The sequence below is a fragment of the Rhinolophus sinicus genome, linkage group LG10 (genome assembly GCF_036562045.2).
Source record: "Rhinolophus sinicus isolate RSC01 linkage group LG10, ASM3656204v1, whole genome shotgun sequence".
Classification (NCBI taxonomy): Eukaryota; Metazoa; Chordata; class Mammalia; order Chiroptera; family Rhinolophidae; genus Rhinolophus; species Rhinolophus sinicus.
In genome coordinates, this window is record NC_133759.1 from 26,737,530 (window position 1) to 26,809,618 (window position 72,089).

Genomic DNA, 72,089 nt, shown 5'->3' on the forward strand with positions numbered 1-72,089 from the left:
GACTAGGTATATAGGGAAATACTACGTAACAACAAGAATAATGTATCAAGAAGATATCACAATCAGTATATAATAACACCAGAGTTTGAAATATATATATATATAAAACTGACATAAGTACAAAGATAAGTTGACCCATCTAAACATTTTGGGAAATTTTAACACAGGTCAAACAGAAACTGATAGTTCCAGATTTTTATAAAAATGATATGAATATAGAAGATTGAGCAACAAAATCACAAAGTTCACCAAGCTTGGAGGTGTGTGTGTGTGTGTGTGTGTGTATTTATATACACATGTACCAAGTAAACATACTCTTTTCAAATACACATGGAACACTTAATTACAAAATTATGCACTTCCTTGGTCTAAATGGAATTCTTAAAATATTTTTAGGAAAATCATATCATTTCAATCATATATTACACTATGATTAAATTAGAAATTAATAATGAAACGATAGTTCAAATTAAAACTTGGTAATTTTAAAATATACTAGTAAATAACTTGTGAATTCAAAAGTAAAGCACTACAGAAGTTAGGGAACTTTTACAATAGAATGATAATGATAGCGCTACATATCAATAGCTATTGAATGAAAAAATGATCATTCAAAAAAATTATTAGCACCCTGACATTCTTTTCCTGCCCACACACATCAGGTAAGATTACCTCGGTGAATCAGAGAGTTCTAAGAACGGCGAATCTCAAAAGGGAAGGAGATGGGACCTCAGTCTCTCTGTCTCTCTCCCTGGTGGTATCCTCACTGGCGTCTCATTCACTCTGCGTCTACTTTCTCCACCTCAGCTTCTATCCCCAGCAGCAATAATGATTTTCCTTATACACATGGAAAGAGAGGAAGTATGAAATATATGTTGGTTTAATATTTTCCAAAATAGTATCCTCATAATATTAGAGCCTCATAAATAGTGTTATCGTCTACCAATTGTTTGATAAGAAAGGAATTATACTGAAATATAAAATCTCTCCCTTGTCCTAAGGAACTTGAAGCCTAGATGAGGTAGAGTAGCTCCCGCCCCACCCCCTATTTTCAGTTTAACTTTCCCCACTCTCAGTTTTCCATGGTCAACCTCGGTTCGAAAATATGAAATGGAAGATTCCAAAAATAAACAATTCATAAGTTTTAATATGTGTGACATTCTGAGTACCTCATTTCAACTCATCACATTGGCATTGTATCATCTCACGTTACCACAAGAAGAAGGGTGAATACAGTACAGTAAGACATTTTGAGAGATCACATTCATATAACTTCTATTACAGTCCATTGTTATAACTATTCTATTCTATTATTATTGTTAATCTCTTACTGTGCCTAACTTATAAACTAAACTTTATCACAGGTATGTATGGGGAAAACACAGAATATATAGGGTTTGGTACTATCCAGTTTCAGACATCCACTGAGGGTCTTGGAACATATCCCCATGCATTAGGGTCAACTACGTATTACAATGTATATATATATATATATATATATATATATATATATATATATATATATAACGTATGAGAAAACAACGCTCCACAAAAGCAATAAGTTGGAGTACCAAATGTGAGATTTTAGAATGCAATCAGAGTTGGAGTGGAAGGTAATTTCAAGTTGGAATATTTAGATAAGAGGAGGAAGTGATGGGACCTTGAAGGCTAGGTAAGACGGTGATACACAGAGAGGAGAGGTTCTGAACCATAGTTCTACAGGGAGAACAACGTGAGTGTTAGAAAGTATCAGGCTAACTGATAAGACACAGAGCAGGTCCATTTAACTGGGGCTTAAATGCAGGTTTGTGTGTAGGAGAGTAGTGGAAGATATGTCAGGAAAGGCAAACTGTGGCCAAGTTGGCAATAGGGTCAGTAGTGGGTGGGCGACCCTAAATGCATGTTTGAAATATCTGGACGCTGATCTCTAGGGAACAGAAACCTGTTCAAAGTTATAGTGGGGGAAAATACCATATTTGAAGCCGTCCTAGAAAGCTTCATTTGGAAACAGTATGCAAGTAGAAAAAAGGGTACTTGAAGCAGAAGAAGGGCTCATCATGTAAACAAATTACTCAGTTTGTAATATGAGTAACCTAAGACAGATTCAATGAAATGACTCAAACTTCATAGACAATAGAGCAAGGAATAAAAATCAAGACTGTTAAACCTATCACTTTGGGCATTCCTATTAATCTGTGCCACTCCCTCTGAGAATTATCTTACTCATGATTAAATTATGTGAAGACTGTGTCCAAGTCCTCAACTTTTTCTTTCCCTCCAAATATCATAGTACATTCTCCTTCCCTACCATCAACAACTCCATGCTCAGCCCTTTCATTTCACCCCAAATCACAATGTCTGGAAGTTTCTTCTCAACTTTCCAAAACTCCTTTCAAGAAAAGGATCTGAAAACTGCTTTATATGAAGGTACAAATATCTGATCAAATTTTGATGACTAATTTCTCCCTGAGATATATGATTTCAAGATTTAACACAGAGGAATGATGTTCTAAATGAAAATATCAACAAGGCTTTGGTAAAGGAAAGTCATCTGAAGAACCTGAAAACATAGGTACATAGGGAGCCTTCCATTCGTAATCATCCGCATTTGTGGAAAATTACTCCATAAATATGTTTACACTCTATTGTCCTATCAATATTGGAGACAAGTTAACACTAGAGAAAATGAGAGGAAAGAGAATATAGTTTGCAACCGACAGGGTATGTTGTTGAGTCAAGCTGTGAAAATAACTTGTAAGCATCACCGGTTATCATGGCAACAACAAAGTCCAGCAATGAATGAATCAGTAAACAACAAGCTTCCTGAGTCTTTGGAAATTGTTTCCCCCATTTAAAAAAACAGAAGAAGTCCTTTTTTTTGTTTTTTAAGAGTAAAAAAATGCAAACAATCTTTGCGTTGATGAGGAGGCCTCCCTTAGAAAGCATAGGGTTCAAGCACAGATTCATTATTTCAGTGGTCAGAAAAGGGAAGTATCCAAAAGTGTGGCTTATCCGTCAAGAAATTACATTTGTGGAACTGCTTTGACTATGTATTTTACTGGTCAAATCCCATTACACAAAAGATCATTTTACTAAAGACTCTTCATAAATATTGGCCATCATTTTATGAATTTGCATTTACCCAACCAGCATAATTTTCATCTGAGCATCCATTATTACATCAGTATAAACTTCTTTCATCTCGGACACATCTGGGAAGTGATCCAGAAAATGTAACACTTAGTGGAAAGAGGAGAAGTCGTACTTCCCTCTTTCTAGGACTATAACGCAGTGCTGGGTGTTGACCTTTGTGGTCTAGACTGGTACATGCCATGGCTATGTGTCAAACTTATGAATGGACAGAATTGGCAAATGCCGTCTTCAATTTCAGGGTTACCAACAGGCTCTTGACATCTCAAGCATTTGTCCCTCAATTATGCTGCTGCCTAAAACACCACTGTACCTTATAGCTAACCCAACCATCAAACCCGTTTGTTAAAAACTTACTGACAATCAACTTTCTGGCCAGTGACCTTGGAAAATGTTAAGGGATAGTAGTTTATAAAAATTCTTAATCTCCAGTTAAAAACCACAACCTAACTCAATGGCTCAAGAAAGTAATAGAGTAACATTTCTTCACTGAATCAATACTGCATTAAAGAAAGGTGCTATCATTGAAAAGTTATGAATACAAAACAGCTCAATGATGTATTAGTGTCATTGCTTGCTGTCTCTTTCAGTTTGCTAGCATTTCTGAATATAAGCAGAAAAGAACCCTTCTCAGGTTTAGATTTGTCAGTGAGATCCTATTGGTATTCCATTCTGCCCTGTATAAAGGTGTTTTACATTTCCATTCAAAGCCCTGCAGATACAATAGAAGCAACCTAAATATCAGAATGAACATTGAAGTCTATTTAGTTCTGTTAGTACATTCTCGAAGAGTTCATATTTTAAAAATAATTTAGTAACTTGTTTGTCAAAGAAGGTAAATTATTCCTGCCAGCACTCTCTTTGCTTTGTGATCCAGGAAGTCACAAAGTCATTTTTTCAAGGTCACTTAGCACAAATTTAGATATAGTTTTCAAAAATTAAGCTTTTTAAAGGGTTTATTTCATTGATACAGAACTTTTACAAATCAATAAGGAAGAGGCAAAACCTAAACAGAAATGATAATACCTGTGGTAATACGGGTTTGTTATAACAGGCATTCTTATCCATTGCTGTTGAGTAGTACATTAACAAGACTTTCTGAATAATAATTTGGCATCTTCATATCAAAATCCTTAAAAATGTTTTACCCTATGATAAAGCAATTTCACATCTGAGTTTACCCAAACAAGGGTGAAAACACTTCAGGCATAGGTAAAAATGCTGATGTGTGTTCTCTTAAAGTATTAATTATATCATCATTAGATTCCTGGGAAATTAGACACTACACTGGGAACCAACAATAAGGGATTGTCCAGAGCAGGCACTACAGCTGACTAACCAGCACAATACCTGGCACAAAGTAAAAAAATTATTAATAAAAATATGTATAAACTGATCAAATATGTAAGTCAAAATTCATTTTACAAACCAGTGCTAATCAAAATGAAGTCCATAAATTGGCAATACCAGCATCACCCTGGAACTTATTAGAAATCTGCACAAAATGTGGGGGTCCCAGCCAAATAAATCTACTTACTCATAATCTTTGGGGGTGGGGCCACGTAAACTATTTTAATAAGCCCTGTAGGTGATTCGGATGTAGACAAAGCTTTGTAAAGCACTGCGCTAGAATACTATGCAATCTTCAAAAATCAAAATGTCTCAACTTCATTACATTTTTAACATTTTTTTTCCTACTTCTATCTCCACCACCACAGTAAGCTATTCAAGATTCTCCAAATAGCAGAAGAGTAGTTCCCCTCTAAGCCCAGATTCCTCTGAAAACCAGAGAAAGGAGCTGAAAGGTAGGAAAGATTTTATTGAATTTCCCTTGTTGAATTTCATTAGGATCTCTGACAGAGGTCATGACTGAAAGATTCCAGATTCTGGAGACAGAACTGTGTTGAAATTCTGGCTGTACTACTTTCTAATTTGGCATCTTGGACAAATTATTTAACTTCTTTGAGTTTCAATGTCTTCATATATAGAATAGAGCTAAAGATACCTACGTGTCAATGTTTTAGAGTGGGGATTAAATATTATAAAGTCTATAAAGTTCCTTGAATAGCATATATTAAATCCTCAACAAATATTAATCCCCTCTCCTTAGATAAGGGCTGTTTTCTTTAAGATACTGTATCTACGCTTAGTAAGCAGGAAGTTATATAAAGACATATCTTACCATTTGGGGCATTTTTGGTATTTTTCACAGTGTTTGACATATGCTAGATTGTTTGTAAATATTTGATGATTGATTGACTGATGATGTGATGAGTCAGAGTGAGGCAGGGTTAAAGAATCCAGTCCTGCTCAATGTTGTTAATTATCAGAGAAATCCAAATTAAAGCTCCAAGGAGATACCACCTCACACCTGTCAGAATGACCATCATCACTAAATCAACAAACAACAAGTGCTGATGAGGATATGGAGAAAAGGAACCCTTGTGCACTATTGGTTGGATTGCAGATTGGTACAGCCACTACGGAAATCAGCATTAAAAACAGAACTACGTTATGACCCTTTTGGGTATTTATCCAAAGAAATCCAAAACACCAATTTGAAAAAATATATGCACCCCTATGTTTACTGCAGCGCTATTCACAATAGCCAAGACATGGAAACAACCAAAATGCCCATCAACAGACAATTGGATAAAGAAACTGTGGTACATTTATACAATGGAGTATTAAACTGCCATAAAAAAAGAATGAAACCTTACTATTTGCAACAACATGGATGGACCTAGAGAATATTATGCTAAGTGAAATAAGTCAGGCTGAGAAAGACAAATACCATATGATCTCATATGTGGAATCTAAAGAACAGAATAAACAAACATACAAAATGTAAAAAAAAAACAAAAAAGAATCCAGTCCTTTGAAATTCACTGCACTGTATTAAACCACTTGAGAGAGAAGAGGAATGCTTAAGCCTGTCGCCACTAAAAGAAACATGCCAGTGAGTACAGTAAAATTCACACTTCTGACTGAGCACTGCTATCCTTTACTATCCGTGCTTTCCTTCTTCTAAACAAGATTGGATCTCTTCAAACATCTGGCAGGTGGCCTTTAACGCAGAAAAACCCTGGATAATATTTACCAAGCCATAATAAGAGATAACACACAACTTCCAGATGTCCTTCGTATCGGCAAATGGAGGCGTTGAAAACTCTCAAAAGATAAAAACAAAACAAAAGAATCCAGTTGTTTTTTTTTCTAATTGGCAACACAAATCAAAAAGATGACATTAGGAGACCAATTTCAACATGAAACAGAAAAATCTATCAAAATATGGCACTGAATCCTTCTTTGGGAACTCATTACAAGCCAGAAGCTTTTGTGGAAAGAGACCCTATCCTTCACCATAATGAACTCTCCACATTGCTATCTAAGTCCTATGAGAAGGCAGACATGCTCACACACTCTTAGGGACTGTCTGATGTGAAATGAGAGCAGATGGACAAAGTTGTTAGCTATTTACTATGTTCCTACCACTGCAATAGTGCTTAGGGGGATAAGAGTAAGTAAGACATGTCCCTTGTCACGAAGGAGCTTATAGACCAATAGGCAAGCACATAAACATGTAAACGACATGAAGAATTACAGGCACCTTTATAGACATTGGATTCGGATAGACCAGGTGCTCAGAAAAAGAAAGGGTCAATTCTTCTAGTGGTGGAGGGGAGGACAGATGCTTAAATGGCTTTTCTCACGATACATCTCTCAAGATGAGCAGGTCCCCTGAAGCCTTGCTTTTCAAAGTGTGGTCCATGCACCAGCAGCATCACATAGGAGGTTCCTAAACACACAAAACTTAGGCCTCGCCCCAGATCTACTACATCAGAATTGATTCTCCCCTTTTAACAAAATCCCTGGAAGATTCATGGGCACATAAATCTGTGAGAAATGCTAGTCTACAGCAGTTTCTGAGGAGTGTTAGAAGCAGAAAATTGATTGCAGTAGGTTAAGTAGATGAAACATCAGGATAGTGTTCGCAGAGTTAAAACTAGGGTCCGTAATACATATTCAGCTCACATATGTACTTTATTAGGACTGTCCTGTGTTTTAAACATGGAGAAATTTCAAACAGAAATTCAGATTTTATGATTCTTTTGGGGGGAAAAATTGACAATTTTGGCCCAATTGGACCCTGATTCCGAAAGGAGAATGAAGGGCAGCCTAGAATGTCAGTTTCAAACAAAGTGAGCCACAGTCACCTTCAATTCAGCCCTCTTCACTCGTCGTCATTATTACCGTTCTTGTCTCCAATAGACATTTGAGACTGTCACCCTTGGAACCACCTTCATTTTATAGAAACTGAGTAAGGACTGAAGGGAGAGTAGTAGGACAGCAACTAACATGGGATATCGAGTTGATGAAGGAATTTTTTGAATGTGTTTTTAGGCTATACAGAAAATGCCAATAGAAAAAGAGAGGGTGGATATGTGGGAGAGAGAGGGATAAGGAGCATGATTCCAACAGAAAAAAGTAAAAAAGGAGGCCATATGAAAAGCACAAAAGGGCTTAGCCTACCTCTTCCTCTGAGGCAGGGTGGAAGGAGATGAGGTCGATCAGATATAATATTTCAGGTGTTTACACAGAAGGCTCAAGAGTTTCTGCCTGAGAACTCCACACTATCTATGCAGAGGCAAGATAATCTACTGAAAGTGAAGCAGCAGTAATGGGAAATTCAGAGGAGTAGTGAACATTTAGGATAGCACCCTACTCCAGTGACAGGAGTAGATAATCACTGAAGCAGGAAGGTGAATTTTCACGTGGGAGCAGAGAAGAGGAACAGCGAGCTCCGCGACAGCGGAGTTCTAACCTCCAGCTGCAATGAGCATCACAGGAATAAGAAAGTGAAGGTTTGGATGGGACTACGTTTGCAGAGTAAATACAGAAGAAGGCCAAGTAGGTATGGAAGCTGAGGGTGTTGATAAAAGTGGCTGAAGTCACCTACCGTGAGATCCTGAGTACATGGCAAATGAAAGAAAATTCTGAAAGTGATACAGTAAACTTGGCAAAGAAAGAGGAACGAGAGGAGCTAGAGGTTCCAGTAACTCAAGAAATAAAGGATTTAAAAAGTCAACCAGTAGTCACTAGTGGAGCCAGAATTTAAAACTCAGGATATCTGACTCCAAAATCTACACTTTTTCTGCTATAACCCTTCATCTCTATGAGTCACACAGAAACACAGAGATAAGTCTCCACTTTTCTGACAGGCGCAAGTGGGGCCTGTTTGCCCTGGACTCCCTGGCAGAATCATTGAGAAGTCATCTGCATGTGGTTAAAGAAACTGGTGCTTTCATTTCTGTTGCCTCCTCTGCTTCCCTTTGATTCCCCATGTCCTCATGTCAGCTGGTGTGTTATATATATATATATATATATATATATATATATATATATATATATATATATATACATATATACATACATATATATGTATCCTATTAAAGTCTTCAAAGTAAAACAAGAGAAGGACTATTTATATATCACTGTCTCTAAACCTGCCAGTTCAAAAGCAGACAAATAAACAGCTATTATATAACTTCCATGTGTTGTTCAAGAGGTAGAACTGTCAACACTGATTTTCTGGCTTCAAATTACCACCTTTGTAATTGTAAAATCTCTATTGTGCATTCTGTGGACTCACAAGATATCATGATGATAATAACCATTATTTTTACCCTTACTGTTAACACTGAAACATTGAAACTTCAGAATGTAAATAGCAAAAACATTACCTGGATAGTGGGTCCATGAAAATCAAAGAATAAGTGATTTTAAATATAGACTTAATCCCATCTTAAACCCATGAATGTTACTGTCATTAAAATTACTACTTGTATTTACACGGTGCTTATTTTTTCAAATGACTTTCTCATGCTTTATTTCACATCACTCAGTTCACATAAGTGATTGTCAAATGTCATTGCTATGTGTCTTATTCACTCAATCACCCAACAATTTAAAATATAGTGAATTCAGATTTGGAAGGAGTGTCATCCCCAACATGTAATGGGTTTAAACAGTAATAGAGCACACTCTCAATAAGTGGCGCGTTTTTATACTTTGCTTTAGCAATTGAGGAAAAATCAGAAACTGAGGAGGCAAAAACTGAAGCGAAAGAAAAAGTGAGGCAATGAAGAAACGCGTTCCACGCCACATTCACCCCAGAAAGCTCATTTCCCTCTGCCTAAATTTGGGGAGCAGGGAGAGGAAAGGCATTTAGGAGTCTATAAACCCATCCCTATTACAATGTCAGAAGGTATTTTGTAGAAGGCAGTGTTTATAAATTGTTTGCATTTAAGAAGTCTCAATTCTGCACTAGACAATTCTAAACCATAATCAAAAGGAACAAAAATAGCTAACACTAAATACATCCAATTGGTTAGCTCTATGTAGTAAAGTAAGACCCCATCACTGAACTTTAACTACAAACTTTGTCTAGTTACATAAAAACAGACAAGGATGCACTGTAATTAGTGTATCAGTTTTGATACCAAAAACGAGTTTCATTCACTGAGACCATTAAGCATCAATATGCAATATATAAGCAAGGAGTGTTAAATGTTCAGGATGAAAGGGGGTCCTGGTCCATCCAGATATTTCATCAGTCACCTGACAGTTTTTCATCAGTAACCTGGTGAAAACATTCTACCTTGGGTATTCTGCTCCATGAAAAGATTTCAATGCATTCACATGCCTTCTGCAATGAAAGTAGATGGAATGGATGACTGAATTGGTCTAAGTATTCTTAGACCAATTCTATCTTTCACCACATTGTGCTATCTATGCTCCATGAACACAGAAGTACTCATAATTAACCCAGAAGGCTGTACTACTTCAACACTCCGTGACTTTGCTCATACTGTATAGTCTAGTCTGCCAGGAATAACCTCATTTTCCCACAGACACCTTGGCCCTACCCAGTTGTAACATTTTCAACTACAGGCATCACCTCATCTATGTATGAAGCCATTTTTTATCCAATAATGAAAGAAATGACTACTTTGTCTTCTCTTCCTCCATTATATCCTATACTAGCTTCTGTCAGAGCACCCAGGGGTTACAGACTAAGACCTTAAGAATCCAGAGAAAGGGCCGGCCCGGTGGCTCAGGTGGTTGAAGCTCCATGCTCCTAACTCCGAAGGCTGCCGGTTCAATTCCCACATGGGCCAGTGAGCTCTCAACCACAAGGTTGCCGGTTGGAGCAAGTCCTCTCAACCACAAGGTTGCCAGTTCAACTCCCGCAAGGGATGGTGGGCTGCAACTAACAACTGGCAACTGGACCTGGAGCTGAGCTGCGCCCTCCACAACTACGATTGAAAGGACAGCAACTTGACTTGGAAAAAATCCTGGAAGTACACACTGTTCTGCAATAAAGTCCTGTTCCCCTTCCCCAATAAAATCTTAAAAATAAATAAATAAATAAATAAAGAATCCAGAGAAAGCAAATTCAAGAATGTGTCATTGAGTTGTCCACCATTACAGGTAATTGATGCTCAATGATCTGAAATCTTCTGAAAACATTTATGAAACAAATATTCTGGAACTGTCCACCTAGGATGCAAAGGAAGGAAGCATGTGTTCTTCTATTTATCCTCCATTGTTCGCCGGTGACCCTATGGGCATTAACTCAGCCACGTGCCATGTTGCACATATGTGAATGCTGAGCAGATGTTTTCCTCCTTGGTAGCAAAAGATCTACAGGGAAGGAAGCAAGAGGTATGCAGGAGGGGTACAAAGCAAAACACTGTCAGGTTGCTCCTTCATAAAACCTGCCCAAATCTGCTTTGACCTGGTCATAATGACCATGCCTGGAACAAAGACGGGGGCTGAGAATGTGACACACGAAATCGCAGCCATAACTATGGATGATTTACCAAATGTTTCCCCAGCTGGCCGCATATTTCACAGAAGAGCTCTGATGTAGCTCATGACAGAAAGTACTACAATCTGAAAGAAGAAAATGCTCATGTCCAGCATATACATTTTCTACATTCACATTTTTTTTCCATTTTAAAGGTGCTATATCTTGACTTTGCCTAATTTCTTTCAAGCCCCAATCTTTCAACATTCATGATGGACTTTCCGCGTACTATAAGAACATGTGTTCCCATCTCCTTTGTAAACACAACCAATGAACTTACTTTTATTATCTTCCCTCTCATACAATAACAGAGCTTAAGGCCTAATACAGCCAAGCCTCCAGCACATTTCCATCCCCGAAAGGGAAATGCCCGTCTTGCTTTCTAATGTCATATTCTTCCTCTGTCTTCATCTATTTCCCTCCAAACTCCTCCTTTCCAGGCCCACAAAGAAGTTAATTTTCATAAAAATTGGCCCATTAATCTAATCCCTAATAAATTAGGTTTGAGCAAGAAATGATAATTTCCCAATAATACAGTGCCTTACATTTTTTAAACATAGAAGTTATAATTGTATAATCGTATATGAGCAGAGCACAAGGAGGTCTTGTAGAATTGTTTCTCAATTCATTGGCTCACTCTGAATGCAAGAAATTCTTTAGTTGTACCTGGATTAAAGATGAAAGAAGATCCATGAAGGCATAAAATATGGACCAAAGTGTTCACATCTGGCTTTATGCCCAGTGATAATGTCTGTTCCTGGTGAGAAGATAGAAGCAGTTCAAAGCTAGTCTAGGAAGATTTCTTGGACAAAATTCTCAATCTTTTCTAAAAAATAACATTACCAGATGTCTTCCTTCTACTCCCATGTTCCTAAATAGATCAAAGCTTCAATGAAAATAAAAAGGAAAGAAGTAGGGAGGAAGGAAATGTCTCTGAACATTGATGGGAAACAGGCCCTTCAATGATCTTGATGAAGTAAATCAGTGATTTCTCCTAATAAACTGATACCCAGACTTCTAGAAACCATTTAGAAGCAAGAGGCAAAGCCAGGACAATTTTTCCTTCAAAGAGTAAGAATTCTTACCGGAATTAAACATTTTTGTAAGATATTCCCAATAGGTCCACAAGAAAGTATTTTTATTCTTCACTCTTCAAGACAGAAATTCTCAGTCACCTAGATAACATCTGGTACTGTATAAGTTCAAACTTAGCTTCCACATTCAGGAAGTGCTAGGCCACCAGTGGTAAAGTTTCCGGCCTCATTAAAGTGGGGAAATAGCAAAGAAAATGGATGAACAAGGACATTTTTCAAATACTGCTAAAAAAAAAAAAAAAGTTCTTTGCTAATATTGCTAACACCAATTGAAGTTGACAGAGATGAGAAACTATAATTTCCTGTAACCTGCAAGGGAATAAGCCTGGTTGATTTAATATTTAACATTGTGTGCCTGTCTTCTTGACTTTAATATGCACCGGGAGGAAGGAAGGAAGAAGGAAGGAAGGAAGGAAGGAAGGAAGGAAGGAAGGAAGGAAGGAAGGAAGGAAGGAAAGGAGGGAGGGTTTTTGTCATCACCTACTATGAGCCAGATGATATGTAAAATATTTTCATATTCATTATTTCATTTTAGTCCACCTAACTTTTATGTGATGGACAGAGTGTCTATACACGGAAGGCTATGAAATTGTGGAGGAAGTCCATTTTTAGAGAAACAAGACAGAAAATCTATATTAAAGACTAACTCATGAAATAACCTTGAGCCATTCACAAAACTCTTCATCCCTGGGACCCTCAGCATTTAAACTGAAGGAGTCAGTCTACATCATATTTTATAGTCTAATATTCTATGGCTTAATGATAAATTTCAACAGAAATCTATGATTTGAGCCGCTTTTCCATCCTTTCCCCTTTCCACCTAACTGGTATTATCAGCATACATTTCACTGGGAATAGCAAGTGTTTCAACTAGAGAGACAGGAGGAGTCCCTGGCTCATGGAATGTGAATTTTATTCAAGGACTGGATGGAGAAATTGCACAAAAAACACATGGACATTCAGGACATTTTTCTTCTAGCCAAACTTTCTGTATTCTTGTCTCAGAACAGATGCTCTTATGCATCAACAGTGTAATCCCAAGAGCTACTGTGGTCACCTGTTTTTAAGCAAGTTTCAGGTTCCACGGTGTTGAGCTCCAGAACTTTGTCTTGAACAGTGAACTAGGCTCATCAGTAGGGCTATCCACTGCAGACTGCAGCAATGGACCCAGACCATTCACTCTCCTCTCTTACTCTCCCACAGTACAAGTCAAATTAATTACTCACACTCAAGCGTCTAAAGCAGAAGCAAATTTACTTAAGGTACACGAGACAAAGAAGGACACAGATTCTGTCCCTGACACAAGAGAGGCTATGGCCCCAGCATCCTCCAAGAAGAGGGATGTGGATGGTGGAAGATGCAGTGATAATAGATTCTCCGTGCCCACAGAGTAGCCATGAAGGTACCCTACTTATCATGAGAAGACACTAGAATTGTATCTCGGGCAATTATTGAGACAGGAAAGATGTAGAAGTCATCAGGGACAGACCTGGAGTGTAACATCTATTGTTCAGTCCCTTTTTCCTATCCTTAGGTTAAATAAAAATGATAGCAAACTAAAATTAATGAATTCTTACCATGTGAAAAGCATAGTACTAATTGCTTTACATGCTTTGCCTTATTTAAATCTGACAATAACCCTCTCAAGGAGGTACTATAATTATAGGCCTTGCAGTGGTATTACCAACCTTCATTTTGTAGGTAAGAAAACTCAGTATAAAACAGGTTAAGGCAATGGCCCAAAGTTATATTGCTAATAAAGACAATGTTAATATTCACAATCTGCCCTTTGACAAAAATAGTCCTCTTCGCAGACAGAGTCTGAAATTCTAGGTGTTGGGAAAGCTTATTAAAAAAGAGATTCTAAAAATGGTGCTGGGAAAACTGGACAGATACGTGCAAAAAAAATGAAACTGGATCACCTTTTTATTCCATATACAATAGTAAACTCAAAATGAATTAAAGACTTAAATGTAAGACCCCAAACCATAAAACTCTTAGCAGAAAACATAGTCAGTAAACTCCCATATATTACCCTTAGTAATATTTTTACTAATGTATCTACTTGAGCAAGGGAAACAAAAGAAAACAAAAACAAATGGGACTGCATCAAAATAAAAAGTTTTTTCACAGCAAAGGAAACCACCAACAAAATGAAAAGACATCCTAATGAATGGGAGAAGATACTCAGCAATGATACATCTGATAAGAGGTTAATGTCCAAAATTTGTAAAGAACTCATACAACTCAACACCAAAAAAACAAACAACCCAATTAACAAATTGGCAGAGGACCTGAAATAGACATTTCTCCAGAGGACATACACATGGCCAATAGACACATGAAAAGATGTCCAACATCACTAATCATCAGAGAAATGCAAATAAAAACCACAATGCAATATCACCTCACACCTGTCAGAATGCCCGTCATCAATAAATCAACAAACAAGTGTTGCTGAGGATGTGGAGAAAAAGGAACCCTTGTATATTGTTGGTGGGGTTGTAAATTGGTGTAGCCACTATGGAAAATGGTTTGGTAGCTCCTCAGAAAATTAAAAATACCATTACCCTGTATACCTAAAACTAATAATAATAAAAAAAAACCTTCAGTTATGTACAAACAGCAACTGCAATAACCATATTTCCTTTAATAACCATGATGCTATTCCTTTTGTCCAGATTTTAGGAATATATAATAGATAATGAATAATAATAAATCCTAAAAATCTTGCAAGCAGGAATAGAATATAGAGCAAAGACTTTGACAAGTACAATCAAAATGTGAATTTTTTGCATGCCAATTATCAACAGACTGTTATAGCAGTTTTATAAAGAAATCGTATGTTTTCCAGTTTCATTTGAAAAGTCTTTTCAAATATCTTTCAATTTTTCTTCCATGCTTTGACACTGAATGAATTATATTTAAAAATGCAAAACATAAAAAATACCATACCTTGTGACCCACAAATTCCACTCCCAGAATCTACCCAAGAAATCTAAAACACTAATTTGAAAGAATATATGCATCCCTATGTTCATTGCGGCGCTACTTACAACAGCCAAGACATGGAAACAACCCAGCATCACTTGGATTCAACCATTACTTTACCTCATGCCCTTGGACAAGGTATCCATCTTCCGTTTCCTTATCTATGGTGCCTGCGAGCAAGTGCACACACAGACACACATGTTGATCTTTAAGGTCTTGTTCTAATCTAGCCTCCTGTAATTGCTCTGTCATCTTCATGAAAATGGAATATAGAGTTCTGAAGGAAGAATAAATTGGCACAACCTCTCCCAAGGGCAAGTTGGCAATATATATCAAGAGCATAAAAATACCCATACTCTTTGACATAGCAGCACCATCTCTGGAATTTTTTCCCACGTAAATAATCACGATGCACACAAACACTTGTGAACCAAGAAATTTGCTTTATGCATAATGACCAAAAAAAAAAAAAAAAAAAAAAGGAAACAGGAGATAGCAGACAGCAGATATATGTCTACAGACATATGATGCATTTCAAAATCATTAAAAATAGGCTTTAAAGAAAAGTTTAATGACATATACACAATGTTCAGCATGAAATATTAAGGAAAAGAGCAGGTGGATAAAATCATAATATAGAGAGATTTATTTATACATATATGCATGTATTTTATATATATAAAGAATATATATAATACCATTTATCCTCTAATACCATTTTTTTTACCTTAAAAAAGCCCCAGCTTTGTTGTGGTATAATTAACAAATAAAAATTGCATATAGTAAAAGTATACAACATGTTTTGACACAATTATATATTGTGATTACCACAATCTAGCTAATTAGGAAAAAATAATATATATATACATATATATGTATATATATACATATATATGGAGAGAGAGAATACACACATATATGTATATATATATATATATATATATATATATATATATATATATATATGGAGAGAGAACGATGGCAAGGAAGAGAGGAAGGGAGAAAGAAAGAGATAGAGACTAGGTTTAAATCTCAATTTTGCTACTAATTAGCTGTGTGAACTTTGGCAAGTTATTTAGCTTCTCTGTGCTTCCATTTTCTCATTGAAAAACTCAGATAATAACAGTACTTATCTGATAGAACTATTTTGAGGATTGAGTCAATAATTTAAAGTTCTTTGTCTTCACCCAGCCTATACCGAGCACACAGTAGATATTGGCTGGGTACTCAACGGAGACAATAGAATACTGTAACAGAAATCCTTTAGTCTCTAGTCACTTAAAGCATTTTCACACCAGATTTATTAAGGTCTCACAACAATCCTAAAGACTTATATTAGGCAAAGATTCCCATTTCTAGGTTTCAGTTGAAGAAATGGAGAAACAGAAACGCATGATAATTGGCCTGTGCCACTAAATAAGTCAGTGGCAGAACTGCAAGTATGGTCTCTCTTTTATTCTTCTTTTCTAGGGCTCTTGCCATCATTTAAGAAATACTAAGGGGTCACTTATACTATTTGAATTTTCTTATCATGTGTATATATTATCGGATCCAAGAATCTCAATGTCTACATATTTTAAAATTTTAAAAAATGACAGCACATGAAGGAAACACGCGATCTCATTAAAGGCAAGGAATGGACTCTGCTACCAGTTATTTGCCAACTGGCCAGCCACCCAGCAGTGAAAGCACCGAAGGCATCTACTGCCTGACAATCTTTCCAGGTGTATGCAGGCTCTATTAAATTCTAAGTACACAGTTCCAGTATAAGTGTTTATTTCCTGCTAAGGTACAAGGAAGAAAATGCTGAGACAGATCATGGAGACTCCTTCACATCCCTTGGGTCCCTCGTAGATCATTTCAGAGGAATTGAAATGGGACACGATCATCAACTATTGGTTACTGTCTAGGGACTTGTGAAGATGACTAAAGTTTCCACTTCTTTCTAGTGTTGCAAGTTACCTAAAAACCCTACTGAGTGCGAGACATCTTAGTATAAAGAGATTTTTGCCTAATCTCATTAGAATTTACCCAATTTACTTGATGCAGAAATAAAAACTTGAGTGTGAAGCAATGGGATAGGAAAAATTAGGCACACCTTTTGACAACATCAGGTACAAGCAGCGGTCCTAACTTTGGTTATATAACAAAAAAACACTCTGCATAGGAGACAACTGGGAAGCCCTTCTCTAGTAAATTCAGCATGTTAGGTAGGATTATGCTGTAGATTCAGCTTTTTCATAAGTACACTGAGCAGTGTTAAATAAAACTGCTCATCCCTCTGTGTCACACTGTTCAAGAAAACAGGCTCTCTTCTATGCCAATAGCCCTAGAAGCAAAGCGACGGACAACGTGGAAGGTCGCTACCAAATTAGAAGTGCAAATGCAGAGACCTCCTAAAATCTCCACTGCAATAAAACCCCACTTAGAATGGAAGAAAATAATACAGAAGCATCCCTTTCCTAGTTAATGCAAATTTGCTACTGATGTCAAGGCTGCTGAACAGAATAATCGTGTGTCTGATTCACTGTCGCAAAATGTAAAATGCAAAAGAAGAAAGCGGAGGAAGAAAAAGCAAAAATCATTATCTTCAAACTTGAAAAGTATTGGACTCATAAATTCCTCTTCTTCTGCTATCCATCAAGGATTAAAATACTTTCAGCTCACTGCTTCAGCCGCATCAATGTATTTAATGCTATACAGGGAAAGAATCTGAAATCTAGCAGCTAATGCCCATGGTTCATCTTGGAGTATGAATAGGAAGAAAAGGCTAATTTATTTGGTTTAGGAAAAAGTCTATTCTCTTTACTTCAAATAATTTTTTCCAGACATATAGAATAGGTGGTAGAGTGTAAGTATAAAATATATGGTAAAAAGCAAATGCAGAATAGGAAAAAAGCAAAATAGACTCATTACCCTGTAGATACAAGACAGTAGTTCCTTTTACTGTCTCCTCAATTCAGTTAATACCATGTTTCCCCGAAAATAAGACCTAGCCAGACCATCAGCTCTAATGTGTCTTTTGGAGCAAAAATTAATACAAGAGCTGGTCTTACTTTACTATAAGACCAGGCCTATAACATAAAACATAACATAACATAACATAACATAACATAACATAACATAACATAACATAACATAACATAACATAATATATACCAGGCCTTATATTAATTTTTGCTCCAAAAGAAGCATTAGAGCTGATGGTCCAGCTAGGTCTTATTTTTGGGGAAACACGGTAGCCTCACAACCTACCAGGTGTCATCTATGATGGTATCACAGCCTTACTCCCCATCCAGTGGTCACCATGTGCTTCAAAACTCTTATCTGTCCTCCTTCTTCTTCTTCCCCAACCCGCACAACTGCCTGATGTCAAGCCTTCATCATCTCTCAGACTCCAGCTGTCCAACTGTCTCCTTGCCTCAAGTGTCATCCTCCATATAACTGAGTCAGCTCTTGGAGTATAACTATTTGTAGGATCCCATTTGTTTCCTTCTGTAATTACAAGCCACTAGCATAGGGACAGACTCAAACCTTAAATTGGTTTCGTTTGACACCCAGCTGTTTAAAAAAAGAATGTTATTAGTTGCCAGCATTTAAGTATCATGAAAACTCACCTTACATAAAAATGAGATCTCAGGCTTCTCTAAGAAAATTCGGATATATGGCCATACAGGGTTCATACACTAGAAAAAACCACCATCTGTGGGAGTGGAGTCCCAGCTGCCTTCCTTAGAAGGGACCTTACTACCCAAGTTACCTCAGTCACTATTTGGTCACTGTCACTCATTTAAGTTACCGTCCTGGCCTCTCTATACAACTGAGTCTGTGACCAAGACCTACAATATCAAACCCAAAGTCTTTGTCATGATTTTCCAAGCCCTTCGAAATATTGCTCCAACTTAAACACGCCAGGCCTAATTTCCAGCCGCGCCCCTCCCATAAACACCTGCCACCATGCGTCCCTCCCCACCATGTGTCCTGCCTCTTACTTGGTATCATGCTGGCTTCTGTGCTCAGAATATTCTCCCTATCCTTGTCCTCATAAAATCCATTACTCAAATCACCATGGATCAACTCAAATAATAAGAGCTTGTTCATCTTCCCTGGTCATTTCCCATAGGAGTCTCGTCATTTGTATTTTTGTAACATTATTATAGCACTTTTCAAGATATATTTAAAATGTTAAGGGTCAGTATCCCTAAACTTTGGTAGGATGGTGTCTCATCTTTATTTCCCCCGTGGAATCTAGCATAAGTATGGCCACTTATAGATATTCTATAAATATCTGTTCAAATACAAGTTCAAATATCTGTTCAAATATACTTCCCCACATGCCTGTTCCTTCTACTACAGAGCTTCAGCCAAGGAAAAACGGCTATTGTACCTTGCTCCAAATCTCCCTAAAACATGACGCTTGTTCCACTAATGTCCTTGACCCATGTCTTCTCTTTAAATATCATGGTCTAGAGGGAATTTCATCTTAAGTTCCTAGTTATCTGAAGATGATTTGGTTGAAACTCATGTCCCCACTGCCAAACAGAAACCTGAGTAATTCATGGAGGCAGCAGAATGCTGGCCCAAGGTTCCTATGTGGTCCGCCTGTGGGGACAACAGGAGCAGGCGTGGTGCAATTTGCTCCCCAACCCTGTCGCTAGCAAGCCACTCTCCCGTCCTCTGCAATCAAAATTGACTCAACTCTTGTAATATTGTTCTGCTGAGCAAAGAATCGAGATCATCACAAGCATGGTGTTAAAAAACATTACAGGCTTCATAAAAATAACCACATCGACTACAAAACAGTAGGTGAGCAAGGTTGCCACGCCACTTTCATCATAACTTAGTTTGACGTGCCTGGATGGAGAAACAAATTAGAGGTAATTCCTAGCCCACTTTCCATTATTGTGGAAAATGATACATTGCACCTATTTCCAGGCAGACTGCCACAGTAGTAAAGAGAGAATAAATGTTTTCCAAGTAATAGGAAATAAGGCTGGAAAAGATCTTGCTGGATAGAATTAGATAATAATTTCTGAAAATTGGAGCCATCCCAAAACTGTTCTGGGGGAGATGGGGTTCAAAGGAAAATCTTGATACCCATACCCCTCATTTATTATGGAATCAGCGTACAGTCTAGAAGCTGACACTTCTTAAATTGTCCAAGGTCACATCACTGATCCACTGACTTTGTGTATGACCTTGATCAAGGTCCAATCTCTTTGTCTGTAAAAATGTTCATGTCTTCATCTGTTAAAAAAACAATATGACTCCTGCTACAGATTCCATTGCTGCTTAATTTCAAGGAGTCCTTTTCAGGGTTAAATAAGACAAAGTATACACAAGTATTAGCCTGATGCCTGGAAGACAGCAAATACTAAATAAATCAATGTTAGTGACCTCCTACCCACATCTTGGAAGTTTTCTGCCATTCAAGGTGAACTGCGTCCCAAGGCCCTCACTATCACTCACACACACACACATACACACACAGACACACACACCACTTCCATCCCCATTCCCACCACACATCCTATCCTTTCTCTCACTTTGTCCCACCACAAAGATAAGCCCTTTCATGTATGGAGGTGTATGTCTTAAGATTTTATACAGTATGCACCTACCTGCCCATCACGCCAAATTGAAGTCAGGTATATGAGATTTTGGTTCAGGATATTTAAAAACACAACAACAACAAAGTCAGGAACTTCGGAGGCATCACACGGTGGAGTGACTCAAATGTCCCAGGCTTCAACTTTTTCCCTCCCCGGCCTCACTAAAAAATGACTGGGAAATACCGTGTCATGTCACTGCACTGCCTTGATCACTGCTGATAAATCATGGAACCATTTGGAAGATGATGAGGTATAAGTATTATGGTGCAGAACTCAGTGACACAGCTATTACGGTGACAGATGGCACAGCAAGATAAAAGAGAATACACCGGGATGCCCGAGTGGTGCAAATCCTATTAATGCAGTGACTGTTAATTAATTTGGGGACTGTCTAGAAAACTTAAACTGATTTCATAAATCAGCATAGGGCGGGGGGAACTACTTGAATGACAACTACAGACAACGGAAGTGTAAAGGGCAGGTGGAGCTGACCCCGGCCTTGTCCTCATCTTCTGGAAGCCTGGGCTCTGGGCCTTTTCTTGAAGGAGTGTTAGTGAGTTTTACTTATTTTGGAGGTGGGAGTGCAGCCCCACAGAATAAACCTATTTGTTTCCCTCACGGGGTACTCTCCCTAGGTGGATCCATGTGACAAAATGCTAAGCAGAGAAAGTTGGAGGAAGTGAAAAGTCAGGTACTGTGTGTCCTTGTGTTGCTAACTGGTACTGGTGTCTCGCTGCAGAGTTGTTCTGTCTAAGCTGGACATTCCTTAGGCCACAGAAGAACTTAGGCACAGCTGCCTCCCATTCTTTAACAGTTAGCTTCTCTCTTCCTGCCTTCCAGTCTCCTCTGGGTCGTGGAAATTTTCAGGCCTGCAGTGAGGCTTTTATGTCCCAGATCATTTTCCCCATATTAATTTCTGTCCCTGGCTAGAAGGCAGGGGATGGGTTCCACCCCAGTGTTCAAGAACAGAAGACGACGTGGGGTGAAATTCCACTCCAGAGGCCAGTTGGCTTTTTGACTGGTTTATCCTTAGCTTCTGTAATCTAAACACATTAGACATCTTATTTTTCAAGGGTTAATAATCTATCAATAACTCTTGGTGTCTATAGATAAGATTCCTGTTTCCCCAGCTACCACTTCTTTCTAGACCTTATTTTGTTAAACACATATAACACACATATATATGTATGCCCTTCCCATGTTTGAAGCATATATAGTGCAGTAACTCCTTTATGTTGCATTTTCCATTCAAGGGAAGCCCGATTCTAAGGGGGTAAAGGCAAGCATTAGATGGGCAGCTGCAGAGCACAGGCGTCGCCCAGCCTCCATCTGAAACAAAGACTGTATGCTGGATCAGAGGGATGAAAGGGCCCACAGGGGAAGGAGGGCCAGCCTCGGTCAGTCAGCTTGGGATGGGAGGTGGATGTCCTCATAATGGCAAGCTTCAGCTGATCCTTCAGCCAAATTTTCCTTTGTAAGTACCATCTAGCAGCTTCCCTTGGGGGAAAAAAAATATTTCCAACCAACACTTCTCTCATGATATACTCCTAAATTTTTATGAGGTTAAAATTTCCCTGGTTCCAGGCCCAGGTGTGGCATAAGGAGCCCGGACTAAAGCTTGGGCAACTCGGAAAGAAGTAGGAAAATGGAAAAAACATTCTGAGTTTTCTCTAATGTCAATCCTTGTTATATTAACTAATATCAATAAATATAAGCTGGTAGAACTGTCAAGTAAAGAAGGGATAAACTAGATACATTTCACAAGTATGTTTTAATTTCTTTATTATTGTTAAGATATAATTTATGTACAACTGCAAATTTAAGGTGTACAATGTGTTTATTTGATACATTTACCTATTACAATATGATCACCACCATAGCTAGCTAACACCTCTATCACATCAACACAATTATCATTTCTTTTTTGTGATGAGAACATTTAAGATCTAGTCTCTTAACAACTTTCAAGTGTACAATACAATATTGTTAACTATAATCACAATGGTGTGCATTAGACCCCCAGGACTTACTTATCTTCTAACTGCAAGTTTATACACTTTCACCAACATCTCCCCAGTCCCCGGTAACCACCACTCTGCTCTCTGTTTCTGTGAGTTTAACTCTCTTATATTCTGCATAAAAGTGATATCATGCAGTGTTTGTCTTTCTCTATCTGACTTATTTCACTTAGCATAATGCCCTCAAGGTCCATTCATGTTGTCTCAAAGGGCAGGATTCCCTTCTTTCTAACGGCTGAATGATACTCCATTTAAATATAAGGCACATCATCTTTACCTATTCATCCATTGATAAACACTTAGGTTGTTTCCGTATCTTGGCGATTGTGAATAATGCTGCGGTAAGCATAGGAAAGCAGATGTCTCTTCAGTACCCTGCATTTATTTTCTTTGGATATACACTCAGAAATATGATTAATGGATCATATTCTAGTTCTGCTTTTAAGTTTTTGAGGAACCTTATACTATTTTCTATAGTGGCTGCACCAATTTATATTCCCTCCAAACTGCAGGAGGATTCCCTTTTCTTCACATCCCCTGCAATAGGCATTTCTTGTCTTTTCAATGATAGCCATCCTCACAGGTGTGAAGTGGTATCTCACCATGATTTTCATTTGTGTTTCCCTGATGATTAGTGATGCTGAGTATCGTTTCACATACCTGCCGGCCATTTGCATGTCTTCTTTGGAAAACTAGCTGTTCAGTTAATTCTATGCATTTTTAATCAGAGTGTTTAGGATTTTTTTGTTATTGAATTGTATGAGTTCTTTATACAATTTGGATAGTAACTCCCTTATCAGACATCTGGTTTGCAAATATTTTCTCCAATTCCATAGTTTGGCTTTTCATTTTCTTGATTGTTTCCTTTGCTGTGCAAAGGCTTTAGAGTCTGATATAGTCTCACTTATAGATTTTTGCTTTTGTTTCTTGTGATTTTGGTGTCATATTCAAAAGATCATTGCCAAGACCAATGGTCAAAAACTTAAAAAACAGAACTAGAATATGATCCATTAATCATATTTCTGAGTGTATATCCAAAGAAAATAAACGCAGGGTACTGAAGAGACATCTGCTTTCCTATGTTTACCGCAGCATTATTCACAATCGCCAAGATACGGAAACAACCTAAGCGTTTATTAATGGATGAATAGGTAAAGATGATGTGCCTTATATTTAAATGGAATATCATTCAGCCGTTAGAAAGAAGGGAATCCTGCCCTTTGAGACAACATGAATGGACCTTGAGGGCATTATGCTAAGTGAAATAAGTCAGATAGAGAAAGACAAACACTGCATGATATCACTTTTATGCAGAATGTAAGAGAGTTAAACTCACAGAAACAGAGAGCAGAGTGGTGGTTACCGGGGACTGGGGAGATGTTGGTGAAAGTGTATAAACTTGCAGTTAGAAGATAAGTAAGTCCTGGGGGTCTAATGCACACCATTGTGATTATAGTTAACAATATTGTATTGTACACTTGAAAGTTGTTAAGAGACTAGATCTTAAATGTTCTCATCACAAAAAAGAAATGATAATTGTGTGATGTGATAGCAGTATTAGCTAGCTATGGTGGTGATCATATTGTAATATATAAGTGTATCAAATAAACGCATTGTACACCTTAAATTTGCAGTTATACATCAATTATATCTTAACAATAATAAATTAAAACATACTTGTGAAATGTATCTATTTTGTCCCTTCTTTACTTAACAGTTCCACCATTTTACATTTATTGATATTAGTTAATATAACAAGGATTGACATTAGAGAAAACTCAGAATATTTTCTTCTAAGAGTTTATGATTTCAGTCTTGTTTAAGTCTTTAATCCATTTCAAGTTAAATTTTTGTGAATGGTGTAAGATGGGAGACCAATTTCATTTTTCTGAATTTAATTTCTTTCAAAAGAATAGTAGTGAGATTACTCATCTATCACATATATGGAAACCACGGGAAAGAAACCAATATATGCAGGTCTAGTTAGTTGATTGATTGTTTGACCGGCTGATTACTATGAACGTTTCTCAGTCCTGCACCAAGATTAAGGCCAATCAGAAATATTTATCCTAAACCTGACTCTGTTACTATCTGTGTCCTAGAGAAAGACAAATTTTAAAATTGTTCCCTAAACAGATCCATCAGTAAAATAAACATACCGTACTTCTACTCCTGCTATAACAGAGGGGACATACTGTGTTTCCCCAAAAATAAGACCTAGCCGGACACTCAGCTCTAATGTGTCTTTTGGAGCAAAAATTAATATAAAACCCAGTCTTCTTTTACTATAATAAACCAGGTATAATATAATATAATGTAATGTAATGTAATATAATATAATACTGGGTCTTATATTAATTTTTGCTCCAAAAGACGCAATAGAGTTGATGGTCTGGCTAGGTCTTATTTTCGGGAAAACATGGTAAATATGTTTTCTTTAGTGAAAAATTTTTGCACATATATTAAATAGTCAAGTCCCCATCTAAATATAATGTTTTCCTATTATTATACTTAAGGCATGACTTCTATAGATGCCATAACTGGTTTGTAACAGCTGCTAGGAAGAAGAGAATTTTAACAACTTCTCCAAAGCTGAAGAGCCAAGGTAATCACTTCCAACACTGAGAGTTAATAATTCCATACAGCCACTCAACCCATTCAGCTACTAACCAGTATATTTTGCAAAGCACTTTATCTTGAAGAATTCAACTGGGAAATTAGCTGTTAAAATTTAAATGATTCTATGGAATTGTGTTGAGACTTCTTTATGGCTGAAGTAAGGATTTAGAAACATTTTCCAGATTAAAATTAGAATGGTTATGCTCTGTGATGTCAAATTAAGAGGTCCCAGGTAACCATTTATTCATGAATTGCAGAAGATTGTTTTCCTTTCCAAGGAAAATTATGTCACTGCCCTTAGGTCTCTCCCAACCTATCTTCCTGACAAGGTTTTCTCCTATCAAGCTTCTAGAATTTCATGAGAAGATGCCTACATTATCCAAAGAGCAGCAGAAAAAGTGTGAGAGAATATTCCCAGGCCAAGTGCTTGTCAGAAAGTTTAACCTCAAATTCACTGACACTCAGGACTCATAAAAAATTTGGTCAAGGAAAACAGTATTTCTGGAAAACTCTCTGAAGAACAAGTAGCCCATCTAGTCTTCTAACATTCAAAACAATTTATCCTCACACTGTGCTATATCACTACAGAGCTATATATAAAGTGTACCTTCTTCTCTTAACCCTCTTTCTCCAATGAAAAGTTAAAAACTGCTTTTACTAATCACACTAGTATTATAAACCTATTATTTTATTAAAATTAAAACCTATTATTTTATTCTTAATACTAGATTGCTTCCTTTGAAAATTTCATTTGTTTAATCTTACATATATATATATATATATATATATATATATATATATATATATATATGAACTGTATGTCTTGATTGCTTTCCGGTTTTACTGATGGCCAGAAAGTTCAGAGGTAAATATTGACACCATCCCCTAGGATCTTACAGTACATATTCTGTTTTAATTTTATCCTCAACTTTACCTTATGTTTATGCTTTTATTTTATTGTTCTTGTACTTTACTCGATTACTTTCATCAGTTCTATAGCATTTTGTCAATCATTTTCTTTTTTTGGAAAAATGATACTATTAAAAATAATTTAATTCATTTAACTAAGCATTTACTAGTTATTTACACAGCATTTTCTTAGGCACCATAATACATTTTCTATGATTTATCCTCTAATCCAAATATCTTAACTGAAATCTGAACACTTAATTTAAGCCCAGGCAAACATTCACCAATAGCAAGAATGGATGGGAAACTCTCCAAGAATTCTCAAGATCATGAAGGAGGCCACTGGGAATGTTTAGAACCTTATTATTGTTTCTCCCTAAAAGAAACAAAAGCTGATATGAGCCCTTATTTTCCCATTTTATTTAATTATATATTAATAAAAACCAATCAGATCTTATGCCACAATGACTGAGGGAAATTTTTAGAGACAACCTCAAGCTTTGATAAAACGTTCTCAAGATTGAATTTAGGACTAGGATAAGAAGAAAAGTACTTAACTATTTCCTTGATATTAACTGGGCTTTAAAGAAAACTGCTCTTCCTCATCAATAACAAACATGTATTGAGTATTTATTTACAACACTTAAGCCTCTGTTCCTATTCTCAAGAGGCTTGGAAGTCTCATTCCATTTCCTATATCCTTTGCAAAAGAGATAAACTTTTATTCGCTGTCTTTCAGCTTTCTTCATCTCTTCTTTTTAGTGTACATCGAAATCTGAATGCTCTCTTGCATTTCTTTATAACCAATATACTATAGCTAACTATCCCAATATTTCGGGATTAGTGAACCAAATTTACAAGGTTAACAGAGATTCTTTGTAAATTTACATATTAAAATGAAGCAGAATCAGTTTCACTTCAAGATTCTCTTTAATTTACTCACTCTTTCTTATTTAAAACAAGATAATAACTTTGAGAAGTACCCCTGCTCATAGCATGTTTGTATCAGAATGGAGCACCACTGAGGATGCATCCTCTTGGGCCTCCATAGACTTCCATCTCTGGTAACAGTGCAGCTAGTGATAATGCAAAGGGCAGCAAGGGCACCACCGCCATGTCTGTCATGACCTGAAATCTACTACCAAAGGTGACTGTGAAATCCATCACCTCCTTATTCATGGCTATCTTTCCTCGCCTTGACTGATGGAGGTCATTCTCATCCACAAATTCATGACACAAGGAATTCAAGAGCCTCCTTCAACAAGCCACTAGGAACAACAGCAGCCTGGCAGGTGGCTTTGTGATTTGACATTGTGTGAGATACTCATGCCTGGAGCTCTTGACGGCCACAGCTGTTTGTGACCAAAGTCCTCCTCCTCAACTTCTCTGAAATGGTCAACCTATAGAGCTTCAAAGTCCCCCTCCTCCAAAGCAGCTCTTCCTTTCTGCTGAACTTAAAGAATAATGACTACCAGAGTTTACTAGATTCAAAGTTTCAACTGAGACACCAAGATACCACAGATGTCAGATATCAAAGGGCGCTGTCAAACAGAACAAAATGTTGTTGATTTTCAAAGTAGGCAGCATAGAATCAATTTCATGACTGCCTCTCAATGAAGACTTAAAAGGATCAGTAAGTTATACATCAGAGAGAATTTGTGGAGAAATTTCTTTGGAAGGAACTGTTCCCTTTGTGCAATTTGCAAGCCCTTACTTTATCCTCCCATCACTAAGAGGCAGCGGTAGAAGAGCGCCCCTCTTCATCTCGAGACAGTGGCTTCACTTTACTCATATTAGCCAAAAATGGAAAACAGTCTAGGTGCCCATCAATAGGTGAGTGAATAAACATACTATAGTCATAAAAGAGACTACAACTCAGCAATAAAAAGGAATCACTGATACATATAACAACGTAGGTGCGTCTCAGAAACATTATACTAAGTGAGAGAATCCATACACAGAGGCTTACACACTGAATGATTTCATTGATCTCAAGTTCTAGAACACTAAACCTGATCTGTAGCAGAAAACAAAACAAAAAAGGGGTTGCTTCTGGTGGGTGAGGGATGCGGGGATTAATGTTGGAGAGGTATGGGAGAACTTTCTGAGATGATGTCTATATCTTATTAGGACATTGGATCACAGAGGAATGTGCATTTCTCAAAACTCAATAAAAGTATATTTGATATGTACATTTAATTGCATGTAAATTTTATATCTAAAAAATATAAATATATATTGAATTCTAGTTAATGATATGCATGCTAAGACGTTCAAAGGAAGTTACACAGGTGTCTGCAATTTATTATGAAATGTATCAAAAATAAGAGGGATTGGTGGACAGATAAAGGGATGAGTCAATTGACATACATGTCATAAAATGAGCATAGTAAAATGTACTATAGATGGTCGCTATCAGGATGTTCACTGGAAATTTTTCAACTTCACGGCATATTTGAAAATTGTCATGATAAACTATGAGGAAAAAATAAGATAGTGGCTTCAGCACGACTCCTTGTAGAACTTGGTATCAGTCTCCTGGAATTAAATAAGCACAAAGGACTGGTGACTGTCTCTGGTCTGCAAAATCAGAAAGCAAGAGAGACAGGCTGGCCAGAATCTCGGGCAGTAGGGACGAGGTTGCTGCTATGTTTGCTTTGTCCACACAGGTTGCAAGGACAGGCTGTGTCAGTGAGGGTCTCTTCTGGACCAGATGTGGGTTCTACAGAAAAGAGACCAGCTTGGAACCACTATGACTCCTGCCCAAGAGGACTACGTGGAAGGGCAAAGGCTGGAGGGATAGAAAACATCTACAATGGGGGGTTTAGAGTCCCAAGAACATGGAAAGAGAGCCTCTGAAAAACCCACACAAGTATTTGTGACAGCAAGTATCTGTCTGCCAGGCCCAGAGAACAAGGTCATGTAATTCCAGTACCAGTCAAGAAAGAGCATGTGCTACATTTTCACTCATTTCTGATCCACGGTGACCCCACAAGGTTCAGTAACAACAGCGTGCTCAGGGGAGGTGGGGAGCCGTCTCCTGAAGCTCTCTCAGCAGCCTGATCGTGCCACACCTGAAGAGGCTGGCGTGGTGGGAGGGACGGAGGGGAGGTAACACTTACCTTCAAATAAAGTCACAAGTATTATTTAACATGTTGGACCGGACATTCTCACTTCTTAATCAAAATGCTGTCTTTCAGTTTAAAAAGACTGTAGGACTGACTACCCATTGTCCAGGAATGACCAGAAAAACTACGGATCACGGTGGCAGTAAAAACTAAAATCCCATGATGGATAAATTTTAAATGGACAAGAGATGTAGTGGAAGCTTTTCACGTCCTCCCAGATCCCTTGCAGAGGTCACTACACCCACCCTGCTGTGAGTGTGGGCTGTTCATGGCTCACAGTGGCCTCCTTCTCCAGAGAATTGCCTTCAGCAGGACAGAAGCCACCTCACCCAGATTACATCCCTGTCCACCACGATCCTCAAGTGGAAAGTGGCCAGTGACTACACAGAGTACAAAAGGTGGGATTTCGGGGTGGGGGGGTGGCACTCAATTCTATGGAGCAACGTGTACAGCGCAGATTCCCACTGGACAAGGCTGCAGCTAAACTTCAGGCAAGACCACATCCTGTCTTCTTTCCTTGCCCTGTCTTGCTTCCTTCATTCCCCTTTTCTTAAAGATGCCCTCTCAATAAGTTACCTGCACAGATCTGCAAGTCTAGAGATCCCTACCTGAGCCAAAAATAGTCACATTTTTATCATATCATGCCCTGTCTAGCACAAACAGTTTGACATGAATGCAAAGGCAAACACTCACCTGCTTGATATTGTGTAGTCTCAGTGTCCTGTTTGCTAGCGCACCCCCAGCTGGCCCCCATCCATCAGGTAGCTATACTCAGCTTTACTCAGGGTCCAGGAAAAATCCAGCCTCTCTTCATTGTCTCTCCATATCCATCTGCCATTACACTGTTCTACATTTAAAAACCAACTCAATGTTTTGCAATTCTCTCGATATAGAAAGTTCAATTGTAAAATTTTAACATGCTCATCTTTTTTAGGGGAAATAAAGCCTGCATCCTTCATGTATAGCAGTGCTAAATAAATATTGCCCTGAGGGTTAAACGTGGGTTCCAGACCTCTTTGATGTAATAATATGATGTCCAGCTGGTGGGCAAACCTTGTCAAGACAGACACTGCAGTACAGCCAGAACAGACAGATGGGTCAAGTGCTGCTTCCAATGGATTTCTAAGCTGAGCCTGGACAAAATATCATTTATTACATTAAATTAAAAAAAAGGAAACCATATTGAGATGATGCGGCCACTTACAAATTAGGTCATCTGAAAATGTGACACTTGATGAGTGCACTGACCATTAAAGCAGAGGGCCAGTTCCATAAAAGTTATGAAAGAGGGCTAAAGTATGGTTTAATTATAGTTAATTTGGATGTTTTTCACTATACTTTAAATGATTGAGGTTAAAAGGCAAACATTATAAAAGCAGAGACGCTGCAAATGTCATAGTCCTTTACCTCAGAAATCCATTTATGTCCCCGGGAATGGGGTCAAAATTCTGGAAACCACAGTCACATCTTTCTGATGATAAGTTTGCTTTGGAGATTGTCAGGTTGGACTTAACACATAAAGGAACATAAGGTTGGGAGGAAATACAATACAGCTGAGGGTAGGGGGCAGGTAATAGAGTTATGCAGGGCCAGGGGCCATGCAAAAGGAGCACTGGGAGATAAACACTCAACAATCAGCAGAGGAAATGTACCAGGATCCATCTCTAGTCTCACAGCAACCCTTATTATACATCATCAAAAGCCTATAGAGTAGATCCTAAATTCAACCCAGAACTGTGATATATTTATAGTAATTTCTAGGATATTCTTTAACATTTTCCCAGCTAGAAATTCAAGGACTGAGTTTCTGGATGTGGTTTCTGTAATTGGTTCATGCATCTTCCACAGTTTCTGGGACCCAATTTCCATGAGTACCTGAAGATCAATTTTATTCTTCAGTTTACCATGCTATTTTGTTTTTCTTTTGTTTTTTCAAAGTATGGTCACTGGATCTTCGGTATCTGAATCAACTGAGTAACTTACTAAAAATGCACCTTTCAGGCTCAACCAAGATCTAATACTTCAGAATTCTGAATCAAGGGCACGGGGATCTGCACTCGTAACAAGATCTCCAGGTGCATCTGAGATACACCAAGTTCATGACTGAGATGAAGATGAACGGAAGATTAAGGTTTCACCTCCATTGGACCCTAAAGTCAAGAAGGCAAGAGTCGTACTCTAATCCTGCAGCCTCTTTGCTGTTTCCAGCTCCCAGTGATGGTAAGACATCCACTGTTTCTAGAGAAGCCACCAGGAGTGTACCTCTAGATGCCAACTCATAACAATGACTCTATTATGTTCTCTGGAGGCAGCTAAAGTTTTACACACATTCTACAAAGGAAAACTTCTCTTCAGGACATTATTTAAAATCTTCTATTTATAATTTCACTTAGAAATATTATTTGATGCTACCCACTTGTGGAAACTCTTTCGTCTCTCTTCCACTATTCTCTAAATCAAGGCCTGGATATACTAAGTCCAAATTGCATAATTGTATCGTGACACTTTACTAAGCACCTACCATGTGCCAGAGAGGGTGCTGAGTACTATACATACAAAAATGAAGAGAAAAAGCCTGTCTGTTTGGAACTCACAGTCTAATAGGGAGAAATGGCAGGTAAACTGTTGATTACAGCACAGTGTCATCACCCAGAAAAACAGTCTAAATAAACTTAGGAGTTTCAGGGAAAGTTTCTGTGAAAAGGCCCTGTCTGTGCTTAATGGAGAAGCATGAAAAAGAACTTACCTCTTAGGCACATAAGAGGGCAGATGGCCAGAGGACTTATTGACATATTCGCTCTATAAGAAGAGGGACATTTATGCAAATCAGATGTCAGGAGTAACCCTTGGTTCTCCAAGGTAGCACACAAAAAAGCTCTGGTGTTCCAATTACCATGCTGCATAACAAATCAGCCCAAAACATAGTGACTTAAAACAACAATAATCACTTCTTTCATGGGTTCTGTGGGCCAGGGAAGGCTTGTCTTTGCTCCACGATGTCTGTCTGGGGTCTCAGTCAGAACACTTACAGGATGCAGCTGCAATCATTTGAAGGCTCTTTCACGCTCATGTGGCAGTTGTTGCTAGTTGTCCCCTGGGGACATTACCTCCTCTCCACACCTCTTTACGTGGTGACTCTGCATGGGTTAGTTTGGACTTCCTCACAGCGTGGCAGCTGGGTTCCAAGGGCAAGCATCCCAAGAACAGAGAGACAGACAGATGCTATATTCTTTTTTTAAACTTTAATACTAGTGTATTTATTTATTATTTGTACATTTTTAAAATTTTTATTAAATGTATTGGTGTGGCATCAGTAAATAAGATGTTATATTCTTTTAATGACCTAGTTTCAGAAGTCACATTGCATCACTTCTGACACACACTGTTTGTCAGAGCACTCACAACCTCCCCATCCAAATTCAAGAGGAAGAAACGATCCCCCTTTTTGGTGAAAGGAGTGTTAGTCACATTATAAGAATAACATGTGAGATATATATATATATATATATATATATATATATATATATATAAATGCCATTTTTGGAAAATATGCCACATCTAGATTACTAATATAAAGAGAATTTTGGAATAACCAACTCGAGTGTGCCATGCAACACATAAAAACAATAGTCCCTTGTGTGATGAACGTGTTGACAAACTGCCCCCTTCTGCGCTCCATGGAGTCATTAATGGAACTGATCTGAACTTTATCATATAAGGTTCTCGGATAGTTTTGCAACAGAAGACCCATAGTCACACGAGTAGCCACGGTTCCTATTGCCACAGTGTGCTCTGCACTGGGCAGGACGATTCACACATGAGCCGACTGGAGTCTTTTATACCCAAATAGACACTAACAAAAAAGAGCATCACAGCTTTAGCTGCCACTGCACTGTTCCCCTCCATGCTCCCTGAAGGTTTAAGTATAATGCCTGTCCAACAGCTTTCCATCTGCCACGCTGTTGTTACATCAACACCTGTGCTTTACACCTGATGCAGTGAGGGAAGGAGGGCAGGCATGACTGAGATGATGGAGAGGGCCCATGGCTTACCCTTTACAGTTGCCAGGTTCCATTATACCTGAGTAATCACGATGTGACCCGTGAAGTGTGTGACCCAGCACAGGGTGGTCATAGGCTGCTTATTCAACTTCAGCTCTAATCCTGAAGTGTGTGTTAGGAGATTTAAAACCAGAGTTCCTAATCTAAAGGGCATGATAGCATCGTATTGATCTACCAGACAATGTTAACTAACAACTATATGGCCCACAGACGCTTGCAACCAAGTAAGGATTAAGAAGAGGAAAAATTTCTCCAAAGTCCAACCTGTTTAAAATCTTTAAAATTTCCCAGGGTAGCCGAGACAATAGCTCTTGCTCTGAATAGTTATAATAGTTATATTAAAACAAGAATGCCACTTAGACAGAAAGCTAATGTGTTTTGGTAGAGCTCTGTGTTGGTGTTTTTGAAGAATAAGTGCTTGGAACATTTACACATTAGAAACTGGATCCCAAAGTGACAGACCTAGGCATCAAGAAAGCTTTTAAAAGAAAATTGTGGCTTTTATAGAGGTCAAATGCCAAAAACATCTATTGCTCTCAGCTCTAGTGAATAGTTTAGATTTAAACATTAAAAAAGATTGTGAATAAACAGCTATAGATTGGCGCAAAGAAACAGTTATCATATGTAATTTACAAAACTCTGAACTTTATATGTACTGATTTGAAGCTGGCCCTGGCAGCCATCCTGCTGACGGTGAAAATGATGCCATATGACAGGATGGACACTGTTCACATGAAAAGAGTTTGCCAGCCTGTGTGCTGGGGAACAGGTGTCTTCTGCAGTCCCACTGCCAAAAACCCAGTCGACTCAGTGAGACTCAGTAATGAAAACAGTGCTAATCTGGATCTAGTCCTGGCTTATAAGAGCCAGGTAAATGCTCAAGGTTGTAGTTAAGATTGTATTCTTCTCCCCTTGCTGTTCTCCAAGACAGCATGGGGGTATATTAGTAGGGCTTGTATGACCCTGTGGCAGTGTGCACAGAGGAAGATAAAGACCTCAGATGTTCAGTGCTCCCTGAAGACTGTGCTATAAAGAGTTTGTCTGTGCCTTTCCCTGCACTGTGATACTGAGTCAATGGAGACCGGCCTTTGGATAAGGGAGGAGCTAATACTCATGCGCCCACCCCTGGATGGAGCTCCTGGGTCTGACCATGTACTTGTGGTCCTGTAGCCTCTTCCTCCTGGAAGACCCTTAGCCCTCTTGGTTCTTCTCTATTTCCTCCCTAGGGCATTCAGGTATATTCTCAGTCCTCTGTTTACAAACATAAAACACAGGGAACTGGGAGCTCTATCCAAGCTCATTCGTTTTTCTGCCTTTTGCCGTTGCCCCACACCACTGCTCCCAGCCCTGCTGCAAGTAACACCGAGCAGAAGGCTAAAGTTCTCACAGGAGCTGAGAGCTTCCCCTTGCCTTTTCCCAGGAAAAGGGCCCACTTGATCTTAGGTCTTGAGAGGTTCACTACATCTCTGTATGTTTCTAAAGCCACTCCCCCATGCTAAGCTCTAGCCTCAAAGGGTCAAGTCAAGGAATACGAAAAGCATTTACTTTTCATTCCCACTTAGCCACTCTTTCTCTCCCATAATCCACCTGAATGGATCAAGTCCATAATGCCTAGACTTCGACATATTATCAAATTCCGTTCTCAACACCTTCTAGCTTTCAAAACTACCATTTTGTTATGGAGGTTTTAAAAGAAATCTCAGCATTAAAACTCAAAGTTGATGGATTTACCTTGAAGCCTTTCAACATCTCTAGGAAAGGTGACTTGGCATCTGTATGGTCTTTATAAATCTCACGTGGTGATTTCAACCCACAGCCAGAACTGACACTCACTGAGTTCAGCCTTTCCTTTCTTGTGATATAAGCCTCCTGGGTCTAGAGGTAGAGAGCTACATGGACACGTATTATAAGAGGATAGAGATTTAAAATGTACACAACAGAATCTCTATTAATCTCTGGGCATAGAAAGATATCTGGAATAATATTTACCTAATATTAAGTATCGCTCTGTAAGGATAGTGAAATTGGGGAAGGATATTTTTGCTCTCGTTGTCTTGCTTTTCAACACTGCTTGTTCTGTTCCTAATTAATAGTTATCCTTTTTTTATAAAAAATAAATACCTTTAGAAAGGAAAAAGACAAAGTATGAAGAACACATTCATAAAGATAACCAAAACAGTAATTAATGAAAAATTGAAGGCAATCAATAACCAGGGAATAGTTAAATCAATCATGGTGTAGTCACTCGATGAAGTAGCATACATTAAAAATTATCATTATGAAGTTCTATGTAGCAGCATAGAAAAGGTTTATATTACAATGTTAAGTAAAATAACATGAATAGAAATTATGAGTAAAGCGTACTTGTAGAAGCATAAAAACACAAATATTATTTACACTGCCCACTTGCTTGATATCTGAATTATTATTTACCTTCCCCCAAAGTTTTAATTAAATAGTGACTTCTTAAAGATTTCAAGGTCGTGAATCCCTAAAGGTGCAAAATTGAGTGTCCTGTAAGATAATGACTTACCAGGTTGGTACAAAAGTAATTGCAGTTTAAAAGGTTAAAAATTGCGGTTTAAAAGGTTAAAAAACCTCAATTATTTTTGCACCAACCTAATATTTGGGGACATATTATTAGATTGGTGCAAAAGTAATTGTGGTTTTTGCATTTATTTTTAACTTTTTAAACCGCCATTACTTTTGCACCAGCCTAATATCTCTCAGCAGAACAGCTCAAACCAGATGTTGGCTGCAGTCACCTCTTTGACAAATACAAATGTGGTAAAATTGATTCATTTCAAAAAGCTACAGGGAATGTGGGAGGTACTTTGCCTATGGGTAGAAAAGAAAAATAGGAGAAATCCAGGAGAGCTGCAAACACTTTTTACATACAGGGTGGAGATTTTCTAGGATAACAGTGTAGACAAGTCTTGGTTTCTTTGTGGAGTTGCAATCATCCAGGAGTTGCATCCACTGAAATAAATCATTGTATCAATAATATGAAATGAAATGCCAAGCAGGAAAAACTCATCACGCAGAATTCTCGGGTGTCTTAGATAGACGAAATAGAGAGGCGGTTTATCCCTTACAATTAGCGGGTGCAAGCTGAGTCTTGAATAGTTGAGGGAGAAAGAAAGCATAATCCTAGGTGTAAGTCTCCTCCTGTTCAGAGGATAAATAGAAGAGTAAAGAATGTGACCTGGGACCAAAAGAGAAGCAAATTTAGACAAATGAGTAAAAAGTAAATCAAAGATATGAGAAACGACATGAGTGACTACAGTGTGATGATCTGTTTCTGTAATCTTGGTTTAGAACTATTAAATGCAGTTTATGTCATCCTAATTTAGAGTTTATTACATTAAGCTTCTATTTGTGTCAACTCTTGCGCCAGTATAGGAGGCCCCCATAACATGGACCTTACTGGAATTCCTTAACCTGTTAAGGTGGCCACTTACAGGGGTTGTGGACCCCAGTAACCATAACATCCTAACAGGCCCTCCTTTCCTTACCAGGGATCTAGTAACTTGCCTATAAAAGTGACCTGGTTGTAATGGTAGACCTCGTCATCTTTCTGGTTCTCTTGCTGTACAGGCAAACAGTGTAAAGGAAGTGATGACTTTTTGCTTATTCATTATAATTCATTCAACAAATTTATGCTGAAGTCTGATCATGTCTAAATACTATTCTAGTGCAGTGGATACTGAGGAGAACAAGACAAACAGATTCCCGCTCTCATAATGCCCACACATTAGCAGGAAAGAGAAACAATAAACAAGCAAACAAATCTAACAAGGGCTATTTTCATAATGCTGAAGAGCAGCCTTGGAAAATTTCACCTTAAAGTTCATTTGAGAAGGACACAGTCAACTATACTGATCACACTATACCCTTTGGGTGGCAATATCTTGAGTGGGTAAGTATTTGTAAGCATGCATATATGAATGCATTTGGTTATTGTAATAGAATCATAACTTTGCTATGAATTTCAACATCATCACACCATCTTATACCAAACCTGCTCCAGTTTTTTTGATTAGCAACACAAGAGGCATTGGAAGAGATACTGTGCAGGACACCAGGTGAGTCGGATGTATCTCTGTCCACCATACACTCAGGATCTAACAGTGAAAACAGACAAGTTTACACGGAATGATAGAAGAAAAAATGTGAGTCCTAAAAGAGAGGTGAAGTGCAGCTGTTATGAAAGCACTGAGGCCCAGAATAGTGAAATGACCTGTCCAAAGTCACACAACTTCTCTGAGAGAGCTAGAAACACAGCAACCACTTCTCCCATTGAGCTCCAGAAAATGTGAAACTGACACAAAATCAGCATCTTTCAACAGCCTCAAATTAGGATCACTCCCTCTTACAGGGTTTCCTCGCTATCAGGGTTTAATAGACTCAGTGGCTAGAATAGCAAATTGGAAGTTGATAGGACTAGATTCTTCTGGGAAATTTGGTAAATCCTTCACTCCTGTGTTTATTTCTCCATCTGCAAACTAAGACAACAAGATTGAAGCCAATCCTCCATCCTATGGAGAGGAAACGGGTAGAAAACTAACAGTGGCTAACCCCTTATTGAGGCCTTGCATTGGACCTCACATTACCGGTGCCATTTAATCTTCACAACATGTCAGTATGGTAGAAATTGCCCCATTTTGTAGTAAGTATATGTTAAAAGAGGTTAAGAACCTTGCACAAGGTCACACAGCTGTGCAAGAGCCAGGATTCTAAGACAATCTGTCTGTTCCTTACCTCTACGCTGTGAAGTAAGCATCCAACCAATGGAATAAATTGAGCTCCTCATTAAAAAGATTCTGTGTGGGTCTAAGACATGAGAAGCAAATATCTGCCATGTGAAGAAACCTACTGTAATTGTGAATAAAAAGTCCTCACTGGAATTTTAATTTTAGGACTTAATCACCAAGGTAATATATGTTTTATAAATATACAATTTAAAATAATTTTTCTTCTAGCAAATTGTATTTTTAAGAAGTTTCTTATAATTATATCCAGGAAAAGAACACAGACAGAATCATATAACCTCTGATATGAAGGAAAAACAGAAAGAGAAAATTGTTCTGCTTGGAGGCGAAGCCAGAGTGTGTTAAATATTCACACATACCAAAGATACTCCATGGGCCAGCTTCTCTCCTTCCCTCTCCACCTCCTCCCAGTCTCCTGCTTTCCAGTGTCAGCACTAGCTCACCTAGCTCTTCTCACTTCCTTTTACAACCTAGCTATCCTTCCCTGATTTTCTCCTGCAGTCCTTTATCCTCTATAGCATCAAAGGGTAAAGAACACTTGATGGTGGATGTGACCTGCAGAAACACCACCGATTACAACCTGTGTCATTATAACAAATTAGTCCAACCCTCTAAGACTCAGTTTCTTCCGTTGTAAATGGAGAACATAGTATCTACCTCTTTGTTTTGACATGATGATGGACATGATGATGCAGGAAGGGGGACACTTCTGTGATGTCTGCAGCTCAGGAAAGGTTTTCCCCTTTCAAAACCAAAATTTCCAGGTAGGAACCAAGAATACTAGGCATGTCACACCCACTTCCTGTTGCCCATCCTGCTCATCCTCAGGCATCTGTAGTGGGGAAAGAAGTGGCAAGGTTTTGTAGGAGGAACACTTGTCTGCGGCTCTTAAAATTGGCAAAGACAACCCTGGAAGTTGTCTACCCGAGAAAATGTTACTTTGTTTAACGTGGTTAGTGAGCTTTGGGCACAAAAGCCACCTTAGTCGTTGCTCCAGCTGTTGGTAGCCATATGACCTTGGACAAGCGGCTTATTCTGTTTGGATGTCAATCTGCAAGTTGGAAATAAAACCCCTACTGGCTTAGCCTCCCTCACAGGGAAAGTGCGATCTCTGGTGTCTACAGGGATGTGAAGGTACCGCCTGTGCACTAGTCATAAGTTTAAACTGATTGGAACTGCCTGGGGGAAAAAAAGTCAGGAGTGTGGAAGGTAGATCTGTTCCCATTCCTGGAAAGCAAATTACTTAGACCCCTGAAGGCAAAAAGTAAGTCAGAATTCAATTTCTTAATAAACCAGATGACTTCCAACTCTTTTCTCACATCTATGTCAGTACTGGTTTTCCAAAGACAGTCTGAAACTCACTTCATAATTCACATCCTCAACTATTCTTTTATGTGATGCTGATCAATGCAGCTAATGTAATTTTGAAATCCATACAAAAAATAAAAATTACCACTCCAGTTATATCTGACTACATACAAAAACCTTAAAGTCAGGCAGTCTAATTCATGTTTATTCCCAGTATTTAACACAGTCAGCACAAAAATAGAAGCTCAATAAATAATTGCTGAGTGAGTAACTAAATGACAGTCCGTGTGTGTGTATGTGTGTATGTGTGTGTGTGTGTGTGTGTGTGTGCATGCATATGCGTGCACAGAGCGGGTGAGTGTGATATGCTACCAAATGTATATTCTGAGCAATTTTTCAGAATAACTCAACATTTGACGTCTACTGAAGATTTAACCCTCACTTTCAGCACTTGCATGAGCACATATTACAAATTTTAAAAAAATGTTTTAACAGAATCAAGAATATTCATTAGGGACATTTGATATACTTAAAGAGAAAAAAGTTAAACACATTGCTTACTCCAGAGTGCTTCAGCTTTTCATGCCTTAATTTCACTCCCTACAAAGTATCTCCTTACTCGATATCAAATATACAGATCTTGCCAGAGGAGCTTATACCAATATAGCCACTGTCTGTGGAGTATTATAACAATACCAACTATCTAGCAAGTCAGCTCAGAACTCAAGTCCCTAGCAAGTATAAGGACCTCACGCTGTAGATTTTAAGATTTCTTATGAAGATGAAATAAATAATGGCAATGCCAGGCCAGCAATTCACAGGGTACACAAGTTTTATAACGCTCAAACTGTGCCTATGTGGAGTACAAAAACCCTTTGTCTATGCAGTGGAGACTGCTAGCTAAACAGATCTGGACACCTTTTCTTCCGAAAACCTCCCCAGTAAGTTTTTTTTCCAGAATGGTGCCCGTACAAGCACACTGGCTACCAAATCACCAGATTTAAAGGAGGTGTCCAGCTTCATCCAGAGCTTTGCATTGATGAGGCCTACACTGCAGAGTGGCAGTGGGAGCCATTCAATGACACTCAACGATTCAACTCACTTACTATGTGTCAACGTCCATATCACAAGAACTTTCTACCCACCAAAGATGGAACCATTAGATAGAAAAACCAACCCCACTTCCCTTAATTTTTAACTTCACTTTGTTACATTTATTTATGGATTTAGAATCTTTCCTTTTAAATTTTCAATTACAGTTCAGACAACACAATACTGTATTAGTTTCAAGCATACACACAGTGATTAGACGTTTACTTAACTCACACAGTGACCACCCTGATAAATCCAGTAACCATACGACACTACACAGCTACTGCAATAATGCTGACTATACTCACATGCTATACTCTATATCCCCATTACTATTTTGTAACTACAATTTGTACCTCGTAATCCTCTCCCCCCTTCAAGCATCCTCTTAAGCACTCTTCCCCAATCTGGCACCCGTCAAAATGCTCTCTGTATCTAATAGCATGTTTCTGTGTTGTTTTGTTTGATTACACATATGTGAAATCATACAGCATTTGTCTTTCTCCATCTGACTTACTCCACTCAGCACAATACCTTCTAGCTCCATCCATGCTGCCACAGATGGAAAGATTTCATTTTTTTATGGCTGAGTAACATTCCATTGTATATATGTACCACTTCTTTTTTATCCATTCATCCATTGCTATGGATTGCCTCCACATCTTGGCTATTGTAAATAACACTGCAGTGAACATATGGTTACACATGTCCCTTCTAAGTAGCATTTTTGGTTTCTTCAGATAAATACCCAGAAGTGGGATTACAGGGTTCTTCTTTGTCTCTTGTTATAGCCTTTGTTTTAAAGCCTATTCCATATGGTGTAAGTATCACTAGCCCAGATTTTAGTTTCATTTTCATTTTATTTTATTTTTTAATTAAACATTTAAATTTTCATGAAATATCTTTTTCCAGTCTGACTTTCTATATAAACTGAGTCTCTTGTAGGCAGCATATGTAAGGGTCTTTGTTTTCTTATCCACTCAGCCACGCTATGTCTTTTGATTGGAGGATTTAAAGTAATTGTTAATAAATATGTAGTTATTGCCATTTTATTATTCATATATATATGAATAATTATATATATATGTATATATATGTATGTATGTATATGTGTGTGTGTGTGTGTATATATATATATATATATATATATATATATATATATATATATATATAAAGAAGTCCCTTTAAAATTCCTTGTAATACTGATTTGGTGGTGATGAACTCCTTTAGCTTTTTCTTGTCTGGGAAGCTCTCTATCTGTCCTTCAATTCTAAATGATAGCTTTGCAGGGTAGAGAAATCTTAGTTGTAGGTCATTGCTTTTCATCACTTTGAATATTTCCTGCCAATCCCTGCTGGACTGCAAAGTTTCTGTTGAGAAATCATCTGATAGTCTTATGGGAACTCCTTTGTAGGTAACTAACTGCTTTTCTCTTGATGCTTTCAAATTTCTTTCTTTGTATTTAACTTTTGGCATTTTAATTATAGTGTGTCTTTGTGTAGGCTTCTTTGGGTTCCTCTTGTCTGGGACTCTCTGTGTTTCCTGGGCATATATTTCTATTTTCTTCAATAGGTTAGGGAAGTTTTCTATCATTATTTCTTCAAATAAATTTTCAATTCCTTAATCTTTCTCTTCTCCTTCTGGTACCCATATGATGGAAATGTTGGTACACTTGATGTCCCAGAGGCCCCTTAAACTATTCTCATATTTCTGATTTTGTTTTTCTTTTTGCTGTTTTGATTGGGTGTTTTCTGCTACCTTATATTCCAAATTGCTGATTCGATCCTCTACTTTATCTAATCTACTGTTGATTCCTGCTAATGCATTCTTTATTTCAGTTATTGTAATCTTCATTTCTGACTGATTTATTTTTTGTGTTTTCTGTCTTCATTTTTATGTTTCCTATCTCTCTGTTGAAGATCTCACTGAGATTGTTGAGCATTCTTATAAACAGTGTTTTGAATTCTGCATATGGTAGATTGCTTGTCTGTTTTGGTTAGTTCTTTTCCTGAAGATTTGCTCTGTTCTTTTATTTGGGACATATTTCTTTATCTCCCCATTTTGGTTGCATCCCTGTGTTTGTTTCTATGTATTAGGTAGAGCTGCTATGTCTCCTAGTCTTAGTAGAGTGGCCTTATGTAGTAGGTGTCTTGTGGGGCCAAGTGGCACAGTCTTACTGGTTACCTGAGCTGGATGCTCCAGGTGTGTCCTTTGTGTGGGTTGTGTGTACCCTCCTGTTGTAGTTGAGCCTTGGTTGCTGTTTGCACATTAATAGAAAGGATTAAGCCTTGAGCTGATTTGTTGTAAGGACTGGCCATGAGTACAGTGGAGGAGCTATTGTGCAAGGGCTGACCATACAGAGCAGGATTTGCTCTTGCAGGGCTCTAGTACCAGCCCAGGCTGCCCTTTGGGTGTTCATTTGTGGAGGTAGTTGGGTGGTGCTCCGGTGTAGCCTGAAGATGGCCACCAGGTGTGCTGGCTCTGGGGCTTCTTGGTATAAGCTACAGTGATCTGCAGATAGTTGCCACTTGTGCTGGGCTTGGAGGTGCCCAAGAGAGACTGTGCTGTGAACTGTGGCTGGCTGCTGCTAATGCCAGGCTTGTGGCTGCTTAGCAAGAGGTGCAAGGCATGCCTGAGCCACAGGCTGCTTGTTTGGGTTTTGTGAACCCTTAACAAATTTTAGGAATGTCTACAGCATGAGCCAAGACAAGTCATTTGTATGGAAAAGCTACTGGAAGTGGCTTTTGTGGGCCCACAATTTGGTTGGGGCCAGGTGTCAGGGAATCAACAAGCAGGGTTGAACGGTGTTCACCAGGTTGATGGAGACTCAGATTTAGCAGCCATCTGTGAAAGCATGCTGGGTGGGGGGAGGGTTGAATAAAGGAACAATGGCTTCTGCCAGTACTTCTGTCTGGGAGAAAGCTGTCCCTCCATCCCTCACCCTAAGCCAGACAATTCAGTTCCTTCCCATATGTCCCTGGAGCCTTTTGAGCTGCTGCCCCAGCCCTGGAGCTCAGAGAGGGTGAGTCCATCAGTGAGTATGTCCATGCACAAGCCCTTTAAAAGGAATACCAGAGAATCCATCCAGTCTCCATCTCACTCAGCCACAATTTCCACTGGTTTTCACAGCCAGAAGTTGTGGGGACTTCTCTCCCTTGCAGTCTAACCATGGATTGAGAAGACTGGTTGGGGCTGGGACCCGTTGCTCCTCAGGAGGGACCTCTGCAGGTGAGACATCCATCCCAATTTTTAACCATTACATATGGGTGTGGGACCATCCCATTTCGCATCTCCACCCCTCCCACTAGTCTCAACATAGCTTCTTCTATCTATCCTTAGTTATAGGACTTCTAGTCACCTATACTTTAGGCAATTCTCAATGATGGTTATTCTATAGTTTAATTGTAATCTTGATGTGGTCATGAGAGGAGGCAAGCACAGCATTCACCTACTCCACCATATTGACAGATCCCTTTTACTTTTATTTTTAACTTTTCAGTGCATCAATAACATTGTGTGTTGGTGTACTCAATTCAGTCTCCCAGTTTCTGTTTTCTTCTCTGCTATTCCCCTACTGAAAATAAGTAAATTAAACACTTCATTATGTTGCAAAGGGAAGATACCAATTCCGAACTCTCACTTATGAAATATAATATTTGAATAAGGAGTACTGCTTTTAAGGAAATTGGCAGAGAAGAATCAAGAGAACATATATCTTATAGTCCCCTGGTTATAGTAACCATCTGGTTATGTAAATGTAACAATGTCCCAAACCCTTCCATGTAACACTGAGGCCTGCAAATGAAATGTAGCTTCTTTATTTGTATTTATAATTGACTTCTTCTTCCTAAACTCATTGCTAGATGTTAATGATAGAGGTGTAAAAATAGGGTTATGCGGAGGGTTCTTTATCCCAACAGAAACAATTAGAAAAACTTTATGTAAATTTGTGATCAAGTTTTCCCTTGTCAGAACTATTTCCAGTAATTATTTTCCTATTAAGACACTAAGATTCTACTTCTGCAAATCCAACCTCCTTTTTCTTACCCTCTTAAAGCCTTCCCTTATTCTAGTTCACAAAAATTACTTCTTACAGGTGGATATAAACAATAGAAGTATTATATTTATTATAAATGCAATGGTTTCTCTTCACCATCCTGTAGAAAGGTCATTGCTATAAACATACAAACAAATAAACAAAATAAGCTATTCATCTTCATCTAGATTTGTGGTAGGCAAATAAAATATACATAAGCATCTTAAGATAAACTTAGTTTGCTACAAGAATAATCTCATCTTTTCAAATGACTAAAGATTTAGAAACATGCTTTTCTGGGGACAATACATCAAGAAGACATAACACTTATCGATATATGTACCCAATCAGGCAGCACCAAAATATACAAAGCAACTACTAACAGAAGTAAAGGGAGAAACTAACAAAAACACAATTACAGTAGGGGACCTAAATACCCCATTGACAGCAATGGATAAATCATCCAAACAGAAAATCAATAAGGAAATATCAGCCTTAAATGACACATTAGGCCAAATGGACATAATCTACATTTACAGGGCCTTTCATTCCACAACACCAGATTATATACATTCTTCTGTAGTTCACAGGGAACATTCTCAAAGATAGACCATATGTTGGGGCACAAAACTAGCCTCAAGAAATTTAAGAAGACTGAAATCATACCAAGCATATTCTCCAACTACAAGGCTTTGAAATTGGAAATCAACTGCAAAAAGAAAGTGGGAAAAACCACAAATGTGTGGAGATTAAGCAACATGCTACCAAAGGACAAGTGGGCCAAAGAAGAAATAATAAGAGAGATCAAAAGATACATAGAGACAAATGAGAATGACAGTACAACTTATCAAAACTTTTGGAATTCAGCAAAAGTGGTAAAAAGTGGGAAGTTTATATCATTACAGGCCTATCTCAAGAAGGAAGAAAAATCCCAAATAAACAACATAATATTACATCTTAAAGAACTAGGAAAAAAAAAAGAACAAATGAAGCTCAAAGTCAACAGAAGGAGAAAATAATAAAAATTAGAGCAGAATGAAATGAAATAGAGAACAAAAAGACAATAGAAAAAATTAATGCAAAAAAGGGCTGGTTCTTTGAAAAGATTAATAAAATTGACAAACCCATGGTGTGACTCACTAAGGAAAAAAGAGAAAAGACTCAAATAAACAAAATCCGAAATGAAAGAGGAGAAGTTACAATGGACACCACAGAAATACAAAGGATCATCCAAGAACACTATGAAGGACTATATACCACCACATTCAATAACCTAGAAGAAGTGGACAAGTTCTTAGAAATATGTAACCTTCCTAAACTGAATCACAAAAAGCTGGAAAATCTATATAGGCTGATCAACAACAGGGAAATTAAAACAATCATGTAAAACCTCCCCAAAAGTAAAAGTCCAGAACCTGACAGCTTCACTAGTGAATTCTACCAAACATTAAAAGATGATTTAATACCTACCCTTCTCAAACTCTTCCAAAAAACTGAAGAAGAGGCAATACTTCCTAAATCATTTTATAAGGCCAACATTACCCTAATAAAACCAAGGATAACACAAAAAAGAAAACTACAGACCAATATCTCTGATGAATACAGATGCAAAAATACTAACCAAAGTACTAGGAAATCGAATACAACAATACTTTAAAAAGTACATCACGATCAAATGAGGATCATTCCGGGGGCATAAGTGTCGCATCCCATGCAACGAGAGTTGTGGGGAGCGAGGAGGGCGGCGCTGGGTTAAGAAAAGACAGTAGTTAGTAATAGATTATAAGCAGGATCAAGGGACCCCCAGTCTCAAGGACTGGATGCCACGAATCAGGCCTATGCATTAGCTTTTATTAGTTAGGTGGGGAAGTAAAGGAGAAAAAGCTTGTCAATCTCAAGATCTGTGAATCCCACACATCATAATAGAACACTGATTCAGGCCAATCACCCTTGCCTGCAGGAAGCATAACCTGTTAAGTCTCAGGATGTGTGTACTTCCCCAAGGGACAAGACCTATATGCATATGAATAGATGGAAAGCACATCATTGAATCACTTCCCTTGCAGGTTGTGGGAAGGAATGCAGCCACAGAGGCAGAGGCTCTCCTTATCCTGGGGAAGGTGGGGGACTGTGCCCACCTCTATGAACCCCGTGGTTCTCCTGTTGGTCCCCACTCAACTGCACCTGGCTTGAGTTGTCCCCCGCCATGGGGAATCTTACTCGTCATTGGCTGACTAGCCATCTTTTGGGGGCTAAACAGGGAGACATGAGGTGCAAACACAAAGGTGAAGCAAAGTCCCTGAAAGGATCCATCTCACAGACTCTCCCTTCTTTAGGGGCAGGTACAAGGAGACAGACAGGTAGGCTGCTGCACGGCAACAATAAGGATGGTTCAACATATGCAAATCGATCAATGTGATACACCACATAAACAAAATAAAGGATAAAAATTATATGATCATATTAATAGATGCAGAAAAAGCATTTGACAAAATACAACATCCATTTATGATTCAAACAGTAAATAAAATGGGTATAGCGGAAAGTACCCCAACATAATAAAGGCCATATAATAGAAACCCTCAGCTAATGTCATACCTAATAGTGATAAACTGAAAGCTTTTCATCTTTGATCAGAAACAAGACAGGGATGCCCCCTGTCACCACTGTTCTTCAACATAGTATTGGAAGTCCTAGCCAGAGCAATCAGACAAAAGAAAGAAATAAAAAGCATCCAAATTGAGAATGAAGACGTAAAATTGCCACTTTTTGCAGATGACGATTCTTTATATAAAAAATCCTAAAGACTCCACCAAAAAAAATTATTAGAAACAATAGAAAAATACAGTAAAGTTGCAGGATACGAAACCAATGTACAAAAACCCACTGTGTTCCTAAATACTAACAATGAAATTTCAGAAAAAGAAATGAAAAAAAATTCCTTTTGCAATTCCAACAAAAACAATAAAATACCTAAAAATAAACTTAACAAAGGATGTGAAGACCTATACACTGAAAACTACAAGATATTATTAATAGAAATTGAAGAAGACAGGAAGAAATGGAAAGCTATTCTGTGAGCATGGATTGGAAGAACCAACATAGTTAAATGGCCATATCGTCCAATGAAATATACAGATTTAATACAATCCCCATTAATATCCCGATGGCTTTTTTTTTTTTTTAAACAGAACAAAAAAACCATCAGATTTGTACGGAACCACAAATACCCAAAGAAAAAAGCTGGAGGTATCACACTCTGAGACTTCAAATTATACTACTAAGTGACAATAATCAAAACAGCAAAATAGCATGGTATTGGCAGGAAAGCAGACTCACAGACCAATGAAACAGAATTGAGAACCCAGAAATAAATCCACATATATATGGGCAAATAATTTTCGACAAAGGAGCCAAAAATATACAACGGAGAAAAGAAAGCCTCTTCAATAAATAGTGCTGGAAAAATTGGAAAGTCACATGTAAAAGAATGAAAATAGTCTGCTTTTTGTCACCATACACAAAAGTTAACTCAAAATGGATCAAAGACCTAAATATAAGACCTGAAACAATAAAATGCCTAGAAGAAAACAAAGGTGCTAAACTTACGGACCTTCGTCTTAGAATTCAATGAATTTGACCTCAAAGGTAAGAGAAGTAAAAGCAAAAAATAAATGAATGGTACCATCAAACTTAAAAGCTTCTGCACAGCAAAAAAAAAAAAAAAAACCATCAACAAAAACAAAGAGGCAACCAACCAAATGGGAGAAAGTGTTTGCAAACAAAACCTCCACTAAGGGGCTAATATCCAAAAAACATAATGAACTCATACAACTCAACAACAAAAAGAATAATCCGATTAAAAACTGGGCAGAGGACCTGAACAGACACTTCTCCCAAGAAAACATACAAATGGCCAACAGATATGAAAAGAAACTCAACTTCACTAGCTATTAGAGAAATGCAAATCAAAACCACATGAGATAACCACTTCACACCTGTTAGAATGGCTATCATCAACAAGACATGTAATACCAAATGTTGGAGAGATAGCGGGGAAAAGGAATCCTCATACACTGCTAGAGAGAATATAAACTGGTACAGCCACCATGCAAAACAATATGGAGGTTCCTCAAAAAATTAAGAATAGAATTACCATAAATCCCAGCAATCCCACTTCTGAGTATCTACCTGAAAAATTTGAAAACATTTATTCACAGAGATAAGTGTACCCCTATGTTCATTATACTCAGTGGCCAAGCACAATACACAGTGGCCAAGATCTGGAAACAACCAAAGTGTCCTTTGATAGATGATTGGATAAAGAAGATGTGGTACATATATACAATGGAATGTTAGTCATAAGAAAAGATGAGATTATTGCCATTTGTGACAACATGGATGGATCTTGAGAATATCATGCTAAGCGAAATAAGTCAGTCAGAAAAAGTCAAAAGCCACATGATTTCATTCATATGTGGGATATAAAACTGAAAGCAACAAATGAACAAGACAAACAAATAAAAACTCATAGACACGGATGGTTACTCATAAACTCATAAACAGTGTGGTGGTTACCAGAGGGGAAGCGAGGTAGAAAAGTGTAAAGGGGTCAAATATATGGTGACTGAAGATTTGACTTCGGGTGATAAACCCACAATGCAATATACAGATGATGTATTACAGAATTGTACATTTAAAACCTATATATTTTTATTAACCAATGTCACCCTAATAAATTTAATTTAAAAAAGAAAGAAAGAGAAATTGATGCTTTTCTGCAGGCTGTCCGTTATAACAGTTTCAAGATTGGTAATATCAGCTGTTTCCCATCTGCCCGTGCTCTCACACTGACCTATATACCCTCACCTGTAACCTCAGTCTCTACCCCAGAATTATCCTAAATCCTAGTCCCTCATAATCCTGTGGTCAGATAATCTGATTAGCTAATCCATACCATGTTAATATACTATTCCAACATCAACAACAACACCAAAAATAGTTGAGTTGTGACACTTACTTGGACTTGGACTTTGACCAAAATGAAGTGCCAGGGACTGGATTTCTTCGTCTGCCTGACAAACAAAAAACAAACAAAAAACAGATAATATATATGAAGTAGCAGTTTTCAAGATAGTGGTCATCAGGCAACAAAGTAGATTAATCCCCAAAAAATGGAAAATAGATTAAGTATATCCTATAGTAACCACAGCTTACTGCCTGCAGTAATTTTCTAGACTATGGTCAGTGAGAGAGATTTGGAGGCAGAAGACCATGGCGTCCCTGCGTCGGAGAAATGAAGCTGTGTGTCGGGGAGACCAAGGTAGCTAGGGCGTTAAGCCAGAGAGTTTAAAGCCACACAGAAACCAAACTGTGGAGATCTGCAGAGGGTTCCTCCTCAGGTCTTCAGCTGAGTACTAAGGAAACTGTCCAAGTTTGGGGAAAGAATCACCCAAAGGGATTGGAAGTAAAAGCACCTCGTTCTCGCAGAGACAGGAACAGTGCCTGATCCCTCCAGCCAGCTCCTTCAGGAAGATTGGAAAATCTTATAATTGACTGGGCATTTAGAAGGGTACTCTCAGAAGAGTTTTTGCCTCTAGAGGGGAAATTAACACCAGGCCAAACACTATCCTCGTCCCATCTTAAAAACCTTAAAAGCAAGACCCGGTAAATTCAAACTGCAACTTAACTAAGTTCCAGAACAAAATTCAAACATATTTACAGGAATAGAAAAGTATCTAGCATCCAACAAGATAAAATCCAGTGTTTAGCATACAATTAAAACTACCAGACAAGCAAAAAATCAGGAAAATATGACATATACTGGGGGGGAAAGTTAATTAATCCATTTTTGCCACCAACAGTATCCTTATCAAAGTCGCCAATGTCCTCCACATTGCCAAAACCAATGACTGATTCTCAGTCCACAGCATACCTGACATATCAGTAGCATTGATATCGGACCATACTTCTTCCCGATACTTTCTTCACTTGGGCTCAAACATCGTACTCCTCTCTCACTGACAGCTCATTCTTAGTCTCCTTTATTGACTTCTCTCGCTGAACCTGTTAACTGGAACACTGCAAGTCTCAGTTGTTGGACCTCTTTTTATTGTATGTATTCACTCCTTTGGTGGTATCATTCTGTCTCCTGGCTTTTACTACCTACCATCTTTACATTATGTCTCCCACATTGACTCTCTCCTGAACTTTAGAATCCTACCTCCAACTTAATCATGAACTCTGATCACATTGCCTAGTTAGTGTTATCCCCTTGGATGTCTAATATTCATCTCAGACCTTACATTGCCCACAAATAAACTCTTGATCTTCTTTCCCAAACCTATTTCATCCATACATATTCCTATCTTAACTAATGATAATTCCGTCTTTTTAGGTGCACAGGCCCCAAATCTTTGCTTCCATCTTTTACTCCTCTTTCTCTCACTCCATATCTAATCAGTCTTATAGGCTCTACTTTCAGAATATATTCAAAATCCAACAACTTCTCACCTTTGTCCAACCAACCATCGCCTCTCTCTTAACCACTACAACAAATCAGTCATGATAGGTCGACCTGTTTCCATTCTTGCCCAGCTCCTATCATCATAGATTCTCAAAGGATCACTTTGACTGCTAAGTCTAATCAAATCACTTAGAATCCTATCTGTCCTACGAGGCTCTATAAGATCTCACCTCTACCTCATTAACTCTTTGACCTCAATTCCTAATATTTCCCCTTGCTCGTTCTGCTCAGACCTCCTTGCTGTCTAGTATATTCCAGAAAATGAGCTAAAAGAATGCCACAGATGATTCATAGCTCTTTATGTCTATGGTTTCCTTGTGTCCTATCCACAAATACCAGCTTTTCTTTGCTGTATACTAACAGAAGGATTCTTCCTTAAAAATGTACCACGGATTGGTAGAGTTTTAGAGTTAAAAGAACGTCAATCATTCATTCATTCTATAAGCATTCACTTGTCACTTTGGGTCAAGTCCTTAGTGGGTGCAGATATATGAAATGAGGTCCTTTTCTCAAGTCAAATGGGAAGAAACAAACACGTGAAATAATTTCAACACAAAATAGCAGATAGGGATAGATTTCAAGGTGTTGTAAGAGCACAGAGGAGTACTTTAATTTGGCTGAGGATCAGGTAGGATTTTCCAAATGTATTTATGTCTGAGGAGTTTAAATCTCCTTTTCAACATTGCAATGGGAGGACCTTAAGCATTCAGCAGAAAATCTGTGACATCAATTTGCTTATTTGTAAATTTGGGACAATAATACCTACCTGACAAGTTTGTTTTGAGTGTCAACAGAAATGATACAGGCTCATTAAAGTGTTACAGGAATGTCATACTTCTCTGATCTCTTGCCTACCACCATCCACACAGAAGCAAATATTTTAGACAGTATAGTATCTGTTCATTCAGCTTCAAGCATTTGAAGAAATGAACTCATTAGCTCAGTACCTAAAATTCAATATCTTGAAAAACTTAAGTCCTTCTTATTTTTGTCCTCGGCTTATGCATCTTTTTGAAGAAATGAACCATATTTTTTGAGGGCAATGCTATCATATTCATCTACACAAACCCAGTCAATATGCATTGATTTGTGTTCTAATATTTATGAAACAATGGCTCAGTTCAAAAGCAATCCTCTGTGTTTGGGTCTCTTTTGTGCCACAAATGAACAGCTAACAGAGCTCTAGTTAATGATGACTACATCAGAGAGGACACTAATCCGGCAGCCTGATTGACTGACTACAAGGAGCTTTGGAAGAAACATAACTCATATTAAATTCTCCTAGCAATTAATTCCCCCCCCCCCCAGCAGTTTTCTGGAACCCACTGTGTGTAAACTGACAAACTGGGTAACATTAGGAAATGCAAAAGAATTCATTGATAAGATGTCTGCACTTGACTTTATAATCAAACACAGGACTTACGTCTGGTTTCCCCTTATAAAATGCCAAATATCTTAGGTTTCTTTTTAAAATAATTAGTAAAGAAAAATCTTTTAGGAAAAAAGAACAGACACTATGAATTGAGTGCTGTGGTGGTTTAAAAATCATCAGAAATCTCTGATATTGCTCCCATCAAAGGGTGAGATCTGTATCACCTTCCCCTTGAAAATGGACAAGCTTGTCACCGCTTTGATGAATGGATTAGAACAGAAATGACATTCTATGATTTCTGCGGCTAAGTCACCAAAGCCATGCAGTGCTACCTAGCTCTTAGAACTCTCTCTCCTAATGCTCCTTCTTGGAATGCGTCCCTTCAGAACCCAGCCAGCTCACTATGAGAAGCACAATCCACATGGAGAGACCCCCTGTATGTGCTCCTGTCAACAGCTCCAGCTGAGCCCAGCCTTTGCATCAGCCTGATCCATGTATCAGACATATAAATAAAGAAGTTTCCAAATAATTGCAACCCCCACTTGTCTGAGCCATTTGAAATGGTGGTTCATAAATGCCATAAATGGCAACAATTAAAATATCTTTCGGATAACCAAAAGAGATAAATAAATATTTTCATGCTAAAAGGTATAGAGCTCATCTGAACAGAAAGGAAGGTTTCTGGAAATAGAAACCTTCACCCAGAAAAGTTTTCAATGAGATGCTGGGACAACTCATTTTCCCCTCACATACCTTAGGACGCTCCCATATGTTTTAACTGCCTTTGCTAATTTACCAGTCAAGTCAGAAAGACAAAATTTTTTTTTTTAAATCATCAGTTTTTGATTGTCTTGTCTTGGTCAGTCTTAGTCCCTAGATATGAAAGAGATGATTTGGAAAGTAAAAATGCAGGTGAATAGCCTTTCCTCTGTTAACTATCATGTCAACCCTAGTGTTCCAAAATTACTCAGAAATAATATCATGGGCTTTTCTCAATGTTGTAGAGAAGATGAAAACTCTAAGTTTCATAATTTCACACCTTGACATGGTAAAGGACAAAGACCACAAAAAATGTAAACTAAATAATATTCACAACTGCCAAAAGCTTAGCTTTTTTCATGTACAAAATATCTTTTAATTATTAAGACTTCCTCTTAACCTGTTTAACTCAACATTTTTTTTCTAAACGATTTTTCATTAGTAATTAACTTTCAAAAAAGCAAAAGACATTTCCTTTTACACTGAAGGTTGTAATTTTCCATAGCTTTGACTTTTGCTTAATATCCCATAAAGAACAGTGTATATTTTTGCTGAATTTCAAAATGCTACCATTCTATGAGGTAAAGAACTAAGTGCTAAGTGAAATATGAAACCCAAGTCCTTAGAAACGTATTCCTCTGAGAAAAAAATTAAAAATGTGTCAAATATATCTCTACAAAGAAAGTAAGGACATTCTTCCTGATGTCCACTCCAGGAATAACCATCCTGGGGAGAATTTCAAAAGGATTTGAGTGTTTTAAACGTCCTGCACTAAATTAGTTAATTAAAACTATGGGTGAGCAAAGTCCACTGAGGTTAACGGGAGAAGAATAGTCAGCGGTCATTTATCACAGTGCCCTGTTCAAGGATTTCTGATACCTGATTAACAGTGGCAATTCTCATTTAGATTCGTTATCTGATGGAACAGAGTTGTTATTGATCCAACAGTTGACCTCACTGCAGGCTTAGGGTGTGAGACAATAATAATCTCTCCATATACTGTGCCTGCTGTCAATTGACAGGTTGAGTAATGATTAGATGAAACAAATGATTAAATAGCTAATTCCTAAAAACTCTCATTCCATGTCTATTGATGTTTCAAACTTTCCACATGCTTCATCTTATCTTTTTATCCTTCCTTCTTTAGTTCTTCCTCTTTTAACATGATTTATTAAATTTTTAAAAAGGAAGTTTTAGTAAAGTTAAAATTATTTAGGAGGAAAACCTATCTCTCTACTGCTCTTAGATTCAGTGACTAGGGATGTGCAAATTTAACTGACAAAAGACCCATTAACAAGAGAAAAAGAATACAAAGGCCTGAATATTTTGCATACACAGGAGTTCACAGAAAAGAAGTGAAAACTCAAGCAGTTAGACTCCCATTTTAACAAAGGGAAGCGGTTTGGGCTTGGAGGAATGATAAACTGTAGGAAAGTGACTAGGAAATATATGGGAAAACTAATGGAAGAAATGGGTTATTTTAGTGAGATTTGTTTGTGCAGACTCATCTTAGTACAGACTGTGGCAATAAGAGTTTCTCTCTTTCCAGGACAGGGCAGGGAGACAACTTCACAAAGAGAAATTTAAGCCCTGCTGATAGGCAGATCAGGGGAGACAAAAAGAACTCTTCTTGCATCTGTTGATGATCTCAATTGCCTTCAGCTTCAAATAATCCTTATGCCAAAGTGGCATATTTTGGGGTGACACATTCTGGACCCCTTCAAAATTCTTACTAAGAATGTCTTCTACATCCACTATATAAAATGGCAATTAATCAGAAGGGGGGAAGAAATTTGACCAAACATTAGGTTTAAAAGACTAATTTTCATGAGTAATGGACTGTAGACATGGAATCAATGCTTTCAGAACTTTTTCTACTAAAAATTCATGAAATCATTGAGAGCAATGGGTTTGAGCTACATCAACACAATGCGGAAACATCTGGAGAAGTGGCATATACAAGCAATTATCCAGATACCCTGTCTACACAAAATTTAGCCATCCAGATGTTTGCTTTCCCTAGACCAAACATCTACATGATTGATGGAATCCCTTTCATTTACATTTGTATATGTGAACATCCCTCATCGACTCTTATTTTAACAATGAACCCCACCCCCTGGAGTGCGACTCTAATCTGTCTCCTTTGCCCAACTCTTTTTCTTCTTTCAATGCATGTGAATATTTTTTTAAAGAACAAAAGAAAAAATAGTAAGTTGTTTGTATCTTCTTATTTTAAAGTAACTGTAGGACAATGGCTGGGTGGTTTGAGTTTTCTTTGCAGCATCTAGCACACCAGGTGCAGTCAATAAACATTAAGCCATCAAATAAATCAGAATTCCAAACTGTGGTCTGCATTGAAGAATACATTACAGACACCTGCTTTTGCAGCAGGGTGAATTTGAGAAAAAGACTCGATTGGGTTTTCTCAAACTTTAATGTGCATACAAATCTCCTGGAGATGTTGTTAAAATGCAGATTCTGATTCAATAGGTCTGGGGCGGAGCTCAAGACCTAGAATTTTCATCAAAGTCCCAGATTACACGGATATTGCTGGTCCATAGCTGAGTAGCAGGCAGATTGATTATTGGCAAGAGAAAAAGACCAAATCTGCCCCTTCACCAATTCTAAAAAATATCTAGTATAAACAATATTCCAAATATATTTAATTATTAAAGGAATTTTTAATAAAATAAAACATCACTTTTTAACTCTAAAAATTTTGAATAAGTCTAAACCATCAAGACATTAAAAAAATCTCTTAGAATCTGTAATCTAAACTTAAAAGAGCTATTTATCTGGAAAAAAGTGGTTTGCAAAATACTAATGACATCAGAGTTAATAGGAAAGTTAAGTTAAAAAAAAGTTTAAAGCTAGATGTAAAAATACAAACCAATAGTTAAAAAAGTCTTGAAACCACCCTCCTCCCAGCTTCCCCCCAAGAAACCCTCGGTCTTTTAGGCCTACTGATAACAAGAAAGATAGAATTATAAATTAGTTACATCTTTAAGTATAGAATAGTAAACATCGTAAATGCATTAATGACTTCAATATATTAATAGACTGGATTGTCTGTTTTGACCAAATTTTTATGATTCAAAGTTATACTCGTATAAAGTGATTGTTTCTTTTATCATTCTACCTAACTCATCAAGTAGTGTTTGAAACAGAAAAAAAAAAAAAAGAAATGCAATTCATTTAATCAACACTTAAACTCAAATCACTTTGGCAAAACACTTTACTAGGCACTCACTGTCTGGGGTTGTAGTGCTGAGCTGACATGATTTCTAGCATGGATCCTGTAGTCTGATAGGGAGAAAATATACAAACATAAACAACAGGAATACGAATTCAAAGTGTAATTGCCATGAGAAATATGCAAATAATGAGTTTCAGAAATCCAGAAGAAGCATTGGCAGAATTATGGCTGGACAATAACTCCTTCCCAAAGTTTCTTGAAATGAAATACCTAGAGTACTTAATTTTCTGAAAAGACTTCCAGATTCAATAATTTAATGATCATGAGAATTTTCATTTTGTACATCCTCTTCCAATTCAGGATAAAATGGATCTCCATCTGATGAAAATGCCAAGACAACACAGTGTCGACAAAAGAAATGTCCAAACCTGTACAGAATTTTAATGAGTTTGAGTCAAATTGATGACAATTGCTGGGAAGCAAAATATCAATGGACTGAAAAAATGCTCTGGAGAATGACAGTTTTGCAGTTTCTTTTATACATTAGAATCAAAGGAGGAGACATAGGAGGGTTATATGAAATCTACTGACGTCTAGATTAAGGGGGCGCGGGAGAAAGCAAAGCAGTGAAATCTCTGGGATTAGATAAAAAGTAAAACAGAGAGACAGTTCTTTTACCTTGATGGGTACAGGATAGTTAATGACATTTACAGCACATAGAGATGGTATTCGGGGAACAAGATAACAATGATGCATTCTGTAACTCTGGTGTGAGTTTTACCCTGAGGGGTCTGGAAAAAAGGGGATTATTCTGACATTCCAAGGGTATGTTATGTTAGATGGGGAAAAAAAAAAAAAAATAGAGAGGCTTACTTAAGGTAAAGATTGACCTTTGTCAAGGAAGCTACAGGCCCAGAACATGAATACCCTCCATTACTTGCTTTTCGTTAGGAATTTTTATATTCAGACCATCTTGTGTGGTTACGGTAGGTCTCTAAGTTTGTAGGATTTGCCATGAAGGCCTCCCCTTAGCTTGTGAGGTGTAGAATGTGGCCCCTTTTTCGTCCACATTATAAATAGTACCGACAATTCTCCAAGTAAATACCTGCAATACTCAGTCAGACAGCTTTCCCAAACGAGTCTATAACCAGTAGCGTGCTGGTAAATGTTTAACAATCAACTCTGGGAAGTGAGGGGAGCTCTGATTTGTAGCATTTACTGATTTCCATGGTGTAGATCCTTTCACCATAGATGATTTCAGGCTACTAATGTGAGGTCACTGAAGCCCTCACGACCAGCCCTCATACGTCGTATCTGCTGACATTTAAGTTCAGTGGTGAAAAAGGATGCATGCTTTGGAGAAAAACTGCCTGGGTTTAAATATTGGTTCAGCTATGAAAATTTTGGTAAGTTACTCAACCTCTCTAGGCTTGTTTTTGTTGTTTGGTTTTGTTTTGTTCTGTTGGTAAAGGAGTAATACTAATAAAATCTGATGTAAGGAATAAATGAATTAATATAGGAATAAATTATTAATAGTATGTGAATGTTTATCACTAAGTGCTGACTATTATTGTTAACCATAACAATTCCATTAAGAACTAATCTTTGGATAATTTTCTAATCACACTCTCTACTCACAAGGTCCTTCCAGAATTCCATATAATAATATTTCTTATATCTTTTTAGAAATAACCCAGCCATCATCTCCTCCTGGACACCGTTAAGACTGAATCTTAAAATAAGATGGTCTGCATAATCATGAAAATACTCGTTCTTTGGACCATTACACAAATATTCTGAAAGATTTAGCAAACATATTCATTCACAATTGAGTCTAAGAAACTTTCAGTTGACATAGTGCTTACAGATTATACCATTCACTTCGGATTGGGACGTATTCTGTTTTATCTTGGTCTCAAATTACCTAGTATCATAGTAGAATATTAAATCTAGATTGTGACCTTGAATTGCAATTCTTTGTGTAGTGCCTTAATTCCCACTGCTATCCACCTCACTTATAGACCAGATTATAAACTACTTTGGGGCAGAGTTGGGTTTTATGTACTACTATTTCTCCATTGACTCTTCCAGGGCTTGGCACATCGTAGTTGATAAGTATTTGTTGAATTAAGATAATTTAATACTCTTTCCCAAAATAAGTATCATTAACCCATTCCCAATAAGAAGCAAAATAAGGATTCCTAAGCTAAAATCCTGGAAACAATAGCCCCTTTTCAAGATTCATAAGGCATATTAGCATATTAAAGGATCTACAAAGTTTTGCTGTTAAGAAACCTGTTTAAAATTACTTAACCTAACATTTTCTATTCAAGGAACCCATATTAATAGGGTAATTGTAAATGTTATTACCCAAGTCTCGGTGTTTTTGAGAGTGAAATGGGGCACTACTAGCAATGACATCAGGAAACAGGCACAAACACGAGACTAAATACGGGAAATCGGGACATATAGTCTCCCTAGTTCCGAACATAATTAGGAAGTGGCTCCAAACATGGAACGTCCCACAATTACTCCTATATGAATATATGGATCATAGTCTAGGAAACAAAGATTGGCCTAGATCCCTTCTTTTACTGATAAAAAACATGAAGACACAGAGAAGTAAAATTACTCTCCATTGGCAAGTCTCTTGGAACCCATTCAAGAGGCAGAACTATAAATAAAATACAGTTCAATGGAATGCCATTTTCAAATCAGCTTCTTATTTATTCAATCTTGAAATTAAAGCAATTAAATATTTGGCTGTACTTTCACAAAGAAGAAAAGAAACTCTAGACTTACATGCCTCTCTTAGAATGTTATTTTGTCATGCAGGAAGTACTGATCATGTGTACATGTAAATGTAAATCACATGTCAGCTGGGGGCCCCTTGTCCCTTTGGAGATCTAGGAATGATTATCTTGAGCTCTCAACAATTCAATGACCTAACAGAAGACCAAAGTTCTGCTCCAAAATTTCTTCAAATTTCCATGGGCCTATTTCTCATGGCCTCCTCTGCCTTCTGGGTTCATATTTTCTGTGATACACTCACTATATTAACCCAGTCCCCCAAAACAGGTGCACTCTGTTCCCCCAAAACAGAGGTACTTTCACAAGCTCTTAAAAGATTTTTAAAAAATTTTATAAGAGGAAGAAGGAGGGATTTACTTCACAGCAAAGCAAATAATCGTCACAATTAAGCTGTAGCATTTCTTAAAATATGTGTTGGCTCGCCATCCTATGAATTTTCATTGGCCCCCTTCTCCTTATCATCTTTTGGCTCTTCACACTTATTACTCCTCCCTTCTCTTTCTTCTTTCGATCTTGTCATCACCTACTGGCTATTTGACCACAAAATGTTTTCCTTTGTGCTCATAAAAAAAATAACTTGGGGGGAGGGTTCTAGAAGAGGTTAAACGGGGTCTAATATATGGTGATGGAAAGAAAACTGACTCTGGGTAGTGAACACACAATGTGAGATATAGATGATGTAATACAGAATTGTACACCTGAAATCTATGTAATTTTACTAACAATTGTCACCCCAATAAACTTTAATTTAAAAAAACAAAACAAGAATATTGAATCACAAGTAAACTTTGTACACATACAATATAAAAGTGAAAATACAACACAATATTTTAGAACTCTGCTTGGAACATGTCAGGTACCCAATTATGTATATATATGAATTTCTTGACTGTAGTATGCAAAAAAATAATATGTATGCTTACCTGTGTATGTATATTTATGTGTATATGTGTATTTCATCAGATGCTAAAGGGGTCCATAACCCAAAAAAGTAAAAAAGTAAAAAAAATTTTAAAAAATTAACTTTTGCCTTGCCCTAATGTCTTGGTATCACCTAATATCCTTAACTGTGATATGATAGGAGTGCTGGAAATGCAATGGGGGGTGAATTCTTCTATTTTCATCTTTTTTCCAGTGAAGGTAGAGCATGCTGTCAAAGGAATCCAAGTGAAAATAATATCCTGTGCCTCGTTAAGCAATTATATAGCTCAATTAGAAAGTAATTGCATTTACTCAAAAAGAAATGATGGCAACTTGGACTAGGATGGTGGCAGTGAAAACAGAAGGAAATGAACAAACACAAGAGACCATTCACAGTTAGAAGCTTCAGGTATTTGGTGGCTGATTGAGTAGGTGTGCGTGAAGAGGCACAATCAAGCACAACTCCTAGTTCCCTGGCTTGGGCAGCTGGAGAGTTGGTGTTCCCATTTAACAAAGATGGTGAGACTTAGGAGAGAGCAGGTTCAGAAGGAATATGAAGAGACTGGTTTTGAAAACGTTGAATATGAATGAAGCGTCTGTGAGACAACCTCCGGAAGATGCCTCTTACACAGTTGGATTTGTGAGTTTGGCTCTTAGGAGAGTGACTGTACATAAGGGCACAGGCTTGGGATTCAGAGACATCTGGCTCCAAATCCCAGCTCACTCATTTAATAGGTATGTCCCTTGGGCAAGCTGCTGAAACTCTCCATGCCTCAGTTTCTTCATCTGTACAACAAGGATTACTATTATACGTCTGTGTTGTGAAGATATCTCAGGATACCAGAGATAATATATATGAAGCTCTTAACACAGCTCAATAAAAATAAGTCAGTCAAAATATATTTATTCATCACCTCCTATGTACCAGACACTGCTCTGAGCACTATATATAGATAGCTAGATAGAGATAGATAGAGATTTTTTTTTTTAAAGATCATTATTTTCCCCTAGGATTTCTATTTGCTTTTTTCCATATCTAACTGATCAGGCTTTTTTGTTTTTTGTTTTTTTTTAAGATTTTATTGGGGAAGGGGAAAAGGACGTTATTGGGGAACAGTGTGTACTTCCAGGACTTTTTTCCAAGTCAAGTTGTTGTCCTTTCAACCTTAGTTGTGGAGGGCACCATTCAGCTTCAAGTTGTTGTCCTTTCAGTCTTAGTTGTGGAGGGCGCAGCTCAGCTCCAGGCCCAGTTGCCATTTCTAATTGCAGGGGGCACAGCCCAGTATCCCTTGCGGGAGTCGAACCGGCAACCCTGTGGTTGAGAGGATGCATTCCAACCAACTGAGCCATCTGGGAGCTCAGCGGCAGCTCAGCTCAAGGTGCCGGGCTCAATTTTAGTTGCAGGGGTCGCTTCCCACCATCCCTTGCGGGAGTCAAGGAATCGAACTGGCAACCTTGTGGTTGAGAGGACGCGCTCCAACCAACTGAGCCATCCGGGAGCTCAGCGGCAGCTCAGCTCAAGGTGCTGTGTTCAATCTCAGTTGCAGGGGGCGCTGCCCACCATCCCTTGTGGGACTCGAGGAGTTGAACCGGCAACCTTGTGGTTGAGAGCCCACTGGCCCATGTGGGAATCGAACTGGCAGCCTTCGGAGTTAGGAGCATGGAGCTCTAACCACCTGAGCTACCGGGCTGGCCCTATATATTTTTTTTTAACTTGTTTAATCTTCACAACTCCATACCATAGATACTATTATCTCCATTTTAAAGATGAGGGAGCAGATGCCGAGAAGGTAAGTCGCTTGTAAAGCTTACAAAGCAGGAAGTGATCAATCTGAACCCAAGCAGTCTTGCTCCAGAGTCTGCATACATAACCACAGCACTCGACTTTCTCTTAATGATGCGAAGTAAAATTATTATAATTATAGCATTGGAAGTCACCAGAACATGATGTGAGAGCATGTTGGTAATTAAATAATGATGTTATTAATAGCTAAATTTTATAGAGTGCTTATTCTTTTAAGACAATATGTTAAATGTTTTGTAAATATCTCATTTAATATTCTCAACATTCTATGCAGTAGGTACTATTGTTTCTTTCATTCTGAAGATTAAGAAACTGAGACATGGAAAGGTTAAGTAGCCTACCCAATGTCACAGAGATATAAAGTAATGGGGTGACACTCGAACACAGACAACTTGACACTCACATCCTAAAAGAAAATATTGAAGTGTCTAAAGAAACGTAGAGATGACAAGAAAGCATATATAAGTTATGAGGAACACATGGTTCCATTATCCTTTTAAGTAATCTTTTAAAATATAAGCAGTCACCTTTCATTCCCTTTGCCAAAGAGGCCTGGTAAATACTCCTTCCTCCACCCTTTCACAGCACACCGCCTGCACCTGACTGAAAGTACCTGGTCAGACCGTCATCGTCGCACATTCATTTGTCTCACCAGGATGCAATCCCTTCCATGGCAGGAACTCCTCACTTATCACTAAATCCCCTCTAGCATCCAGTGCTTTTAACAGCCCCCTTTTAAATGTTTGCTGAATTAAACTGACAAGAAAGTATTAGGAAGATGGAAAGCAGGGAAAAGAGCCAGACAAAAAGAGGCAAGAGAAGGAGCAAGGAAGAAACACTGAGACGCAGCAGGAGAAAGCTTCATGTCCTGTCTTCCTAGCTTGAGCAGGGAAAAGCTAGTAGAATAGGATGAGAAGTGATATTCCTTTCCAGATCATTCTGCCACCTGGTAGGCTCAGGAAATCAGGAAGGTCTTCATAGAGGAGGCGACAAAGCAGCAAAGTCTGGATGGAAGAAAAAGAGCTTTACCCAGACATAAGAGTGAGGAGGTTATGGACCGAAGGGCATTTCAAGGCACATTTAAGGAGCCACTCTCTATTTCTTGATAAACATAAGAATAAAGCTAAAGAACTGAGTAGGGACTACGATAAAAATAAATAAAATAAACAAACAAACAAACTTATGTGCCATTCAAAGGCATTTAAGCCTTAGCATGGAAAGTAAAGGGTCTCCAGCTCAAAAGCCCGTAAGAGCCAAAGAGCTAAGATTAATAAGAGATTTAGGGGACCTCCGCATTAGCTTGGGGACAGCTTGCCCTGTCTAGAGAAACAGCGTCTACTGAGCTTCAGCCTTCTGGTGCCATGCTGGAATGCGGACCCACTGTGGCCAGATTTTCAATTCCCCAATAGAAACCAGAAATCTTTATTTCTCTGTAAAATAACCCTAGTTGAAGTACTGACATGCTCCTCACAGACAAATGAGAATCATGCAATGTTTTTAAGCAGAGAAGTAATAGCATCAAATTTTCATTTCAGAAAGATTACCTCTGCATCCATGAGGAGGACTGACTGCAAAGACCTACTACCAGCCACCTACTAGGAGCAGCCAGTAGTAGCTTACCACAATTGAACTGGTGAGCCTTAAGAAACCTAACCCAGTGATGAAGCTGGGAAAAAAAAGAGTTTATAAGCAAGAAATATTTAGGCAGTAGAAGAACTAGACTTGTAAACTGAATGGAAGTGTGGAACAGTATGAGAGAGAGAGGTTGAGGACTTTTTCAGTCTAAAATTGCATGGTATTAAATGGAAAAGCTGAGTCTAGTCCTAGACGTATTAATTGTGAAATTCCTATGAAAGATCCAAGAGGTAATGAGTAACACTATTCAAAACATAATTATGAAAATCACGTAGCAGCTTGAAAAAAATGATCATGCATTGATGTCAAGTGAGGCAATGACTACATCCATATCCATATCTGTGCCATGATTACAAAAATACCCAATGATATACAAATTATACATGCATACAAAAGCTCGATGTAATTTTGAAAAATGAAAATGGTTTAATCTGTTGAAACTACAGGATTTTAGGAGATTTCTTCTTTTCCTTTATTTTATCATGATCTTGTAAAAATTGTTTTGCAGTGAAAATAATAAAAAGGTGGCCAATAGTTTCTGTGGGAGTTAAGATAAGTTTGCCAGAAACTAAAGAATTTAGGGAAGGCTTGATGGAGGAGGTGAGGGTTGAACAAGGCCCCAAAGGAGTGGAAAGCAGTTACTGCCTAAAGATGAATGTTTCCCTTGCTTCTACATGAAAATCTGAACTACTTCCAGAAACAAAAAACACAATTCTACTCTGTATCATGGGAAAGAGTGAACAAAGCTATTTGCAACCTTGAAAATGATTTGCATCTAAAAATCCACTCTGAAATTTCAAAAGATGAACCCATGGTTTTTGCTTAATAGATGGCTTGATAAAATGGAATTTTCAGGAATCTACAAATCAGAAAACCTGGATGCAGCACAAATTCAGCCATTAATTAACAGCTGACTCTATCCCTCGTAAGTCGCTCTTTCTCTCTGGGCCTCCATTTTTCTTTTGTAAAATGGGGCAGTTGAATTAGTTGATCTCTTAAGTTTCTATCCAATATTTAAAAATATTTTTCTCTGCTAGCAGTGTATTATTCATATTCTTCACATATAGCTTAAGGCTTATGAAATTATTGACACAGTTTGTTTTTGTTTTTCACTGTATTGCTGATTAAAGGAGTATTTTTAAAGATCATTCATGCCTTTCTAACAAATGAGTTCATCACTGAGGAGCAGCCAACCTAAAAGAACAATACAATGACCTGTTAAAGGTTCATCAAAGCCACCAGTTGAGGAACAACACACTGAAAACCTGAGACTCTGACCTCCAGGATGCAGTATACAGGTATATCTCGGTACTTGACACATGTTACTGTGTCTCCAATATCCAAGAACAAAGCAGGAGAAACAGAAGTATCCCCTCTCATCATCACACGCAATCACCCACTTGTGGTATTCTTGTTTCCTGTCCCAAACCGTAGGCTCTGTTGGGTTACAGGTCTGATTCCCACAGGAAGAGAAGTTTTGCCAGGGGACACAATGGCAGTTTCACTGAACTAGAAGCTGCACCTGCCACTGGGATAGTTTGAACTCTTCATGACAGGTACAATAAAAATTTAAAAAATTACTGTACTGGCTGAGATACCCAACGCAGATGACAATGAGAAGTTAGGGCTGCCTCTGCACAATGTGGTCGGGGAGGAATATGTCAATTAATGCAGGATATTCACGGAGACATGCCTTAGTGTTTACATTCCTGGTAATAACTGTCACTGGCCAATTGTTACCACCAGAATCTCATAATATCCAAGCAGCAAAGGACTGAGACTCTTCAGACTGAAAGTCGAGATCACTTCACCAGGCAAGCAGACCAGTGGAAGTGCTGGCAGAAGTTGAGGGAAATCTCTGAGGAATGGTGGAGGAGAGAAATGATAAATAACCCTTACAGCCTCAGGACCAGTTGTAGCAGCAAAGATTGTAGGGTGCTTTTCACTAGCTTTCTTGCCTTGTCTCTTCTAGGAAAATGCAACTTGAAGGTGACTCTGTGACCGGTTAGACTTTTACTTCCACTTTCCAGGAAGATGTGACCTACTCTTGTTCTAACAAAATGTTGTTCCCATATTTTAGTTGTGAACCAGATATAACTGGAAGGCATAAATGGATCTCAGTGTTCACGGAGGAGACTGTAAGACATGTTTTGCAACTTTTCAGATTATATTGGCTTCACTTATATTCCAGACAGCTGCCACCAGATTGCCAACTGCCAACCTACTCAGTGCAGGCCCATGAATTCTGGTTACCTGAAGCCAACCAGCCATATTCGAGCCTCTGTCTTCTGCCACTCTTGGACTCAGACTCAGATGAAATGCCACATCAAAGAGCATTGGTTTGGGCTTCTGAGAAAAATGTTTAAGGTGTTGGATGGTGCAAACCAGTAGTGCTGAGGGATAACTTGTAAGGCAAACTTTGACCACTGAGGGTTAAGAAATGGGAGAGAGCCAGGCAAATAAATTATCTTTGCCTTCCTCACTCCAATAGAATGTTCCAAATGATTTCGGCATGCAGCCTGGCCAAGTGGGTTGACCTGCTGGTGACCTGTTATCTCTTTCAGCTTCTTGTGAAGAATAGCCAGCATGTTACCTTGCATTCTTACCGTCCTTCTCTGCCGCACGTCTCTTTTCTCTCACTCTTGCTGTCTTGGACTTGTATCTCTCAAACAAAGCATTAGTACTTGGTCCTTATCTCAGATTCTGTTTTCCAGGGAACACAAATGAAGCAACTACATCATCCAGACTGCTTTGAAGTTAAATGTGACTATGCAACTGAATTCTAACCAAAGGAATATTCGGAGAAATTACGTATACCACTTCCAAACTTTTTGCTCTTTTACCCTACAAACTAACTAAAAAGAAAAAAAAACAAAAAAAACAAAACCAGGGCCACACTGGAACCCTGTATATAGCAGCGCCTCTGTTATTCTGGTGTCTGAATGACTGAGTGGAGGAGAAGTCTGCTGACTTGTTCACATTCCCACCACTGTTATGCGAACAAGAAATAGGCTTCTATTATGTTTGAACCATCATACATACCTGAGGTCTGTTGGTCATGACAATCAGCATACCTTAGTTTAATAGATTTATATTGTTATTAAACCAATAACTACAATTAGTAAAGATCAAGCTCTTAAAAAATTGTATAGCGTTAAGGCTGAAAGTCATATTTTCCTTTTTTTGCCTGTTTACCTCAAACTATATTTTATTTGTAAATTTGTGTAAATGAAGTAAAACAAAGTCATGATACATTTTCCCAAAGTTTATAGTTAAAAGGTCCTCTTTAAAAGCCAGTCCCATCACGTCACCCTTCAACCCTTCTCCCCACACCTCCAGAAAAAAAGCCAAATGAGCTGCACTAGCAGATGTTCATCTGCGCAAAGACCTTTGTGCTGATTTTACTAGCAACACTACAATCTTAGGAATGCAAGAGAAACTAAGCTCGATGCAACCATTGAAACTAACAGACATCTTCATTTCTACCCTACATATTACCCGCAAATGAGAACAATTATTCTCTAAAAAATACAAAAGTCCCCAAGGAACACTTATTTTTGATATTATGGTTGGTGGTGCCCTCTAATCTGAACAACTCAGGAGAATACTGTGGCATATAACCATTTCTCCCATTTGCAATCCCTGCTCCATCTCTTAGACAAACAACTCAAATACTCCCACCCAATTCATTTTCTTTCTCCCTCCCGGTCCCCACACAGTCACCCCCTCAAGGTGAACCAGTGGGATGGTGGAAACAGTGAAGTCCCTGCCTTCCTGTCCTGGCACTGCATTCAGCAAACAAAAGAACAGAGGCTGGGTCAGTCATGTGCTGAGAATGAGTAAGAGCAGCATAGCAGAGGGGCTGCCAAGGAGACACACAATCCAAACCAGTGGGCAGGGAGGAGGTGAGTCAGTGCTGGACGGAGTCAACATATGTGGCTTCTTGCAGGGGGGAAAGAAAAAGTTCCCAGCAAGATCTTAGCCTCACTAATGGGACATCTGATAATAAGTGAAGGAATAACTATGTTATTTTTATCTGTTCACTCAACATATACTTACTGAGAATTTACTATACAGGTATTGTCAATAGGAACAGTGCAGTAGATACGATAATTACATACCTGTTGTGGAGGAGCCTGGGGTCCAGTCTAGAAACTCCATACTATACTGTCAACAGTCAAAGGTTTCCAGGGACTCATTCCCAAATGCCTTCCAGAGAAAAACGAACTGCAAAAGAAGTTACTTTTAGTATTTTAAACATCACTTACAAAACTTCGAAAAGAGTCCTCTCAAGGCTTAAGATAAATTTCTAGACTTCGGCTTCTGAACTAAAAATCAGAATATGAGTTCTAATAAATAGTAACTCCTACCATCTATCTAGGTTCTTTCCTCTCTTAATAGCTTTTGTATACATTACTTAATTTGCTCCCATGAGTTAGGTATCGGAGCTCCATTTTCAGCTGAAAATATAGAGCCTCAGAGAGGTTACATAAAACTACATAACTCTTCTTTCATTTTTGTTTATTTATCAGGCATCCATATTTATTTGATATCCACTAAATACTTGGGGGCATATTTATTGAATATCCACATATTTATCAGATATCCACTAAATTTATTGTTCATCCACTATAAATCAGTGTGTGTGTGTGTGTGTGTACTGTTCTAGGCTGGAAAGAGAAAAATGAACAAAAGAGACCCCTCACTCACTCAAGAACACACACACGCACTCATGGAGCTTGCCTCTTAGAAGGGGGATATAAAGGTTAAAATTTTTTAAATGAATAAAATAATGCTCATTAGACAAAGTACAAAAGGAAACAGTAAAACAGGGGAAGGGGAAAGGAAGTATCCAGGAGGGGGTGCAGTTTTAGATAGGGATGTCAGGGCTGACTGAGGAATGATAGGTGAGTAAACACCTGAGGAGGTAAGGAGGGAGCCACGTGGACATCTGGGGGAAAGCGGTCCATGTGAGGTTCCGTAAGTGCAAAACCTCTGATGAAGAGCATGCTGGCCTGTCTGAGTTGCAGCAATGAGGCCAATGGTTGGAGTGGAATAAGCAAGAGTAGTAAGAAAAAAAGATCAAGAAAGGAAAGATGAAAAAACAAGTAAAAACTTTGGCTTTACTCAGTCATTGTAGGAACATTGGGTTTTACGCAAAGTGGGATGGAAAACTCTAGGAGTGGGGCTGAGGTCTGTAAAGACACCATCTGACTTACAGTTTAACAGAGCCACTGGGTTTTGCTGAGACTAGACTAGAGTTAAGGGCAGAAGCCGTGAGACCAAGATGCTCTTGCAACCATCCAACTGAGAGATATCTGTGGCTTAAACCAGAGTGGTAGTGGTGAAGGTGCTAAGAAATGGCCAGGTTCTGCATATATATGTACTATGAAGGTGCAGCCAACAAGAATTTCTGACAATAAATATAGATTATGAGAAAAAGTGGAGAGTCAGAGATGACCTCCAAATTTTGGGCCTGACCAACAGGAAGAATGGATTATGAGGAGAGACAAAGGGACAGCGTCCTTGAACTCAGAATCCAGGAAGACTATAAACTATAGGCCATGCCTAGTTCCATGTACATTGTAATATAAAAGTGTAATTTATATTTTTACTTTTTTGAAACAACAGCAAGTGGAAAGCAAATAGGGAAGGAGGAATATTTTTTGTTTTGTTTTAATTAGTAAGAAAGCATAACCTTCAACCTACCATTCAGGATTTATTTCTCTTTCTCTAGAATATTGCCTCATTTTCACCAATCTGGTTTCTTAGTCTGGGGTTACCCTAAAAGCAGAGTCTTCAACAAGGATTTGGATGCAAGAAGTTTATTTTGGAGGCAATTCTCAGGGAGCAGGAGAATAGGGCAGTGGGCATGGAAGAGGGAAGGAGGGAAAACCTACGCAGAGATGTGTGGTTGAGTTGGTAAACCCTATGGGCAACTGAGACTCAGTCCCAGGGGCGGCTTTCTAAAAAACCATGTAGGAGCACCTCAGAACTGTCCGTGTGACAATCCTAGGATATTTTCCAGTGACTCCCAGCTTCCCTTAGTTGAGGTCTGCCACCACAGACATTGACTCCCCAACTGGTGAACTATCTCCACTGTGTTGAACAGCCTTTGGAGGCATCAAAGAAAATCGTGAGGCCAAAAATCAGAGAAACATCATGGCAGACACTTGAGGTGGAACTGTCTAGCCCACTTGACCCTAACTCATATTGGAAGGAGGTGACATATGGTACAGGTCCCCACAAATGCCTGCTACACTGGGTGACACACGGCCCTACACCTGGCCTGTCAGTTCCTCCCACACTTGGCTTCTGCCCCCACCCCCACTGCACTCGCAAACAGCCCCCCCCACTCCTCTGCCGATGATTATGACCAGCAGTCAAAGCCCAGTTGAAATCTCACGTCTTCAAAAGAACCAGGACTATTTCTAGTGAGAAGTGCCTCCCAATTCTTAATGCTTCCAGCATGAACACTCCTAACTTTTGACCCTTAACTCTGATGCCTTATGGATAGTTAGATCTTTACATTATATGTATGTACTTGACCTTGCCAGGTAGATCATAAATACTTGAAGGCCAGAATTATTTGTATCTACTCTGTTGATGAATCCTATTCCATATGGGTGGTTTTGACCTTCTCTAGTAGCAAAGAGGGGCAGAGAGAGCAACTGAGTGGTAGCTGGTTGCCATGATTATTATCATCCCAAGTCAGCTCAGAAAGTCACGAGGTGATTGAGCTTCATTTATTCCCCCCAAAACTGATAGGCAGAACATGCAATTCCATCTGGATCTATAAACACTTGGCATATTTACACTGCTTGAAAGTGTCTAAGAACTCTCAAGCTAAGATTTTTTTTTTTTAATGAGCCCTTTTGACATAGCACGGAGGGGTGAGACTTGAAATGGTGCCAAATTAGTTTACAGATTGAATACGTCTTTCTGCTAATTAAAATATTAGGTATGACTTGAACAAAAGCAAAGGCCAGGAAACTTCATTCTTTATAAATGGATGTATTTTGCTAATGGAAGACTCTGCGAGCAGGAGAATGGGGGTAATAGCTGGCTCTTCTCTCAGAAAGACAATGGCTTCAGGAACACTTGGGGGTAGTGTGTGCTGCCTGATAGAGTGGGATGAAGTGGTAGAAAGGAAGCTGGACCCCCAAGAATATGAAAAGCAACCCTGGATGTGATAATGGCTTGGTGGTGATATTACTTTTAATATCCTTATCAGTTAGAGATACATATTGACATCCTGATGTATGAAATAACATGAGTCTAGAATTTGGTTTAAAATGTCAGTTTAAAAGAACCACAAAATGTTGATATTTGTTAAAACTAGGTACATGGGTAAAATCTATTTTCTGTGTTTGGAAATTTTTAGTATACGTTATGTTTTAAAAGAGCTACACACTGGATCAGAAAGTTGTAGCAGCTGAGGTACCAAGCTGTGAGCCTCTGACTGTAACATCTGCTACAGAGCCAATAAATAGAAAATTCATGAACCTTTATTACTCATCATCACTGAGACATCGCTGCACGGAGTGGGAAGGTTCCGCATCTGGGGGAGGAGAGTCCTGGTGCAGTGACAAGCATGACTACAGTCTTTGTTCTCCACACAAACTTCTCCCGGATGCCACCCAGTCTCCGTCTCCCTCCTGATACAGCTGACAGAATATCAGAGCCATACAGCCCTGGTCTTCCCCACACCGGCAGCCTCATGCACCTTACTGACCACAACATTCATTTTCTTGCCAACCAATTCATGTTCATCTCATTCTACCATTTCAGTACATTTCATTCCTGTCCAAAAACATGCACATGGCCACCTGTGATATATAACAACATTTCCCATCCACATTACTAAACCTAACAGCGTTTTTCCATAATATCATGAATATCTCCTCTACTCAGTAATAACTACCCTCCCACCATCTCTTATTTGTATTTCTAAATTTCTTGTCTCCTAAAAAAATGAACCCACATCTGCATTGGCCCAAACCCTTCTCTCCAACCAGTGTCTCCCTCGCTTTCCAATCCCCATAGGGGACCTAGCCCAGGGTTGGACTGACTCCTAGAAAAACAGTCTTTAGTTTTACTTACTGAGCTACTAATTAAATCCTGGGATATAAGCAGGACAACTTCATTCATTCATCCAATAGACAATTGTTAAGCGCTTAGTGTCATGTCCTTGATCTACAAAAATAAATTAGGTATCAACCTTGAAGAAGGTTAAAGTCTAGGAGGGGAGAGAAATACTAGGTTGGTGCAAAAGTAATTGCGGTTTAACAGGTTAAAAATAATTGCAAAAACCGCAATTACTTTGCACCAACCTAATACATAAACAATCGGTTGTAAAAAAAAAAAAAAAAAAAAAAAGTAGTCAGATAGTTAACTAG